This window comes from Bos indicus, chromosome 3, assembly GCF_029378745.1.
Source record: "Bos indicus isolate NIAB-ARS_2022 breed Sahiwal x Tharparkar chromosome 3, NIAB-ARS_B.indTharparkar_mat_pri_1.0, whole genome shotgun sequence".
NCBI classification, from domain to species: domain Eukaryota; kingdom Metazoa; phylum Chordata; class Mammalia; order Artiodactyla; family Bovidae; genus Bos; species Bos indicus.
In genome coordinates, this window is record NC_091762.1 from 14332881 (window position 1) to 14396874 (window position 63994).

A 63994-nucleotide genomic window follows, 5' to 3' on the forward strand; every position below is an offset into this window, starting at 1 on the left:
TAAATAAAATGTTAGAACATGATTTGGCACATTCCAAAGGCTGGATAAATTTGGACGCCTTGTGACTAAGAGATGCCTCTTTCTGCTTCTTCGTCTTGGCACAGTCTGAGAGCCACCAGGGGGCGCCCTCTGCACAAAAATTCCTGTCACCGAGGACGGGCTGGAGTGTCCTTCCCACTACCCGCCCCCCCACCGACCCCCGAGAACTGAGAGTGAGAGGTGGGGTTTCATTACCAAAAAGGTGGGTATATGAACTTCAGGTTATATGAAAGAGGAGTAGAAAGGATGAGGTGAATAATGGAAAGAACACCCTTTTGCCTGCTCCTTCGTTTCCTGATGGAGACTGAGGAAATGGGGTGTGCGTGCATCCGCGGTGCCTCCCAATAGCACATACTTGGTGCTTTCCAGGCAATGTGTTTTCTGACCTCTGTCTTCAATGCAGCCTTCTTCCAGTATTTCAGGAGGGTGAGTCTTTGCTATTTAGGAAAAACATGGCCACATCTATCCTTTCAGCCGTCCCATGAGAGTTCCATCAGCGCTCCCATTTTATGGATCAAGAAACTGAGTCCGAGAAGAATTCAATGACACTTTTCTTGGATGCCCTGAGTAACAGACTCGCACCCCCTCGCAGGCCTAAATCCCTGGCATCCCTTCCACAGGCTCAGTTCTGTGTATTATCTCCTCTTATCTGGGTTGATGACCTTGCCTCACGCCCTCCTTCGCCTGAAAGCCACCGCCATCGGATCGGATTTTCCCGGCCTGGATTTTCCCTTGGTTCCGCTCTACATTACCCCGGGGCGGCAGGGACAGAGGCTGCCGCCGTCGCTCTGAACCCTAAGGGGTTAAGAGCTGTGTCCCGCCCCTTTTCCCGCCAGGCTGGCGGGAGTATGAATAGGCTCGCTCCCACTCCCGACTCCCAGTCGCTCCGGTTGCTCCTCGCCCCGCCCCGTCATTGTCCCCATCCGCGTCTTTTCCCTTCCGTCCCCAAAGCTTTGAGAGCTGCTGGCTTCTCCTGGTGCTCTCCTGAGTCTCTCCACCTTCGGTGGGTCAGACGAGCAGGATGGAGGGCTGCCTGGGGGAGGAATCTTTTCAGATGTGGGAGCTCAACCGGCGCCTGGAGGCCTACCTGGCCCGGGTCAAGGCGCTAGAAGAGCAGAATGAGCTGCTCAGCGCGGAGCTCGGGGGTCTCCGGGCACAGGCCGGGGACACCTCCTGGAGGGCTCGTGCCGACGACGAGCTGGCGGCCCTACGGGCCCTCGTCGACCAGCGCTGGCGGGAGAAGCACGCGGCCGAGGTGGCGCGCGACAACCTGGCAGAAGAGGTGGAGGGCGTGGCGAGTCGGTGCCAGCAGCTGCGGCTGGCCCGGGAGCGGACCGCGGAGGAGGTGGCCCGCAGCCGGCGTGCGGTCGAGGCCGAGAAATGCGCCCAGGCCTGGCTGAGCACCCAGGCTGCGGAGCTGGAGCGCGAGCTGGAGGCTCTGCGCGTGGCGCACGAGGAGGAGCGCGCCGGCCTGAACGCGCAGGCTGCCTGCGCCCCCCGCGGCCCCGCTCCGCCCCGGGGTCCCCCCGCGCCAGCCCCGGAGGTGGAGGAGCTGGCTCAGCGGCTGGGCGAGGCGTGGCGTGGGGCAGTGCGCGGCTACCAGGAACGCGTGGCGCACATGGAGACGTCGCTGGGCCAGGCCCGCGAGCGGCTAGGCCACGCGATGCAGGGCGCCCGCGAGGGTCGCCTGGAGCTGCAGCAACTCCAGGCAGAGCGCAGCGGCCTTCAGGAGCGCAGGGCCGCGCTGGAGCAGAGGCTGGAGGGCCGCTGGCAGGAGCGGCTGCGGACCACTGAGCAGTTCCAGGTGAGGAAGCCGGGGGCGGGGACGGGGCAAGACAAGGCTTCAGGAAGTCCTTTTGGGGTTCAGAGACCTGGGAAGGGGAGTGGGCAGTGGGCGTGGCTGTAGATTTAGGGGCCACTTTTTAGAAAACCATTACTGGTGCCGCCAGCCTGGACTCTCACAACTCTGGCTAGTGCAGGGTTGGAGGTTCAGGTTCCTCTCAAAGCACACCTCGAAGGGCCGAAAGGCCCAAGACGTTGTAGCAGTCTCCTCCCTGTCTGGATGGCACCTCCCACCCTGATGGCCCCTGGGCCCCTCCCTAGGCTCTGCTATCACTCAGAAGATGCTCAGGATTTGGCCTCTCAGTCTCCAAGTTCTCAACAGCCCTCCTCCCCCTGGCAGGAGAGGGTGAGGGGCCCTGGATGAGGGGCCACCAGCCCCTTCTCCCTTGTCAGGGCTCTTCAGCTCCTGAGTACATTCCAGAGGCCTGGGACAGCTGCTCCCCCTCACACTGCGCAGATGTGACCAGCAGCTGAGAAAACAGCCTCCTGCCTGGCCCAGACAGAGGTCTCACTATCCCCCACTCCCCCTTCAGAGGAGAAAGATTCCAGAACATGAGAACGTGTGGGAAGTGGAGGGGGCGGGGCCGAGGGTGGGGAGCGGGAGACAGTGGCTGGGACCCCGGCGGTTTGGCTTCCAGTCCTGCAGGCTCCAGGCCTGTTGATTAATCGTTTTTCCTTCTGCTTCCACTTTTCCCCCTTCTCCTACTCTCTGTAACCCATCTCCTCTCCTCCCTCACCTCCCCCTTCCTGTGGGAGTTGAATTCTGAGCCGCATGTGCTACCATTTAATCAGCATCCTCAGAGGAGGAGCCAGGCCGTGGGATAGGACTGAGAGGGGCCCTTTGCAGAGGCTCCAGAAGGGGGTTTTCTGGGCAGGGAGTGGGGTAGGGGAGGCAGGAATCTGCTCTGCGGAGAAGTTAATCAGGAAGCGAAGCTGCTGCTGCAGCAGCCAAGGGGGATGGAGGTGAGTGAGGGGGAAGGAGCCCTCCCCTTCACTGACTACCTCTGGGTTGCTCTGCAGCTGGCCGTGGAGGCCCTGGAGCAGGAGAAACAAGGCCTCCAGAGCCAAATCGCCCAGGTCCTGGAAGGTCGGCAGCAGCTGGCACACCTCAAGATGTCCCTCAGCCTGGAGGTGGCCACATACAGGTAGAGCCTGACCCTGACCCATGGGGATACACAGATGCACAAGTCTATGTGGGGGCAGACTCCTCGCCTGAAGGGGCCCAGAGCCATGGGTGGGGTGGGGGCTCTGCCACCACTTGGTCCTGTGACCCTAGGCTGATCCCTTCCACCTAAGCCCACCTGCTCTCCTGTGGGTTCAAGACCGGAGAAGTATCCTGTGCCCAGGAGACCCTCCAAGGAGCGGTGATATAGCTGAGTGGGACAGCCTCGAAGGAGAAGGCTGGACACCTAGAGGTCATCTGCATCCAGAACATTACCCCCAAGGGGCTGAAAAGCCCAGTCCCTGTGTGTGCACACTCACACCAAGAGGGTGATGTCCTTGAGCAGCCTCAGGAAGGAGGAACCGCAGGTGTGGGCTGGTGGCACCGACTTGCCACCTGACCTGGGCCTCAGTCTCCCGGTCTGGAGGATGGGAGATGGGCTAGGTGACAACCAAAGTCCCTTCCATCCTGAATGTCCGGGGGCCTGACTCCTGTCAAGCCTTGGTGCCCTTGGCCTTGGCCTTGCCCAGCCCATCTACTGACCATACCCTGTTGGCTCAGGAAAGGTTGAGACCAAGGAAGTGCTGCTTCTCTGGCTCTGTGGCCTTGGGCAAACCCACAGTCTCGCCTGGGAAACTGATCTGGTTAGCCAAGGCCCCACTGATGGAGCCTGAGGAAGGAAGGGGCTTTGCCATGGTGAAGGATTGCGTACTGCAAGCCCGCAGGGTGGGGCCAGGGCTGGAGAGCCTATGAAGACAATGCCCCGAGAATCCACTGACGAACAAAAGCAGGGGCCCCGGAAAAAGCTCAGGAGGGGAGGGGAGGCAGGGTCCAGAGGAGGAAAGTCAGTGAGGCTCCAAGGATGAGAAGGAAGGGGCTCCACCTCCACAGAGATCAGAGAGCAGCTCGGTGCTGCAGCAGGAAGAACCGAGAAAATGCTAACCAGACTCAGAGATGATGAAGAAGAGCACAGAGCCGATAGATGTTCGGCATAACTTGTTGATTTGATCGGTCCTCCTTCCCCGCAACTGGTCCCCGCCTTCTTAGTCCCCATGGGACACTAAGGCAGGGGCGTGGACACAAAGACCTTCATTGCCCTGAAAGGCTTGGGATCCAGACTACTTAGAGATCCCCAGATAAGAGCCTTGACCCCTTGTCAAACCACTGAGGGGAAAGGTCTGGGCAGGCTTAACCTGGGTTTTGAGGCATGAAAAGGATTTGGAGAGAGGGAGCTGAATTCTTTTGTTTTTGTCTGTAACCAGCTCTGGGGGCCCTGGGGGAGGAGGAGGAGGAGGAGGGGGGAGCCTATCCCATGGGAACGGCCTGAGAATTCCCACTTCCCCAGGGAAGCCCCCTCCTCAGACCCTCCAGATGGCGGTGTGGACAAAGGCAGCAATTAGCATGAGAATCGGCCCCCCACCCGGAGGATGAGGTCATAGGCCTGGGATGGGGAGGGGACTAGTCTAAGCGCTGTGTGGGGGTGTGTGTACTCTGTGTCGACTGTGTGGGAACCGCTTGTGTGTCTGTGAGTCCAGCTGTGTGTTCAAATAAGTGTGTGACTCTGTGTGAGCAAGTGTGTGCTATCTGTGGGTGTGACCATGTGATTTCATGGGCAGAGCCAAGCACAACCCCATTGTGGCTTTTGTGTGATAGTGGTGAAAGTGAGGAGGAGGCCTGCCAGGCGGGGCCTGTGACTTTCCCCTGGCTGGCTGGCCTGCTGGCCTGTGGGCAGAGGGCTGACCCGGCTTTTCTTCCTTCGTCCCCAGGACCCTCCTAGAGGCTGAGAACTCACGGCTGCAGACACCTGCAAGCGGTTCCAAGGCTTCCCTCAGCTTTCTGGGTAAGAGGAGGGGCCAGGTTTCCCCCAGAACTTTACCTTTGCTTCCTCTTCATACCCCAGAGCGATTTATTTTTTGAGATGAGAAGCAGGAAAGCCTAATTCTTGACCCCATGGCCCCTAACATCAATGAGCATGCTCTTAGCCCAGCCCAAAAAAGGCAGGAGCAGGGTCAGGGTACTCCTCCCCATCCCAGCTGATCTGTCCTGACACCATTTTCCCCTCTTTGCCTTTCCAGACCCTAAGCTGGAGCTACATTTCCCTGGGACCCCAGAGGGCCGGCGTCCGGGACCTCTGCTTTCTGTCCTGAGCCCTACTCCCCTCTCCTCACCTTTGCCTGGTACCCTTGAAACACCTGTGCCAACCTTTCTGAAGAGCCAGGAATTCCTTCAGGCTCGCACCCCAACCTCAGCCAGCACCCCCATCCCACCCACCCCTCAGGCTCCCTGCCCTGCTGTAGATGCCGAGATCAGAGCCCAGGATGCCCCTGTGTCTCTGCCCCAACCACGAGTTGGGAGGCAACAGGTGCCAGAAGTCATGTGGGCTGAAGCCAAGGTGGCCATCCCCGCCAGCGTCCTGCCAGGACCAGAGGAGCCTGGGGGCCAGCAACAAGAGCCCAGTCCAAGCCAGTCCCCTGAAGATCATGCCTCCCTGGCTCCAGCCCTCAGCCCTGACCACTCCAGTCTAGAGACCAAAGATGGAGAACCCAGTGCATCTAGAGAGTCCAGCAGATCCCAGGAGGAAGATGAAGGCCAACTGTGGGGGCTGACAGAGAAAGAAACAGTGGTAGAGGCCAAAGCAGTGAGCAGCTTGCAGCAGGAAACGTGTCAAGAAGAGGCGGGTCTGGACGTGAAAGAAATCCAAGATGCCCAGGGCCCTTTGGAAAAAGAAGCTCTGAACTCTCTGGAAGAAGAGATTCAAAAGCCATCGATTCCACTGGAAAAACAGAGCCATGAGACTATAAGATCTCTAGAGAAGGAGAATCTGGAATCTCTGAGGTCTTTGGAAGAAGAGAACTTAGAAACACTAAAAATACTAGAAAAGGAGAATCAAGAATTATTGAAGTCTTTAGAAGGAAAGGAAACGGAGGTAATGAGATCTCTAGAAAAAGAAACTCTAGAACTACTTAAGCCTATAGGAAAAGAGGATCCACAGACATTGCCATCTCTAGGAAAGGAGAATCAAGAAATAATGAGGTCTCTTGAAGTTAATGTAGAGACATTCTTATATCCAGGAAAGGAAAATCAAGAATTAGTGAGGTCTTTAGAAGAGGAGAACGCTGAGTCATTGAGAACTCTAGAAAAGGAGAGTCAGGAGCCACTGAGATGTCAAGAAGTAGAGAACCAGGGAACACTGAGACTCCTAGCCAAAGAGAATCAGGAGCCACTGAGGTCTCTAGAAGAAGAAGACCAGGAGACGTCAAGACCGCTAGGGAAAGAGAATCATGAATCCCTGCGGGCTCCAGAAGATGAGAATCATGAGGCTTTGAGACCTCTAGAAAGAGACAAACCAGAGTCCCTGAGTTCTTTAGAAGAAGACCAGGAGGCAGTGAGACCTCCAGAAAGAGAAGACCAGGAGCTGCTGAGGTCTCTAGAAAAAGAAGACCAGGAGCCACTGAGGTCTCTAGAAGAAGACCAGGAGGCAGTGAGACCTCTAGAAGAAGAAAACCAGGAGCTGCTGAGGTCTCTAGAAAAAGAAAAAGAGGAGTCACTGAGGTCTCTAGAAGACCAGGAGGCAATGAGACCTCTAGAAGAAGAAAACCAGGAGCCGCTGAGGTCTCTAGAAGACCAGGAGGCAATGAGACCTCTAGAAGAAGAAAACCAGGAGCCGCTGAGGTCTCTAGAAAAAGAAAAACAGGAGGCGACGAGACCTCCAGAAGAAGAAAAACAGGAGCCGCTGATGTCTCTAGAAGAAGACCAGGAGGAAATGAGAGCTTTAGAAGAAGACCAGGAGACAGTGAGACCTCTAGAAAAAGAAAAACAGGAGTCACTAAGGTCTCTAGAAGACCACGAGGCAATGAGACCTCTAGAAGAAGAAAACCAGGAGCCGCTGAGGTCTCTAGAAAAAGAAAAACAGGAGGTGATGAGACCTCCAGAAGAAGAAAAACAGGAATTACTGAGATCTCTAGAAGACCAGGAGGCAATGAGATCTCTAGAAGAAGAAGGCCAGATGACATTGAGCCCTCTAGAAAAAGTGAAACCAGAGACACTAAAGTCTCTTGGAAAAGATCAGGAGATAGTTAGACCTCTTGAAAAAGAGAATCAAGAGTTATTGAGGTCCCTAAATGAAGAGAGTACAGAGGCAGTGAGGTCTTTAGAAACAGAGACTCCAGAACCACTAAAGCCTACAGAAGAGGAAAACCTGGAAATACTGAAACCTCTAGAAAAGGAAAGTCAAGAGCCACTGGGGTCTGTGGAAGGGAACCATGAGACACTGAGACCCCCAGAGAAGGAGAATCAAGAGTCACTGGGCTCTCTGGCAGAGTGGAACGTGGAGAATTTGCAGTCTCTAGAGGAGGCCGACAAGGGAAGTCTAAGGCACTTGGAAGAGGAAGAGGACGTGGAGCAGGAAGAGAGTCAGGCGTCACTGAGGCCCCTGGAGGAGCAGGGGCAGGAGCTGCCACTCTCTGCACAGCAGCAGAAGTGGGGAGATGCAATGCAGGGGGACCAAGAACTGGATCAGGAGCGGCCTCCGGGGAGGGCTGGAGTGGACAGTGGGGATGGGGCAGAGCTGGAACTGAAAAAACTGGATAGCTCCCCTGCGGAGGGGGAGGTGGTGGAGCAGGGTCAGCTGCAGCTGACAGCCACAGGTGAGGCCTGGGGCCCAGGTGAGGGGCAGCCAGGCAGCCCTGAGCCCAAAGAGCAGAGGCTCCCAGCTGAGGGTGCCGGAGGGGCAGGAGGCGCTGCGGGCCTCCAGGACCCTGAGGAGCAGCCAGAGCAGGTGGGGGCCCTGGGCCTCCCGGCTGCCCAGGGAACATCAGAGGTGATGGAGCCCGAGTTGGAAGATGAGGATGTGGCCCCAGGGGGTGGCCGAGCCTCCCCAGAGGTCACCTTGGAGTTAGAGAGGGCCATGGGCAGGTCTGAGGGAGTGGAACGGGGACCCGAGCAGGAGGCAGTAAAGCTGGAGGACCCAGGTGGCCTGGCCAGAGAGGAGGTGATGGAGCCACCCCTGGGGGAGGGAGGTGTGGCAGCAAAGAAGGTACAGGGCTTGGAAGGGCCCAGAAAGGAGCTGGAGGAGGCAGGCACTCTGGAGCCTGAGTCCGGGAAGAGCAGAGACCCGTTGGAGACTCCTAGGGACTGGGAGGAGTCAGAATCTGGGGCCCTTGGGAAAACAGAGGAGCCAGTCTCAGCTGAGACCTTGTGGTCTCACGAGGGAAGTGATACCCTCCAGCCCAGGCCCCTGGGGTCAGAGGGAGCTGAGGAGGATGCCAAACCACTGCTGGGGCCCCCCAGTCTGAGGCCCACTGAGTCCTGCTTGCCCAGCCTAATCCCTGAAGATGCCCCTGGGCCCCAGCCCCTGGCTGAGGGGAACCAAGAAGCCAGCTGGGGGCTGGAGGGCAGGGCTGAGGTCGTAGGAAAGGCAGGAGGTGAGCAGGAGGATCTGGGCTCTGGGGGGATCCCTGAGGGCCTCCAGGAGGAAGGGGAGGAGAGCAGAGAAGAGAGCGAGGCGGATGAGCTAGGGGAGACCCTTCCTGACTCCACTCCCCTAGGCCTCTACCTCAGGTCCCCCGCTTCCCCCAAGTGGGACCTGCCTGGAGAGCAGAGGCCCTCCCCTCAAGGGGAGCCCAGAAAAGAAGGCTGGGATCCTGTGGTCCCAGCCTCCAAGAGCCTTGGGGCCCAGCCCTCAGAGGAGGAAGAGGAGGGAGCTGAGGAGGAGGAACGTGGCCATGATTCTGAGCTGTCGGAAGAGTTTGAGGACCTGGGGACTGAGGCTTCTCTCCTTCCCGGGGTCCCGGGGGAGGGGGAAGAACCTCTGAGCCAAGTGCCCCAGCTGCTCCTGGAGCCTGCAGCCTGGGATCGTGATGGTGAATCTGACGGATTTGCAGATGAGGAAGAGAGCGGGGAGGAGGGCGAGGAAGAAGATGAAGAAGAGGGGAGGGAGCCAGGGCCAGGGCATTGGGGGCCAGCGCCCTCTGTGGGCAGCCTCCCCGCCCTGAGCGGCCCTCAGGGAGGGCACCTCCTGGAGTCTGAGACCGTGGGTGTCAGTGTCCCCTGGGACGATGGCCCAAGGGGCGCGGCAGCCGACGCCCCCGTGACTGCCCTGGAGACCGAGTCCCAGAACAGCACTGAGGCCTCAGGCTCAGAGGAAGAGTCTGATGCTGCTCCCCTGGAGACGGAGGACCAGGTCCCTGGCCCTCTGGGGACCCTCAGCGGGGTGGAGGACACCCTTGATGGTGGCCCAGGCCCCAGCCTGAAGGAAGAGCTGGAGCGCGTGAATGGGGGCGTGGTGAACGGGCTGGAGCAGTCCGAGGGGGGAGGCCAGGGGAAACCGGGGGCTGCTGGGGGGGACCGAGGGAGCCCCTCAGAGGAGGAAGGGGCTTCCCTGAAGGCCCCATGGGCAGGGGCTCCTCTTCACCTGGGCCAAGGCCAGTTCCTGAAGTTCAGTCAGAGAGAAGGTGATGGAGACTCCTGGTCTTCAGGGGAGGACTAGAGAGAGCTCTCCTACACGGAGGCATTGGGCGGAGGGGCGTCCCCAACCCCCTCCCTGCTCGGGGCAGCACCCTTAACCTGCACTCTCTTGACCTGTGGTTTCTATCCCAGAGGCCCGGTTGGCCAGGGGGAAACGGGTGTGGCAAAGGGGCCCGGTCCAAGCGTGGAGACTCCGGGAATAGCTGCCAGCCCCCTGGCCTCTGCATAGCAGGGACAGCCTGCCTGCACCGTCCCGTGGGGCTGAAGCCAACTGAACCTGTAGGACTAGCCCCTCCTTTCCATCGCAGCTCCTTTCCTCCCATCCCATTAGCTGGAAAAGGCCAGGGCTCAGCGGCCCTTCCAAAGGGAGGGGCTCTGGTGTTCCATGTGCCAGGGCTTACCAGCTCTGCCCTTCCTCCCTGCACCCTCATGAGATGGTTGGCTGGTGGCTAATGAGGGTGAGGGGGTGCTCCTGTGTCCTGACCCCTCCATAGACCTGCCATGTTGTGGCCCCGTCTGGCTCATCCCCGCCTGAATAAAGTAATGCCTCCGCCTACAAAGTCTGGGCTCTTCCTTTCTCAATTCAGGGGGGCCTCAGGGTTGACGCAGAGGCAGAAGAGCCAGGGTAGAGGGGAGCAGGAGACGCTGGTCTTGGGGAGGGGCTGCCTGCTGGGGAGAGAAGATTCTGGAAGGCCTCATGGTGGAGACAGGCCAGGCAGGGGAAGGCTGGGGGTGCCAACCCAGGTGACCTTGGCGCCTGCAGAAACCAGGCTTGTCATCATCTCTGCCCACAGTGCTGATTACAGGGATTAGGGCTTGGGGCCACCCCCACCCTCGCATGTCCTCCCTGCCAGCCCCTCAGCGCCGCCAGCATAATAAGCCCCCTTGCCCCCAAACCCAAACAATTGTCTGGCCTTGGTGTCTGTTCAGACTGGCCGGGTCAGAGCCGGGTGAGGGAAGAAGGAGGTCTGTTCTGCCTCAGTCTGGCTGTGTGGCCTCAGGTCAGTGCTCAACTTCTCTGAACCTCAGATTCTGCCACACAATGACAGACATGGGCCTCCCAGGGCAGAGAGAGCAGGGAGCAGGCTAGGAGAAGCCAGCGGGTTACAGGTTAGATCTTCAGTAGGACCTCCTTGCAAGCGGAAGCAGGAGACAGGGAAGACAAGAAAGTGGAGGTGAGGGGGTATAAACTGAAGCTGTCTGGTGAAACGAAAGAGCAGTGATGGGATATGCTGATGCCTGGGGTTAAATTGGGGGTCCACCCAGCCACAGCAACTTCCCAAGAATACCCCCCTTCCCAGGAGTTCTCTGGGTCCCTGTATAGAGCCAGGAGGGACCAGGGGTGCCCGGATTAGGCTGGGCTTGAAGGCCTTGTAGTCAGGATACCCAAATAGAAGCCACTCCCCCATCTGAGCTCTGGAGGGAAGAAAAGCAGGCCAGCGACACCTAAATACTCTGGGTGGGGGTGGGGCAGGAGCTGCCAGATGAATGTTCTCGGTTGGAGAGACAATCCCAAGGCCAGAGGCAGGCCCTTTCTTTTCTTGGGCCTCAGGCTGAGGCCAGGGGAAGATAACAAGATGAAATCTCAACCCCTCTGACTTTAGCTCGTCCTCCCAACACGGAGGGGGTGGACAGGAGGCCCCCGACAGGACCCCACTGTCTGCTTCTCTACCCACACCTTCTCTGCCTTCTGGGAGTTTCTGTGTTGGTTATCCAGGCCTCCCATTTCACACACACCCTGGCCCTTGGGGTCTAGGATGCTGGCAGCCCTCCTGGCCTCCACTCTCCTTCCTGTGCCCATTGCTAACAAGGCCATGTCTGATCTCACCAGGCTGCTAGCCTGGGGGCCAGCACACTGGCATCCGGGCAAATAAGGCCCCCTCCCTGCTCCTCTGATGGGACAGACGAGCCCTGTACTTGGTCTCCCCAGGCCCTCGGGCACCCCCACTTAGGTGAAGGGCCAAGGACAGAGGCTGAGTCCTTCCCTGTGTCCGGGCCATCCTGCCACCGCCCAACACACACACACCAGGGCCCCTAGTCCCCTGCAGAACTATAGCCATTTCTGCTGACATCTCTAAGAGGGGGAGGAATGTCAGTTAGACTCTCTAGAGGAGGTATGGCATGGGAGATGTGTCCTCTCTGGCAATGGAAGTCTGTGCAGCTGGAGAAATAACGGTTGGACGGAAACAGGGACTGTCAGCTGCTAATGGGGCATGTACTGTGCGCCACGGACCACGCTAGCGTTGGGAGTCCAGGGTTCCTGACCCGGAAAGCTCTGCCTTCTAACTGAACAAGGGCTTCTGAGTGGAAATCATATTCGGAAACGGAGACAGGCAGGAGACTGTGGGAGCAGACAGCAGGCTCCCACCTGATCTGAACTGGGGGAGGCTGGGAGGAGGTGGTCAGGGAGGGCTACTCTAGGAGCCTAAAAGAGGAGCTGGAGCTGGCAGGTGTAGGGAGGAGGAGACAAGAGGAGGGGGAGGACAAGCATTCTAGCCAGAGGGAACAGCATGTAGAAAATCCTGGGGCAGGAAGACAAGTTTGTGCATTTGACGGACAGAACGAAGGCTTGTGTGACCAGAAGGTGGAGAGTGAGGGGTAAAAAGGTTCACAATAAGGCTAAAGAGGAGTTGGGGGCCAGGGGGCTAAGGCCTCCCTAGGCAACCAGGAAATACGGCTTTCATCCTAAGGGAAATGAGTCTCCGAACTTTCCGGCTGCTGTGTGAGAGTGGATTGGGGTAGGTAGAAGGGCTTCAGGGTCTTGCCGTGGTCCAGGCAGGGGATAAGGGGAGCAGGGGGACTGCAGAGCAAGCGCAGAAGGGAAGCAGAGTCTCAGGACTTGGTGATCCACTGTGGGAGACAGAAAGGTGGCGGCTCAGATGGTAAAGAATCCACCTGCAATGCAGGAGACCCAGGTTCAATCCCTGGGTCAGGAAGATCCCCTGGAGAAGGAAATGGCAACCCACTCCAGTATTCTTGCCTGGAGAATTCCATGGACAGAGGAGCCTGATGGGCTACAGTCCAAGAGGTCACAAAGAGTCGGACACAACTGAGTGAGTAACATTTCACTTTACTTCTGGCCTAGAGGTCACCCAGAACAGAGCCCCCAGGAACTCCAGCTGGGAGGACACTTGGGCAGGAGCCTGAGAAGGAGGACCAGGGGACTGTGGTCCCTCGGAGACGGTGTTGTCTCGAAAGCTCTGGGACAGCGTGGCCTTGGTCTGACACGGTGCCTGGGGGCCCAAGGGTGCTCAGTAACCACAGACTGAATAAATAAGTGAATGAATGAATGACTGTGATGAGGTCAGACAACAGGAAGCATTCGGGAGGGTGGAGTCCCAGGGGAGGGAACCAGGAGGCTGCTCCCGCCATCCCCCAACCCTCCCCAGCACAAGGACAAGTGGGAGGTTATTCTGGGGCCTCCTCTGGGTAAATATAGCCTCTGAACGGGGTGGGGGCAGGGTGGGGGGCCGGAGGTGGCTTCCTCGGTTTGTTTGGGGCACTTCCTTATAAGGCTGTGCAGGCCGAGGCGCCTGGGAGGGTGAGGTCAGGGGCTGAGTTCTCCATTCAGCCCAGCCTGATGCTGTCCCTGCCGCCCTGCCGCCGGCTGCTGCCAGAGTCCCAGAGGAAATCAAAGGCCTGGGCTTTGGGCTCTGGCCAAGGGAGCTCAGAGTGCGGCCTCTTAAAGAGCCCCTTCAGCCTCATGTCTATGCAGGAACCCAGTCCAGGGTGGGACAGGGGGGTCTGTCCAGGGTCCTCTCAGAAAGTGATGCCGGAGGCCTCGGTTTTCCCATCTGCACAATACAGCTCAGACTGGGTCATTCCCTGAGGCTCCATGCAGCTAAGAGACCCCGCAGCCTAACCTCTACCCTTCCCACTGCAGGGTCTACACTTTTTGCTCTGATCTCTCCCTGGTAGCTCAGCTGGTAAAGAATCCATCTGCAATGCAGGAGACCCTGCTTCAGTTCCTGGGTCAGGAAGATCCCCTTGGAGAAGGGAACAGCTACCAACTCCAGTATTCTTGCCTGGAGAATCCCATGGACAGAGGAGCCTTTGGGGCTAGAATCCATGGGGTTGCAAAGAATCAGACACAACTGAGCAACTTTGGAGACCAAAGACTCAGAGTCCACTCATTGCTTCCCGAGGCCCTGGCCCCTCAGCTCCCCACTCTCAGCCCCTCCTTGGGGCACCAGCTGCTGCCACTTGACCCTGCGGTGTCACAGCTGCTGTCAGAAATGCCGTCCTGTCAGGCAGGCCTGGAGGAATGTGATTTAATTTCAGCTGGAATGTGCCCTCTGCGGCTGCTCCTAGAAAAGGGAGCGAATGGACACTAAGCCCACCTAAGCCCAGGAAACCCAAGAAGGCTCTGGGCTTGGGGACAGGCCCCTGGGTCCCTGTGAGGCCCCCACTCCCACCCCAGAGGGAATGGTAAGTTTCAGGACAGGCGCTGCAGCAGAAGACGTCATGTGAATGCCGCTCTACTGGATCAAGGGAGGACCCAGGTACCCATTCCAAAGTCCTCAGGCCCACTTGGAAAAGACAAAGGGGAGTCTCAAGTGAGCCACCAGGGAAGAGAATTTTTGGCTCAGGGGCAGGAAGAGGGACAGAATAGCCTCAGGTGAGGGCCCGAGGAGTCTGCGATCAGAAGCAAGGGAAACACCGTCCTCTGTTTCCTCTTTGATGATCCAAAGATTCCACATCCATCTCTCCATCCACCCTGGGGGCTCCTCTCCCTTCTCCCCTCCCTTTCTAACACAGCACCCCCACAGCCAGATCGTTTTTCTTTTCCAACATTTGAGAAGTAAGAGACTCTGCCTCCTGCTCCCCGACCCTCGCCCCAACGCCACCAACCCAAGGTCTCCAAAGTGGACACCCCTCCTGTAACCTAACTCCTGTTTCTCATGCTGTCACGTCTGTCCCCCCTCTTTCCCCAAAGGGACAGACCCCAGGCCCCAGAGTCCCAGGTCCGAGAGGCCCCTTTGGTCTTCTCCTCTTGCAGTCATAAGCTCCCCTCCCCACAGCCCTTATTCACTCTCCCCACCCCCATGACTCAGCTGTGGCACCAGAAATAAACCGAGGCAGGTGCCAGGGGGCCACTGTCGAGGAACCACCTCCCAGCAGCTGCGGGCTCAACTGCTGACAAGCGGAGCCCAGGGGCCCAGGAGGGGTGGCTGGGAGACTTCAGTTTCAGGGGTGGGGAGATGTCTGGCCCCCTCCTCCGTCTTCCCTGCTAAGGAGAGACACCCCCTCGCTGTCAGCCTCACAGACCCCCTCTCCTTCCTGTCTCCCCCTTTCTGCCTCTCCTCATCTTTCACTCTTCCACTTCCTCCCCTCCCTCCTCCCTGGCTGCTTCCCAACTCTTGAATCCTTTGATGTCTCCTGGATTCCCTCTTTTTCTATTGGCCTCATTTCCCTGGAAGTTCTGTGTTGAAAGAGAACTTCGGTTTACCTTGATGGGGATAAAGGTACAGAAAGACATTCTTGCCAAGGATACTAAGAATCCTAAGATGCCACTTGGGGTCCAAAGAACATGGGCCCAGGGGTGTGGGCTGCTCCTTGGCTCGAGTCCAAAGTGGTCAAGCAACAGGCTTCCCTCTGTTAACGGCTTCTAAAGACCTCGAGGAAGAATCATCAGGGAATAAACACAGAGGTCACAAGATCTACCCACTCAGAGTGTTGATAAGAGTCTAGAGTCTTTCAGCGGAGAATTTCCTCCCAGAGTTCTTCCTTCTCCCTCTTTGCTTTTCTCTCCTCTCCTTCCCAACCTTTTCTCCTGCTCTGCCTCAGGCTTCCAGTTCTCCCTTCCCAGGAGGAAGCAGGCAGTTTTACAGGAGGCAGACAGGAAGTGAGATCTCAGGAAGGACCTCTAGCCTGGGGAACAGAGGAAGCTTTCCACTGCTGGAAGCCCGGTACCTGGACCCTCACTCCCGGCAGGGTCTGACTGCCACTCCTGGGGAAAGCTCTCCCGCCCACGGGGGTCTGACAGGCTGAGCATTTTTGGAAGTCTTTGGGAGCTACTGTGTCTCAGAAGGCAGCCAGGACAATGGGGCCCTGTCTCTCTCTGCACAGGAGACAGGCTCACAGACAGAGCCTCAGGACTGGGACAAAGGCACCAGTGAGGTCAGGGCAGGGTGCGGGAGTCGAAGTGGGAGAGTAGGAGAGGAATGGGGAAGGGGGATGTGGGTCAGAGCAGCCTGAGCAAAGCCGGGGACTCTGGTGGATGGAGGACCTCTGGAAAACCCACCTCCCTGGGCTCTCAGGCCCATTCTCAATGCTCAAACCCCTAATCTAGGCTGGGCCTCCTCTCTCCACATAGACTCAGACATCCTCCGACCTCCCTCAACCCCAGGGGAAAGGAAACCCTGTGGGGGACCCCATTTTAGACATGTGGGAAGGTGGCTGGAGCTTAACCACATATCCAGGGGCTTGGTCAGCTGTCTGCTGTGTCCTGGAGGCCGAGGTAGATACAGGTGGGCCCCTATTCGAGCTGCCCAAAGAGATGGGGCTGACACTCCATGAGGGGCCAAGTCCCCCTGTTCAAGCCAAGAGAGGCCACACACACACACACTGGTCCAGGGGTTAGTTTCTGTACAGGGTGCTGAGTCATCCCTAGACCAGCTCTCTCTTCCCCAGGAAGCCCAACAAAGCCAGGAGCAGGCTTCCGTTTCCGGCAGCCCTGCCTAAGCAGCTCAGCAGGTGTCAGGGGAAGAAGGGGGAGGATTCTCACTCCAGCCCTATATCTACCTCTGGAACTCTCTTTATCCACTGATCAGTGATGGTGGATCCCTGCCTACTGCTGTCCTGGAGATTCAGAGAGAAAGCTGATGAAAAGGCTGGGAAACCAAGCCCCCTTCCAGCTCACCACCAGGGTCTCTCGGGGAAATTCAACCTGCTACCTAAACTCTATCTCTGTGAGGATATGTTTCTCAGACAACCTCCCTTAAGAACCCAAGGACAGACACTTCCCCTTCCTCAGCCTTCTTTTCAGACCCCATCTTCAAAGGCCCACTTTGGGCTTGATCCACTTACAACTCCAGCCTAATGCTCTCGACCTCCCTGACGGTGCAGCGCGTGGGCAACTGCAGGGTAATAGAGGGTAAAGCGGGGTTCTGCTCTGGCCCCAGGATCATCTTCCCGGCAGCTCCATAAGGAGCAGCCCTGCTCCCTAGCCACGCTAGGCTGGGTGGGGAGGGCAGAGGCTGGGGCAGGAGAGCCTGGGCGAAGAGAGGAATGTGGCTCTTGGTGGCAGGTAGGCCTGGGAGGCCAGTGCTGGCGTCTCAGAGATCAGCTGGCTTGGGGTTTACATACCTGGGGAAGGCCCAGCGAGGCAGGAATGGCCTGGGAGCCCCTAGCTGCCCCAAACAAGCACTTGTCTTTCTCTGTACTCTCTCCTGTCTGGGTCTCTTCATACCGCCCTCTCTAAACCTCTTGCTCCTCTGGGTCTGTCGTCCTGTCCTTCAGCTTTATCAGGTTTTACTGACTTCTACAAAAGGGGATAAGAAATGCCTGCTTGTGTGAATGTGGTGCAACAGTGGGCACAAGCAGAAGTGTGTACACACGACGGTGTGCACACGTGTATTCATGAGTGTGGCCAAGTGTGGGGAACTGCAGCAATAAGATTCATCCCCATCAGGAAGTCAGACGGCACCCTGACACACACTTTCACCAGGAGGCACAAGGCACAATTCAGTGCACTGCGATGAGGCACACACACAGCCGGTCATTCTCTTTTCAGTGTTCAGAGAATGACCTCATCATCTCATTCTCCGCTGACTCACAGACCCCAGGGCCAGCTCAGCCTGGCCGGAAGTCCTACCCTCCCCCTGTCCCTAGCCCCGCAGCCAGCCGCCCCGCTTCTCTTCCCAGGGCGCTCCTCAGAAAGACAGATCGCCGGCGCCCCCTGGCGGTACCCTGGGACTCCTACAGGTTGGCTCCACCCACGCACGCGCGCACAGGCACGCTCAGGCCGACTTGCCTGCAGCCGCAGCGCCATCTGCTGGCCACTGCCTATGGGCCTCGCAGGTCATTCCCCAGAGCCCAGCCCGCCGCAAGGCTGGGGAATCTCTTCTCTGTGCTTGTTTTCTTGTTCCTGCATCTCTCCTCCTGCTGGAATAGGCCTGCTTGAAGTGTAACCCCCTTCGTTCCCTTCACGCTCACTCTCCTTGCGAGAACTCCCCTCTAGAACCTCAGAACGGGGACACCAGGCACCCACCTCTCTTCCTCTCTGAACCCTCAGCCCCTTTCTCCCCAGACTGAACTCCAGTCTGCTTTACTGGACACTGGGCACTCCAGCTTCTTCCAAATATCCTTACGCTGTTTCCCAAACCCTGTGTTTCATTCATTCCATAAACACTGGACTATTCTGTGCCATGAACTCATATCCACTGACATCTTGACTTCACTGACCTTCAGAAACTAACAAATACAGAAGGTCTATATCCTGTAAGGCCCGGCCCAACTCCACTTTTTTCTCTCTCTTTCACACACACTCACACACACACACACACAGGCATCAGACTTGCTTGGGCTCAAATGCAGCTTTATTTTCTGCTTGTTTTACAGGTACCCCATCCTGCAAACCCATTCTCTTGGGAAACAGAATGAGTGGGTACAGGGGCCTCCAGGGGAATGGAGGGGACAGGATGGCTGGCAAGGAGAGGGCAGTTGAGGCACTTAGAGACCTACTCAAGGCCCTGAGGCCCAGAATAGGAGGGAGAGGGCCTAAGGCAGGACTGGAGACACCCAGATATTGATGTTACAGAAAAAGCCAAACGAATTTTTGGCCAACCCAGTATTTCCCAGAAGCCCCTCTGGGCACTACCATGTGGACTTCAGCTGCACCCCTCTCATGCTGTCACTTCCCGTGGTGGAGAGCATGGGTCTAGGGAGGCTTGGTGGCAGAGGGCAGTGCCTGGGGCTTTGCCCCTTAGGGACCTGGAGCAGGATTGGGAGAGGGATTCAGCCGTGCCTTCCAGTGCCCCACGAGCCTCCACTGACGTCCTTCTTGGGCCTCTACTGGGCGCAGAGCTCGAGCCTGGGAAAGACACACACTCACCCTCCACCCTTGGGCTCCTTGTCTTTTCTCAGAGTCTGCCCTCTCCTGTTCTTGCTCCTTGACCTCTGATCTCATCAAAATACTCTCCCTGGCTCAGCCCTTAAGAGCCCAGACTGTGGCTGCATATTCTCAGACAGCAGCGCTGAAGGGGACCCCAAGAGCATTCAGCCCACCTCCTCTGTGCCCCAGAGAGCGGTAGTGATGACTCCAAGTTTACCTAGCCAGCGATGGGCAGAGCTAGGAGAGCCCAAGGCAATATGGGCTAGTGTCTCCCACCTTTCTCCTCCTGACACTCACAGGCCTGCGGGGCACACAGGAGATCTGGGGAAGCCCCCAGCGACCATTCTCCTGGCAGCGGATCAATGGTAGGTTGCGCTGGGTCAGCCCCTCCCGGCACCGGTAACGAAGCACTGTGTCGACTTCATAGCGCAGCCGTGGGCGGCCAAACACTTCAGCCAGGGGCAGCTCTGGTGGGGGCCCACAGGACACTGCAGGGAGAACACAGTCAGGAACTGGGAGCCCGGCTCGAGCAGTCCCCAGAGCTGGGATGGAGGAGAGGAGTAGGCCACGAGCTGACATACAGAGAGGGGGCGGTGGAAGGGCTTCCCTGCGGGCTCAGCGGCAGCGAACCGCCTGCCCGGGCGGGAGACAGGGGCTTGATCCCTCATCCGGGAAGGTCCCAAATGCTGTGGAGCAACTAAGTTCACCACAACTACTGAGCCTGTGCTCCAGAACCCAGGAGCCGCAAGTACGGAAGCCGGGCGCCAAGAGCCTGTGCTTCGCAACAAGGGAAGCCACCACAGAGCTCCTGCACTGCCAGTAGAGAGCGGCCCCCTCACCGCAACTGGAGCACAGCCCGCACAGCAAAGACCCAGCGCGGCCAAAACCAAATAAAATAATAGAACCGTTTAAAAGAGCAGGGGTTCCTAGTGAGCCTGTCTAATTTGTTATCCCTCCCTTGCTCACAGCCTGGGGCACACTTCCGATTCCTCAGTGTAGTTTTGCACTCTCCTCCTGCACACACATCAGTTCCAGGATTCCCTGGCCCCCACCTCTCCTCCCTCTTGCCTGCCCTCACCCAGCCCCATCTTGCAGGTGTAGGACAGGTGGTAGTTGCAGGGAACATCACTCCATTGTCCCTGATCGTGCCACACCATAACCACGCAGTTCTCTCCGGACAGGAAGTAGCTGTCTGGCTGCCCAGGGTTCCAGTTCTCATAGAGCTGGGAGGGCAGGGGGAGGATGCAGGAGGTAATGAGGAGCTCCAGCACCAGGAGTACGAGGAGGAATGGACCTGGAGGGCTTGAGGAGAAGGGGGTCGAGGAGGGGCACCAAGAGAGGGAAGGCTAGAGGGGTGGGGAGTAGGGGACCCCAAAGGGAAAAAATGTCAGGGGATTTGGGGGTAGGGGTAATGGGAACCAGATGAGAAGAAAAGAGAAGGGGACACAAGGAAGAAGGGCCAGGAAGAGGGAAAGGCACAGGGCCAAGAAAAGGAGACGGAGAGATGGGGGTCACTGGGGGTGGAGGGTAGAAGTGCTTCGAAGAAACGACCTAGACCACGTGAGGGGTGGTCGGAACCTCTCACCAGGGGGACGCCATCTGACCACAGGAAATCCCCTTCGATGGTCCTGTCATTGAGCCCGATCCACTGGTACTCCCGGTATCGATCTGGGGGACAACCGCAGAGACGAAAGTGTGCAGTGAGCTTTGCTGCCAGCAGAGGGCGGCCATTCCCCGTCACTGAGCGGTCTGTGGGCGCTAGCGGGCCAAGTCCCCGCAGCCCCAAATCCACCCTTCCCGGTATCCTTATTTCTCCCTCCAACCTCTGCACACGGCAGGAAGGAAGACAGGGGCGTAGGGGTGAAGGAAGAGGAAAAATACCACTAGGGCTAGAAAAGGGAAAGTCTGGAAAAAGTAAAAACTTTCAACAGCGCCAGAGTCGGGGAGAGTAGATGGAGGCAGGAGAGCCAGGGAGGTGGGGAGCGATTATAAACGAGCCCCCAAGGAACCACCAGGCTTATGCAGGTGTGTTTTCTGCGTACTTCTCAGCCCTCCTCTGCCAGAAGCCCCACTGCCCACGTGTGGAGTGGGAAGGAGGGAGACAGGAAGGAAAAGTGAATGAATGGATGAGGTAAACCAAGTAGTGAGTACCTGAATGAACGTATAAGGGAGTTAATAACACACTCTTTAACTGACTGACTGATGAGTGAGGGAATGTGTGGATGAGAGAACAGGTGGCGAGGGTCGCCTCCCTCCCTGTCCCCAGCCCACTGTTGATGAAGTCCTGTTCCTCCGGCGTGCTGATGCTGGCCAGGTGCGCGCCGTACATCCGGCACTTGTTCTCCGCCTCCTCCCAGCTCCTTCGGGCAGAAAAGTGCTTGTAACAGGCACCCTGGAAGGCGTCCCAACCGGGGCTGCAGAAGTGGAGGCCTGGGACACAGAAGGGCAGGCAGCTTATGGGGAGGACCCCAGAACTCTGAGAGGCTGGGTCCCCAGACAGGGAGACTGGGCTCCTCCCACCGCCGCAGACCGAGGGGCGGGCCTGAGGGCAGGAGGGCGCGCCCAAGAGCGAGCGCCCGCTTAGGAGCTGGAGGGGCCTCGTGCAGGGCGGCCCTGATGCCTTCCTTCTCTGCAGCGAGAGACCAGGGTGAAGGCTGGAGTCCCGACCTGGGTCTCTGCCATCCGCCATCCGAAAGAAAAGCCGAACCTTCCTCTCCTCCCAGGAGAATGGAGACCGACAAGTACTGAGTGTGCCTGCCAAATTCCAGGCTCACAGACTCCCCGAGAGAGTCGTTTTTGGTTCCACTTAACAGATAAGGAAATTGAGGGTAGGCCTCGGAGAAGTTATGTGATTTGTCTAAAATGGTAATTCATTATCTGCGTTTCCACTGCAGGAGGCCTGAGTTCATCCCTGGTAGGGAACCGAGATCCCGCCAGGCGCGCGGTGTGTCCAAGAGCAAGGACAACAAATGGAGGTTCACTAATGACAGGTCCACAGGGGAAGTGTCCCCTTCCCCCTCCGCCCCCCTCCCCCAGAACCAGTGCACTGTGGCAGGGCCTAGGCTTCAGAGATCCCCCAACCACAGCCCCTCAACACACTCACCAACATCGCACAGGTCCCCCCCATAGCCAGGCAAACACAGGCAGCGGACCCCCTCCTCCTCCTCCAAGCATGTCCCGCCATTGTGGCAGGGGCTGGGGACACAGTCACCTGAGGGGAGAGAAGTGAGGTGGGGGGGCAGGGGAGCACAGCTCTGCAGCCAGCCCTCCAGCTCTGACTCCCTTGTCCTGGGGGCTGTCACAGCGTCCTCAATGTTCTCCCTGAAGCCTGAGTTCTGGGTTTCTCCTCTCCTCACTGTTTCAGCACTGGCTCAGTCCTATGCTGGTCATCGTTATGCCTGCCAGTGTGGGTTCTAACGGGACCAAGGGGATGTGTCCAGGAAAGCTCTCAGGGTATAACTCCACCAAGGGGAAAGATATCAGGCTGTTAGTCATGCACCCTGGACTCTTACCTAGCTTCTGGCTCTGCTGGGTGACATTGAGATGGTCACTTTACTTCTCTAGGTCTAGAGTTTAGTCCCCCAGCCCCTGTCATTGCTCCAGGTCTTAGCATGATTCTGGGTAGTTTAGATAGGCTAGGTGGAACTGAAGGAGAGGACAGTCACCATAGGAACAGTGAGTTCTGACCTGCCCTTTACTGCTTCTGAGACCTGATACTGGGGTGGTCCGGGAGGGAGCTAACCTGGCTCCCCCTGCTGTCCACTGGGCAGAGTCATGCCCAGAAGCTGCTGGGGGAAGATCCAATGTACTTCCCTCACTCTATGCCCTCTCCTTCCCCACTGCCCCCAACCCATCCCAGGAATGGAGCCCAGTAGCTCCCCCTGTCTTGCAGCACTGGCTCCACAGTCTCTCAACATCATCCAACCTCTGCCTCTCCTCCTTATCTCTTCAGACTCTCCCCACTCACCAGACTCCCCTTTCCCCCTCCACTTGGGGCCTTCTGAAGGTTCCCCCAGCCTAGAAACCCTTTCAACTCCTTCCTTCTGGTTCCCTCTCCTCCAGGCAGTCTTCTTGGACTAACACACTACCCTGAAGGCCTGCAATCTGTTATCTAGGTCCAGCTCCAGCTGGCTAGGCCATCTGCCTCCTTTTCTGCACTCTCTCTCAGGATGCTGGGTGGCTGCCCCTACGCTGGGCCTGGGTGCTGAAGGGGCTGACAAATTCGACTGCTTTCTGTTCCAGAGGACCGGGAGAAGATGAGCTCACAGACTGACAGGACAGGTCAGGGTTCTCAGCCCAGCTTGGGGCGGGACCTTCAGACCATGCCATCCACTCTTGGAGGCCAAGGCCAGGGCCCACAATGCTTCACTCTGGCCCGAGATCCCACTGCCTGGTGGGGATCAGAGCAGAGGTGGGGGGAGGAGGAGCTGGAGTTGGTTCAAAGAATTTTTCTGGGATGACCTAGCTGTTCTGGGTAAAATGAATCAGCTGTTCCAGCACCACACTCCCTGTCATCACCCTTTCTGCCAACAGTTTCTTCCAATCTGGTGTTGCTGCCTCCCAGGGTGAAGCAAGGAGGGGAGGTGTTTTACTTAACTCCTTAAGCACTAGGTCCTACACAAGGTAGGAGTCCTGAACTCCCTTTCCATTCCTCACACTTTTCTGCTCCCCCTGGGGTCCTCTCTGCCCAACCCTCCAATCCTGGTGGACAAAGACCCTCAAACTTGGGTCTGTGGAGTCCCACCCAAGCCAAAGTTCCCTCTCCCTGGCTGTGAGTGGCAGAACCTGACCAGGAGGGGAAGCTGTGTTGTTGGTGAAGGAACTTCTCAAGACTTTCTGGTATTCCCATCCCCCCACCCCTTTTGGATCAACTATTATACACACTCAGAAAGTTATCCCTGCCTTCCTGCTGCAATAGCGGGCTGGAGGACCACTCACTCATCCCCCAGGTGGTGTAACTAAGACACCACAGATACTTCCAATGGTGCTCCTCTCCCACCAAAGCCCCTTCCCGCCCAGTGCAGCACTGTACTCCAAGGCCAGCTGGGCAGGGAGCCAGTAGTCAAAATGCATGAGCCTAGGTGTGATGCAGAGACCCTGAGCCCACCCTGGACCATCTAGAAGAGTGGTCCTGGGACTAGGAGGATCCCAGCCTTCTCCAGACATCTCCATGTGGAAATTCAGCCTTCACTGAATAGGTAGGGCTTCTTGGTCTCAGACCCCAAAACCTAACTCCCCATTCCCCCTCCCTCCACACTTTCCATCTTCCCTTGCTGATCTGTGTCTTCTCCAGCATTAGCAACTTTGAGATCCTTTGGGTTCAGGGAGGGTAAAATAGCGGGTGAGGGTAGTCATTAGCACAGGAGTTAGTGGAGGAGGGAGAGATCATGGGCATGAAAGTGAGATTCTAACCCCCGTGGATGTTTGCGGGAGGGGAACAGGCTCTTGGGGCACCTGGATGCCAGGAAACGGCCTCCACGCTAGGATGGGCTCTCTCTGTCAGGACCCTGTGTGTGCGGCTCTAGATGGGAGCCAAGAGGCTGGATCAGAAGTGAATACAAAGGGACATATACACACACATGTGCGCACACGCACACACACACACATGCACACACTCTGGGCTGCAGAGGTTTCTCCCTGTCAGAAGTGAGGGAACACAACTCCCAGCACGCCCACAGACTGAGAGACAGACTTCTCTGGGGTAATGTGTAGATGTCAGGGGACAGGAAGGAAGGCAGAGACAAGCCTGAGGAGAGCATGAAGAAACAGCAAGGGGCTGTTAGACCAGTAGGACAGGAAAGGGTGCAGGCTGAAGATGGAAAAGGAAGAGGCACAAAGACACACAAAGACCCAGGGAGAGAGAGAGAGAGACAGAGACAGAGATGGAACCACAAGAAGCACCAAAGAGCTACCCAGCACACAAATCCATGGGATGAAAGGGGCAAACAGCTGGGGGTGGAGACAGAGGGTGCCAGAGTTCTGGTTATAAAGCAGTTTAATAGAGATTTATTTCCAAGGCTTGTTTCCATGAAACAGTTGAAAAAAGTACTTCATAGAAGTAGTTGCTTAAGGCTCTGTGGGGATAAGGGCTCTCCTGGACCCCAAAGGTTGAGGGGTGGGAACGGGACTCCAGGCTTCCCTGATACCAGTGGGAGGCAGCTGAAGGGAAGAGGCATACAGGATGGGGAGGAGGCAGCAGGGGATGGGCCTGGGCCTTGAAGAATGCAAAAGGCTGTGAGGGCACCCACTGAGCAAGGCCTGAGGGTGCTCTGTGGGGCCAGTGAGATGTGAGTCACAGGTAGAGAACTGAGGCTAGGAAAAAGTTCCAGGTGGTTGGTGGTGGGGCTGGGGGTCACAGTGAGGATTCCAGAAACAGGGAGAGGTCACAGGGTGGGAGTCACGGAGTTGGGGGTTATAGGGTGAGAAGTCAGAGAGCTGGGATGGTAGTCACAAAGTGGGGCATCCAGGACTGGAAGCCTGCAGGTGGAGGTGGGTAGGAGAATGAAGGCAAAGGGGCAATGGTGGGTTAAAGGACTATGGGTCAGGTGATCCAGAGCTGCAGGGGGAGGAAGAGGAGGAGGAGAAGGAGGGAGGCTGAGCCTTGGGCAAAGTTACCTGATGAGGGGGCCACGGCCACTCCACCACGGCTGGCACTGTCAGTGGGCAGCACTGGCTGGGCACGCACTGAAGTCCCTGCTGGGACAGTTCTTCTGGAATTCTCTTCAGAGGGGGTCTCCAGATCCCTGGTATCCCCAGGGGCCCGTGTGGCTGGAAGCAGGGAAGGGGCATCCTCGGAGCTTCCTGTCTCCTCACTCTCTCCTCGAGGGGCCCCAGAGAGCTCAGGACCCCCAGTCTCCTCCTCTATCTCTCTTGCCCCAACCAGAGTGGAAGGTGGGGGGGATGCCAGGTTCCCCTCCCTAGGAGTGGGCAGGGTCTTGGTGGGTGGTCCAAGGACCCTTGGAGGCCTGGGAGCCTCTGGCTCATCATAGGGTGGTGGTGATACACCAGGCTGGAGGGCAGCCCTCACTGGAGGCGATGCCTGGGTGAGTGACTCCTCTGGAACGGGCTCAGTGGGGAGAGGGGCCTCTGGGTCCAGGCTGCTGAGCTCACTGGGCCAGGCCCACAGGGCCTCATCCTCCACCTCCTCCTCTTCTTCTTCCTCTTCTTTCTCTTCTTCACCCCTGTATTTCTCTTCTTGCTCCAACACCTTGCCTTCCTCTTCTGAGGACCCCAATGGAGGCACAATGGATTGGGTTTCGAATTCTAGGCAAAGCACAGATGATTCAGCACCAGGGACAGCACCCGCCAGAGGACAGGAAGAAGGAAGGGGAAGCGGTGGACAAGTGGGGCTGGGGAGGGTGAGCCCTGGGGGAGAGGCGAGAGGCTGCCCTGGGGAGGAATTGTCTTTGCTCTGAACCAGAAGAATTTCAACCGGAGTTGTAATATTAAGGCAACACTTGAGAAGGCTCTGTGAGGTGTCATTAGTCCAGGAAAACCTGGTGGTTGCATCTCCCTCTACCAGTCTGTTAAAATTCTGTTTATTTTGGATAGGTGATGGGGAGGAGGGACCAAAGAAAGGAGATCCTGCCTTCCCAAAGGGCAGCTTCTTAGTCCAGGCATCTCCAGATCTAGCCATTTGGGAGTGGGCTCTGCTGGAAAGGCAAAGGTTGGCAGAGGGACAAGGGCGGTGCCTTGCACTACTGTGCTGTTGAGAGGGCAGAGCCACAGTGGGGACAACCCCGGCCTCAGCCCAGGCCGGCCCCTTCTGCCTCTAACTTCTTCCAGGCAAAGACACCCCCAGGATGAGAGACTTGAGTTACCTAGGAGGGTTCTAGGGGCCTCTGCTGGGTCTTCTGGAGTGGAGCTCCCACCACCTCCATCCTCTATAATGGGGATGGAGTAGATGGCTCCTCGGGACTCGCTTTCCACAGCTTCCTGGGGCAGCTTCAGTTCCTCCAGGGTCTCAGTCACTGTGACAATGGCTTCCAGTGCATCAGAGGCCAGGTCAGAGGCTGGGTTGGCTGCCTCAGGGATGGCAGAAGGCTGGGCAGAGTCTGTGGCAGAAGGAAAGTGCCAGTGGGAGGTTAGAGAGGTGGCTCTCCCCCCAGCCCATGCCTGCATGTGAGGGCTCTGGGTTAGACTGAGAGATCATGGAATTCTCTTAATTCTCTCTCATCCTCTCTGTGAAGCACTCATGGGGCCCAGGGAGCACCCCAGGACTTCATCACTCATTCCTCAAGCATTAATCAAGTGTCCACTATGTACCATGCCAAGCAATCTCCTGGGCACTGAGGACGGAGTGCAGAGCCAAATAGTATGATTTCTGCCCCTATTATTATATTCTAGATACAGATAAGCAATTAAACATACATTATAACTTTACCATCTAAAGAACAATTCAGCAGAGTAAGGAGATGGGAAGTACTACTTTAGACAGACTGGTAAAGAAAGGCTCAGGAGAGAAGCCATCCCTTGGAGACAGAAGGATGAACAGAATGGCCTCAGCACTGTGGGACCCTGGGTTTGGGGCAAGATGTGAGGGATCCCAGTCATTCCAAGACTTTAGAAATGGATGGGGACAGGCTGCCATCACCACAGGAGAGCTGAAGGACAGAGAACAGGAAGGACATTCCACCATCACCACCAGACGATCTCAGTGTTGGGGCAAAAGGGCAAAGGATGAGCAGACCTATCATTTCAGGACCTGCTCTCTTCAAATAACCAGATTTTTAGAATGAATTGACTTGTCTCTGGGGAAGGGAACCAAGAGCAGAAAACCAGTGAAGGGAAGGTGGAATTGGGCTAAGAAAAGCCCTGGGGGCTGTCCTTGCTCAGCCAGACAGCACAGGACAGCATGTCCTGCCTGCCTTTGTCACCTGCTCATACCAGACGGAGAAGGCAATGGCAACCCACTCCAGTACTCTTGCCTGGAGAATCCCATGGACAGAGGAGACTGTTGGGCTGCCGTCTGTGGGGTCGCACAGAGTCAGACATGACTGATGCGACTTAGCAGCAGCAGCAGCATACCGACAAGCTAACCTGTGCCCTAGGCTGCTTCTGTCCCCACCTGCTCCCCACTCTAGTCATCCTCCTCCCTAGCTCCATCTCCTGATTCAGTTCCTCTTTCCATTTCATCCCAGAATAGTGCTTGGCATATAATTACAATCAGTGTTAGAAGTGTTAGCTACTGTTATTATAATTATCATCATCACCATTATCCATGTTCCAGTAAGCCTATTCAGATGGACCTGTCTTCCTGTGGACTTGACTTTCCTACTCCACCCAGCCTCAGGCCAAAGCTGTCTGGAGATCAGTCCCAGTGGAAGTAAAGCTTTTCTCCCAGTCTTTCCTCATGCTGGGAGTGAGACATCTTGTCTTCAGTCAGACTCGGGGCTCCCATGGCAGCAGTTGCATCTTCCTCCTTCAGACTAGGGGCTCCCTGAGGGTAAAGACTGTTTCTTCTACCACCATTTCTGCCTCCAGCAGAAATACCAGTATTAGTACAACTAAAGTACCAGTACTACTGAAGGCTCCCAGCTGGGGCAAGGACTCAGATACTCTACGGCAATGCCTCCCTAACTGTCAGTCACCCTTGGCCTGGGCCCTGTGCCTCTCCTCTAGCTCTCAATATAAGACGTGGGCAGGAAGCTGTCTCTACACCCAACTGTCCTTAAGGATCTGCTCCCTGTGAGGGGTAGGGGATTACATCTGTCCATCAGTATTTGGTGTTAAAGAGTTGATACCTTCAAGCTTAAGCTGAAGGCTCTGGAAACCCTGCTGAGGGCTCTGGAGGCTATTTGGTTAAGTGAAGTGGATCATTCCTTGGATTCAGAGAATGTTGGTCATCTCTGCTCTGTTCATGAGCTGACCAGAGATGGAGACATGATTGGCAGCCCAATAGGGGAGAGGGGGCAGTTTAGGCAATGCAGAGAGGTGAGCCCTCCTTGAGGCCACACAGACCAAGTCAGAGGGCACCACCCGCAGCACCAGGAGGCAAATGGCAAAGACCCAGGAGAAACTGGTCAGGGCCAGGGTGGAACTGGAGGGCTCGACTCTGACTGCCTGAGGTTGGTCTCAGCCTCTGCAAGGGAGTGGGCTCACCTCGGAAGCAGTAGACGTTGAAGCGGCTGTGCTTGTTGGGGAAGCCAGTCTGGTTGGGGAAGAGGAAGAGAGTCTTGACACCAGGGAGGCCCCCACCACAGCGCTGGCTGGGGGTGACGATGGGGTAGCGCACACTGCCATCAGCCAGCCAGCCAGGGCTGCAGCGGTCCAGGCCACCATCCCAGGCTGCATACAGCTGGCCGGTGGTTGCAATCTTAGCACCCCGCTCCTGGCAGTATGTCCGCGCCTCCTCCAAGGTCAGCTTGTCTGGAGGGGCACCCAGGAACAGCTCTCCTGGGGAGGAAAAAGAGGCTGGGTTACCAGGAAGGTAGCTCCTTCCACCCGGGGCTCCCACTGGGACTCTGGGCAAGCTCCTCTGGGCCTCAGTTTCCTCATCTGTGACATGGAGCCCATCGTCCTACTTCACAGGATCAAAGTCTTGACAGAACCTTGCTGCTGCTAAGTCACTTCAGTGGTGTCCAACTCTGTGCGACCCCATCGACGGAAGCCCACCAGGCTCTCCCGTCCCTGGGATTCTCCAGGCAAGAACACTGGAGTGGGTTGCCATTTCCTTCTCCAATGCATGAAAGTGAAAAGTCAAAGTGAAGTCGCTCAGTTGTGTCTGACTCTTTGCGACCCCATGGACTGCAGCCTACCAGGCTCCTCCGTCCATGGGATTTTCCAGGCAAGAGTACTGGAGTGGGATGCCATTGACAGAACCTTAGGATGGATACTACTACTCAAAGGAACCTGGCCCAACTTCCTCATTCTGCAAGGAAGGAAACTGAGGCTCAAAGATGCTAAAACGTAAAGGGATGTATGGAACCTTCTGGTGGGTCTGATGGTAAAGAATCAGCCTGCAATGCGGGAGACTGGGGTTTGATCCCTGGATCAGGAAGATCCCCTGGAGAAGGGAATGGCTACCCACTCCAGTATTCTTGCTTGGAGAAACCCATGGACAGAGGAGCCCAGTAGTGCATGGGGTTGCAGAGTCAGACACGACTGAGCCACTAACACTGGATATCCACCAAAGAGATGTACAGCAGGTGGCAGCAGAGTCAAACTCAATCTCCTATCTCAGCCACCTGTCTGGAGGCTTTGGCTGTGAACCTGTCTCTATGACAGTGTTTGGACTTGTCTCTATGACAGCGTTTGGAGAGAGGGACACTGTTTCCCTTACTCCTGGCTACACACTTAAACACAGTATGGTAAGGTCCAGCAGAGGCCCAGGAGGACCTAAGGGCAGCCCTGGAGAGGGGTCTCTTCCCCTGGGAACCTCCCACCCCCAATCACCATTTAGTTCTTCAGCATAACAGTAAACATCATAGAGGTCATCGGGGTCGACCACTCCGTAGTTCCGGACCCCAGGGAAGCCATCCATGTCTCCATAACAGGCCTCTCGTGGCGTCTGGATGGGATACCTGGGGCGGAGGTACAAATGCCTTCACCAGGAGCCGTCCTGTGGTGACCCCCGCCCCCCACCAATCACATTGCTTTCAGTGCAGCCAAGTGTCTTCTCAGCTCTGCAGAAATGCATCCCCGCCAGCACACAGTCCTAACCCGCCCGCCGCAGACCAACTTCGTCTCCCACAGGCAGGGAGCCCTATAGGGCCCGCCTGTGGCAGCAGCCGGCAGCCCCTGGTAGAATCAGAAGCCATAGCCCCCTCAGAAACAACTAGAAATTCGTGGTCAACAGCCCCAGCCCACCTCACGGTCTGGTCGGACAGCCAGCCAGCGTCACACTGTTCATAGCCCCCGAGGTAGGCGGCATAGAGCTGCTCCGGAGTGGCGATTCGGGCTCCGATGCGGGCACAGGCCTCCTGGGCCCCAGCGAAGGAGAAAGCGTAGCGGGCAGAGCCCTCCCGGTAGAGAAAGACGACCCCTGAGGGGCAGAGAGGACCCTGAGGCGGGATCACCCAGCACACTGACTTCCCCTTACTCTCCTTGTCACTCCCCTGTAGACAAAGGGTAAAGTCCAGATTGTGCTCACTCTACAGCATGAGGGACTTAATTTAGACTGTGGGTAGAATTTTCCTCCGCCTGAAGAAAGAAAGGAGGTAAACTCCTTTTCCAGTTCGGTCTGCGTCTTCTAGGCGTCTGCTTCCGTCCCACACAGTGGGCTCCCCTCCCCTTCTCCGGGAACCCTCTCCATCTCCGACCTCTCACCTTTGACCTTGACCTCCACCGCGTCGCTGCTGTCGTCGATGCCGTGCTGGACCTCGCAGCGGTAAATGCCTGAGTCGTTGGGCCGCAGCTCACTCAGCACCAGGGAGACGTCGGTGAGTGACGCCGGGTAAGCAGGCAGTGCCACGCGGAACCGGTAGGCCTCGCTCACCTTGACGCGTAGGCCCCGCGCCACTAGCACCTCGGCCTCCCGGCCGCCGGACAGGAAGGTCCACTTAACCCGCGGGGAGCCCTGCGCGGCCCGGCGGCTCGGCGACGGCCGCAGGTAGTGAACGTGGCATGGGATGGTGAGGGCGCCGCCCAGCACGCCCTGCAGCGGCGCGTCGCCCGCGATGCGCACGCGGAAGGCCCTGTCCTCTGTGGACGGGCGGAGCCGGCTGGAACTTCGCGTTGTAAATCTACCGCGCCCCACCCCGGGGTTTCTAAGCCCCGCCCCAGGATCCCAACGCCCCGCCCTCGGGTTTTCGTAACCCCGCCCCCCGGCCCCCAACCAGGAACTCAGGGCTCCGGCCGCTGAGTCCTGCAAACTCACCTGTAGGTCCCTCACGCCCACCCCTCAGGGTCGACAGACCCGTCCACAAAGTCTCTCAGCTAGTTTTGCCCCCAGAGCCTCCCAATACCACCCTAGGATTCCGGGGCCCCACTCTGGGTCCTCAAGCCTCACCCCTGGGTCCTGCAACCCTCTTCTCAAAATTTCCCTAGTCTGTTCCTTCAGAGCCCCTTTCTGGATTTCTTCCAGTTCCATCCCTGTTCAGCCTCGCAGCCCCATTCATAGTCCCGGAGGGTCCCCCATCCTCCACCCTAGAGACCGACAGCCTTGTACCTAGTGCCCCACCCCAGCCCTACTCCCCAAATTCCATCACCCTATCAAGGGCCCACAAATCATCCCTGATTTTCAAGTGTCCCTGCATAGGCCCTCCCCCACAGTGCTCCCAATTCCTGGGCCCTCGAGGCTGACAGAGGTTGCTTAGGGCTGGACAAGAGGCTCCTTCCTACCACAGGGGAGATGTAGGAGACAAACCGTGACCCTGAGTAGGGTTACTTACCTGAGCTGTCTCCTTCCAGAGCATCAGCCAAGGCCACAGGGATCCAGGCCAGAACCAGGGTTGCCAGGAGGGGCAGGAACAGTGGGGCCATGCTGCAGGATGAGGGAGGGACTGGAGGAGGAAAGATGGGATTAGACCTCAGGATGGACTTCTGACTCCCCACCGGATCCACATGGATCATACATATCCTGACTCCAGGAGCCCACTGTCCCCACCTCACTATTTATTAACACTCCTTCTGATCCCTGTCTCCCCCCAGGGGATTCTTATTCAGAACCAAGACCTGGGTGCTGTCAGCTCACCATGTGACTTCAGGCAAGTTCTTTATTCTCTCATTAAGCCTTTATTTTCTTACTTGTAAAGGAGCACCATTACTACCACTTCACAGGTTGTGATGAGGCTATGTGCTTTGAGAGTGCATTCCATCAAAAAAGAAAAACAACAGAAACAAATAAACCCTGCATACAGTAAGAGCTCAACAAGTGCTTATGGCATATAGCATAATGGCAGATGCTATTATGCTTAGAGTCCCCTCTGTCCTCCCAGGGCCAGACTTGTTTGGACCCTCCTCCTCCCACAATACCTATCCAACTTTTCCTCCCTATACCTTCCTCCCTAGCTTCCTCCAGGAAGACTTCCTAGACTAAACCCAGGCAATGTACAGCTCTCTCCAGTCTAACCCCTCCTTGACCTCCCCCCTCTACACTGCACCATTACTTATAAGGAAACTCTTCTCTTTACCCCCCAGCATCCTCCACCCCCTCCTCCTTGGCTGCCTTCTCCCTCCTTCCCAGCCTTTCCTTTCTGCCTGGCACGGGCTTTCCCACCGGATCTCCTGGCTCAGAAACCAGCTGGGACAAAGCCCCTGTCTCTGCTAGTCTGGACTCCATCCAGCCTCTTCCTCCCCCAACTCCAGCACCAGGCTAAGGGGGATGTGTGAGAATAAATGAGAGGGACCATTTCCCATCTGCTCTTGGCCATCAGAAGCTCTGAGAACTCAGACTATTCCTCTGAAGATCTCAAGGCACTTATTACACTCTCATAATGGATGGGTGGGGGTGGGACATTGAGAAAGGGCTCAGAGAGGGATAGGGTTGAAACTGAGTCCCCAGTGAAACCAAGTCAAGTACCAGGCCAGTGTGCCCCAAGGAGGGAAGGCTGCAGAGCCAACTTCATTTTTAATGGTTGGCCTAGCCTCAAAAGAGCATGGAGTCCCAAACTGCCATGGAATAGGCCAGGGGTGCAGCAGGAGAGATGAAGGTTAGACTATAAGCAAGACTTCCTTGACATCAGGCTTCTTCCCACTGGCTACTCCCCATCTTCCCTGACCAATCAGGCTCTGCCCTTGTATATATATATATATATCCCATTTCCTGAGCCTGAGCTGATAGGAAATTACCCTCTTCTCCCAGATCCTCCCAAAGATCCCAGATCTTCCTAAGGACGCCTCCCCACCACTGTGATCTCCGTTTCCCCAGTGTGGCTGGGCATCATTTCCTCAGGGTCAGAGGTGGGGGTGGAATGGCAGGAGCCAGATACCCAGAGCCTCTCTTTGACCTTTGAGAGGGAGGAGGTTCTTGTTGGGACCCAATCAGAGGAAGCTGGGAGCAGCTCTGGGCATGGGAGCACTTGAGAGGACTGCTTTCTGGGGTTGGAGAGGGGACCATTTGGCATGAACAGTCAGTGCCTGCCGGGTGCTTGGGAGACTGTTTTGCCATGCCTTTGAGCTGTGCCAGGTCCTGAGCTAGGCCGCTCTCTGGCGCCTTCCCTCCCCTCTCCCTGGGCTAGGGCTGGAGCTACTCACAGCTCTTTGACGGGCGGCCCAGAAACCCATATAGTTGGAACCACTCTGGGACCAACACCCTAGAACCTCCTTTCACCCCTGTTACGTAGGTGGGGGAATGAGGGGAGAAAGTCTGAAGCTGATGAGGACCTGGATGTGCTGAATCATGGAGGGTATCCCACCCCTACCTCCAGGATTGGGAGTCACTGATTAGCAAGGCCAGGAGGGTGGCTCTGATTGTGTGGTTCTTAGGAGCAGAGAGTTCTGCACACCTCCTACCCCCTCACCAGTCCCGCCAAGCTTGGACCTCAGCCCCTTCCTGGAATAGCTAGAAGTCCTGAGAAAACTTAAGCATCCCCTCTTTTGGTCCAAGACTTAGACTCAGGGATCCAAGCCTTAGTCTCCATCCCACACATCCTCCCACCTCCGTTCCATCTTCTCATTCTCCAGAGCTGGACACACCACTCCATCTCTAACCTCAGGAGCTCAGCACTCTTCCTGTCCCTTCCCCTGATGCCACACCATTCCTCCACTCCAGTTTCTGGATTTCTGCCCTTGTGTTGAGTTTCCCCAGCTGTTTGGGAAACTTCCCTCATGTTACAACATTACCATTCCTGTCTGACGATGGATGTCTATCCCCTCACAGGCTTCATAAATCCAGTCCACAGAGAATCAAGACCAGGCTGTGTGTGCCCACCATCTCCATGCTGAATGTCCACCAGCTGGCAGTGCAAGGTCTGTCCCATAGGAACTGAGCTCCAGTGCTCAGCAGAGTCAGCAGGGATGCACAGGAGGCCAGAACTTTGGTCACCTCAGGGGGGAAGCTTTCAGCTATCCCCTTTGAGGCCCTGTGAGGGGCAACAGGAACCTACACAATATCATTGAGGCCTTAACAGGGCCTACAGGAGTAATTGCAGTCATTGTAAAAAATAGGCTTATTTATTGGAAGCACAACTAATAATATGATTAGCAACATCGCCAGCTGAGCTATTGTGAATTATAAAACCTGAAATGTGGGTGATGCTGTTATCAACGGCAAAGTTAGCCATGACAGTACAGGCACTGGTAATACTTGGGGTGGATCTGTGGGTAACAGTGTCCCTTGATCTCACTGTATTACCTGGAATAGGAATAACACAGATACTAATGATGCTAATAAAATTGATGGCAAATCTTAGTCCTGTTAGAACCCCGTGGGCTGAGCTATTCTGATAGGAAGGGAGTATGGAAGTACTTGACGGGGGAGGGGAGTGCTTCCCAGCCCAAAAGCAGTGCTAGGAAGGAAAACAGGAGTGCTAACTGGAATTCCAGCTGACAGTTTCGGACTGTCTACCTGAGCCAGGCCTCTTAACTAAATGCTTCCCATGTATGCCTGTGTGCATGCTAAGTTGCATCCAGTCCTGTCTGACTGTTTGCGACCCCATGGACTGCAGCCTGCCAGGCTCCTCTGTCCAGGGGATTCTCCAGGCAAGAATTTTGGAGTGGGTTGCCATGCCCTCCTCCAGGGGATCTTCCCCACCCAGGGATCGAACCCTTCTCTCTCATGTCTCCTGCATTGGCAGGCGAGTTCTTTACCACTAGTGCCACCTGGGAAGTCTTTTCCATGTATAACCTCAACTTTAAGAAAAATACTCTTTAGGCATTACATCAATGAGGAATCCGAGGTTCAGGGAGGTCAACTAATTTGCCCAAGGTCACTTATTGAGTAAGTTGGGATTCCATTTCCAGTGGGCGCCAGGACCACCCAATACAGAGGCTCCTGTCGGCTGTCGCGCGAGCTACGAGGAGGTACCCCTAGGGTGGCCCGCCCCGGCTCCTCCCGCGCTGCTGCCTGCACCGTGGGTACCCAGGGGCGGAGGATGAAGGTCGGAAATCTCCGCCGTAGTGCTGGGACTGGAGCCCGCAGCAGGGAAGACGCGAGAACCCAGAGGGGCGTTCCCATGAGCTCGCGGACTCGAGGGGGCTGCGGGTTAGACTGCAAGCAGCAATGGGGGTGCCAGCGGCAGAGCTGGAGATGGCAGGATTGGTAGCAGGGGCCGTGGGCGCTCCGAGCTGGCCGACAGCCGGCCTCGCCGAGGTGTCAGGGGTCTGTGGGGTGAGTGCGCCGGGGCCGCGGGAGGCAAAGGCTGAGGGGTCGGGGCAGCAGACCACAGGGCAGCCGCCGGGAGCGCCCTTCTCTCTCCCTCCCAGCTGGGAGGCCGGGATGCCGTCACACTCACCTACCGGCAGGCAACTGAGGACCGGGGTGGGGGTGAGGCACCGCGAAGTTTGCCCCCTCCTCTGGGGGTCTCTTCTGGGTCCACGGCTCGGTCCTGCAGCTGCAACCGAGACTGCGGCGGGGACTGCGCGGGCGCGAGGAGAGGCTGGGCCCTCAAGACTCTCGGAAGAGGGCGCCGGGCCGCTGGGCGCCGCACAAAACCCCCTTTCTTTCCCCCCGCCCCCGCCCCGCCCTTCCTCGAAGCCGCCCCTGCCCCCAGGCTGGGAACGCGGGGGGCTCGGGAAGATCACGCGACCCGCTGCCTTCTCTGCATCGGTTCCCGGCGGCGGCAGCCGCGAGAGCAAGGACGAGCGAAGTAGGACATCGTCCTGGGGATGAGAAGCCGAAGACTTGGAGTAGGGAGGGAGGGAGGGAAGGCAGAAGGGGCGGGCAGGGAGCGCTCGCGATCTACAGGATGATGTTGCAGCTGGAGGGATGGAAGTTAGACTGTCGGAGGGACTTCCCGTTTTTCAGGGGGAGAGGAGGAGGGACTCAGCCAGTAGAGAAAAGGATGAAGGGAGAATGGGAGGGAGGCTTTGCTCCTGGAGAGACATCACACGTATAAGTGGGGGAGGGAATCTCTTTTTTGGAGGCAGGATCAGGTGCAAGTGACCTTAGCCACCTCCCTGGAGGAAGCTCTGATTGGGTTTTGTCTTCCGTGATGCTCCCACTCCCTGCACAGAGGAGGAGCTGACTTTGCAGCTGGAAGGATGGAGGTTAGGCAGCAGATTCATGGGTTAAGGAAAGCAAGTCAGGACCTCTCTAGACATGGAGGAGGGGACGTGGCACTGTGAGCGGACATTACTGGTCATGCAAACCAATGTGCAAAATGCAGGCGTTGCTGGGAGCCCAGAGGGACCGTAGGCCAGAGCTGTCGCTGATGAATGCACAGCCTGGTGCCAGGGGGTGGGCCTTGAGAACTGCCCAGCGGCTGGGGACTCCTCAGCGCCCAGAATACCAATGACACCCCCTTCACAGCTCCAGAGCCTCTGCCTCCCTCTTCTTTCCCAGGCTCTCTCTCCTTCCCTCCTCCCTCCTGGGATTCCAGGCGAAGTCCATGGTACAGACTGCGGGCAGGACAGCCAGACGCCTGGATTCTCTCCCCTGGATACCAGGGAAGGCATTGAGGATAGATTGTCAGGGGCTTGGATCCCCACAAACTCCAGCAGCACCTCCAAAATATCCCAAGGAAAGTGGGCTGCCTGTAATGGAAATGCAACCTCAAGGCAGGTCCCTTGCCCATCCAAGTCACTTCTGTATGGGATTCTGGACTGCACTCTATTGGATGCCCCAACTGTCCCACTCATCACTGCCTGGGCTGCCATTCCCTGTGCTGTGGACTTGGCTCCAAAGGTCTTGAGAAACTCACAAAACAAAAAACCCTCAAACAGAAAACTCTCCTCTCCAAATCCTTGAGGACCTAAAAGGTATTATTCTAGCCCTTTCCCAGAGACCCATCTACTGTAAAGACAGAGCAAGAAAACCAGTAGTGGGTTGTAAGGTCCCTCAGTAAGAGACATGCCCCAGGCAGGGATGCAAAACTGATGGGGACAAAGCAAGGTGCCTGGGGAATCTGGGGAGAAAGAAGCCTCAGTTAATCCATTTCATTAAACAGATACTAACTGAATGTCCACTATGGACCAGGCACTGTTTTAGGTCTTGGGAATGCTGTCCCATGTTTTCTAGTGGAGAGGAGGGGATCTGAGAAGGCCTCTGGGGACAGATCTGGGCAGCACCTGGGTAGTCCTGGGACCTCCCTTTGTTCTCCTCAGACCTTGCATCCCCGAGCTGAGAGACAGTCTCAGCACTGGTGCCTGCATCCAGCCTAACCCCCACTCAGGCTCATCTCCACATGGGGCTTGATGGAGCTTGAGCACAGCCAGGCAGAGCCGGGCAACTGAGTGGCTGAAATTCAATCCCGGTGGTGGCTCTCATGTAACCACAATTCTTGCTTCGGGGAAACCTGGCTGTGACCAGACAAGTCAGAGAAAGTGACCTTCCTCGCCACCTCCCCTTGTGACTAGAAATGTGGGCACAGGTTTTGGTGCCCTGGAGGAGTCCAACCTCCAGCAGCACCTGGGTCTGGACAAGGGCTGGAACCAGACAGTCTGTTCCAAGATGCAGACCCCTGGTGGGAAACCAGACCTGGTGAGAGAACAGTCGGCCACTGCTGTGAAGATGTTGAAGAGAGCAGCGCTCTGGAGTCATGGGCACTGAGGTCAAACTCCTGTACCACCATTTGCAGTGACGAAACCTTGGAAAGGTCATTGTTTCTTTGGAACATTTCTTCTTGTGTACAACAGGCTGAATGGTATCTACTGCACTGGGTAATATCTACTACACTGGGGATGGGTAAGGGAGGCCCCATAGCTTAGGCTCAGCAAAATCTAATTGTTTTTTTTTTTCTTTTTTAATTGAAGTAGAGTCATTTACAATATTGTGTTAGTTTCAGGTGTACAGCAACAAAATCCAAAATCTAATTATTTTCCTTTACTAGTCATACACACAAACTGTAATCTGCACCAGATCTCCTGGCCAGGAGGTCAGAGGGCCACTTCCCTGTGAATGAGGTAGAGGGCTCATTATTTGAGAGAGGAGTCCTTTCCCAGGGGAGGAAATGTGCACCCTCCCAAGACTTTCCATTATTTCCAGATGTGAAAATTCATACCAAAGTCTAACCTTGCCTTTGATCTGGCAATTTTTGATCAGGGACTTTCTTTACTTGCATCTTGACCCATGGCCATGGGACAACCACCCCACCCCACCCCACCTACTGCCCATTTCTCTCCTCTTTCTGAGAAGAGATAAAACCAGGACTTTCCCTTCTAGGACTCAGAAAGGGATCCCCAGGGACTGGCTGGAAGCAAACAGGATAAATGGAAGCAGGAAGACTGAAAGTCAGTTTTCAGGTTGAACTTTCTGCCCCAGTAACAGGAGGAGCATGTCTCGGATAACCTTAGTATCTTCTGGACGAGGAAACTGAGGCCAGAGTGGTGAAGTAACTGTCTAGGGTCACAGGGCATGTACTTGACATGACCAAAATCAAGTCTCCAGACTCCCAGGCGTGGGTTCTTGCCAGGGACGCCAGCTGTCTCTCTCAGAGTAGGGAAAATGGGGGAGGTAGAAAGAAGAGAGAAGTAAGTGGGGGGCAGCTCTGTGCCCTCTCCCACGTGCAATCCAGCTGGCTGTCTCCCAGCCTCCTGGATCCTGGAGAGTTTTCCAGTCTCTCTGGATGAGAACAATCAATCTCCAGACCACTCCCCCCACCCCCACCCCGCCAATATCCTCCTTCTAGGTCAAAGCTGAGGCCATGACCCAAGTTCAGGAAACAGAATCTCCCCTCTCCTCCCCGAGTTCTAGCATCTCAGCTCCCCGCCATCTCCTCTTAGCCCTGGGCCTTCCTCACTGGACTGCCAGTCAGTCACAGTGGCTACTGAGAGAGCTTGTCCTTCCAGCTTCTGGAACACCTGCCCCCACTTTCCCAGACTCGGGGTGGGGGCCCAGGCAGCTTGGTTCCTCTCTGAGGCCCTGCACATTGCACAGGCACCTGGATCCTGTGCCATGGGGACATGGGAGTGGGGCTGAGATGGGGGATGGGCATGGCGCTGAAGGCTGGCACAGCTGTGTTTGGAGAATAGGGGCTTTGATAGCTTCTGAAAAGGGCCAGGAAGCATGGGACCCCAGCCCTAGGGAGGGAGGGCACAGGAATGGGCTCCTGAGGGCTCCTGCAGCTGACTGTGGGTGGGAGGGGAAGTAGGGTGGCGGGGAGACAGCGCCGGAACCTGTAAGCTGCCCAGCACTGTGGAAGAGACCCTGCGACATGAGCAGGAGCCAACTGTCCCCCTGAGCTGACAGACCCTCGCTTTGAGGGCTGCAAACTCGTGTTCAGAGGAGACCACAGCTGAAGGAACTGGAAGCCTCAACCCTGAGTTCTTCCAAACCTAGTTCTTGAGAAAAAAGTCCATGCCATCTGCAGGTTCCCTGCTGCCCCTCTCCCACCCCCTGATGGGGATAGACAGCTCACTTTTTCTATTCTGGGGCAGGTAGGTACTCTCTGAGTCTCAGTTTCTTCACTTTTAGAATGGTAATAACACTATTTTATGGTTTTGATGTTGGAACCATATAAATGCTTTATATAATTAGAACAAAAAAATTAAACTGGAAGGAATTAATTTTAAATGAACTTAAATGGAGGAAAAGTGATGTAATCCCTAAAATTTTAAAACAAAATGAAACAAATGCACTAATTATATATGAAGTTGGAGGTAAACCCACATAGAAGAATTTTCTTTCAAGTGATTATAACACTCAGCATTTTCTATAGATCCCCAGGAACAAAAAGAACCATGGAGATATCTTACTGTTGGCATTATTATTTTGAAAAGTGCTATTATGGTGATAAAGCAAACAAGTAATTATAGTAATGGTGTTCAGAAATAAGATTTTCAGTGTAAGAAAAGGAAAATTAAACAAAAACTGCTCATCTTAAAACTGAATTGGAAATAACGGATGAGCTCATGATTTACATATCTATCTTCTGAGAGAAGTCTCTTGAAAAGGCTTAGAAGCAATGACAAATCAATAACAATGAATACCTCTTATATCCAGACTGTGGTCTCTAAATAGTACTTTTCACGAAAAGGAACTCTTTGGAGAAATTCCAGGTCTGGGGCAGGAGAGCCTGTTATACTTGAGAATAAGGAAGTTATAAGACTCAGGTCAAGTTCATGTGAAAAGGACCCAGCAGCCAACTTGAGAAGATTCCCACTGGCCAAAGATGAAACCACAAGGGCATTAAGCTGAAATGACTGGAAGAGACTGAGACACATGAAAAGAACACAGAGTCTCTGAGTCTATGATTCTACAAAACAGGGTCACTGGTTCCCCTCTGGATAGTGATCAGACATCAACTCAATTTTGAAAACGAACTGGGTACAGCAGATCCTGTTGGTGGGCCCCATCCGTCTGCCCTTAGCAATCACCTCGATAGGCCAAAGGCTGCTGACCGCCTAAGGGTTAGTTTTGGATGCGCAGGTACGCCTGGCTAAGTGCATCGCAAGTCAGAATGGCCCTGCAAACGGCCTCCATCAGCGGCAGAGGGCAAGCTGACAGACTGAAACCCAGCCCCTTGCCTCTCAGGAAGGAGCCCTGGGAAGCAAGTTCCTCCCAGAGCTCCCGGCAGCTTTGAGCTTCAGCTGCCCTCGGTCATCACCTGCCCAATTTTATTTACTTAATTATTATTGGATTCCTCCCCTTCCTGTTAAGGTTTCCCTTTCCTATTAAGGTCTGGGAATTTTCAGACCCCTGAGTCCTGAGCACACATGTGTGGGCACAGCTCCAACTCAGTGGTGCATTTGTGACTGGGTGTGAGTGCATGCAGAGACATGAGAAAGCTATGTGAGCAGGAGGCCCGGCCCCCACATAACCTGTCTCTGCTGCACCCCTGCCTCTCTCAGCTCACCCTATAACCTTGTGCGGTTTGTCTGTGATTAGAATTCAGAGGAGGAGAAAGCCTATGCCTGGTCCATGGCTGGGTCACTGTGACATATTGATGGGAGCTAAACACAGGCTGTCACCACACTGCAGCCCCACCCATGGGTGGCCCTGAAAGACAGTGGTGAGGGAGTATCCTCCCAGGGGATTGTTTCAAGCAGTACACTGGTCATCTACTTGGCAGGGAGAGAGGTGACTTGAAGGAAGTATATACATGGACTCTTGAGCATGGCAAATGGCTTGTTGGTTGATCAGGCCAGGAGAGGGCAAGACTGGAAGGTTGGAGGTAAGGAAGTCTAGGCAAGAGCCATAATGGATGGACCTACAGGGGTGGGCATTGTGTCTGATGGCAGTCCCATTTAAGAGCATTCACTGCAGAGGAGACACTGAAGAGCTAGGGGCACAGAGGACTCCAGTGGATAACAGCCAGCCTTTGTCCTCCACCATGCCAGGGCTTGCACAATGGGCCTATGAATGGAGTAACTGTGGCAATGAATATGGAGACTAGATAAGGGCTCACCAGCATGGGCTCCCTGTCACCAAGGCTGGTCTAGCTGCTGCCAAAGCTGGATGTTCAGCCTGTCAGCAGCAGAGACAGATATTAGCTCAACATGGTACCATCCCTCAAGGACACCAACCAGCCACTGGGGAGCATACTGATTACAACATACCTCTTGCAGTCTGGCGGTGAGGAGCAGTAACTCCTTACTGGGATTAATGCATATCTGGATATGGCTTTGTTTTCCCTGCCCAAGTACCTTGGCCATCACCAATATCTATATCCAAGGACATAAAGGAAAGGGTTTATCCATATGAGACACCATGTAGTATCACCTCTAACCAAGGGGATCTACTCACAGTGAAGTAAATGTGCCAGTGGGCACAGGATCACAGGGGTCCACTGACCCTACAATATACAACGTCTCTTTGAAACTGCCAACCTAGTGGTACATTAATGTGGCCTCTTTACAGCATATCTAAATACCAGCTTGGGGAAAATGTCCTCTGGCATTGGGGTACTGGCTTTATAACAAAGAATATGTATTTTGAACCAGTGGCCATTACGTGGTGCTATGTCTCAGATAGCTAGAAACCATGGGTACAGGAACCAGGATATGGAGGAAGCAATACCCTCTCACCAGTGACCCACTTAGGGAATTTGTGCCTCCTGTCCCTATCAATTTAGGCTCTGCAGGATTAGTAGTCCTAGTTCCTAGGGCAAGAGATGCAACTACCAGGTGTCCTGGGAAGGGAATCACTAAACCTAAGGCTGTAGCAGCTTCTGGGTCAGCTTGGGCACCTCGTGCCAACTGACCAGTAAGCAAAGAAAGAATTCTATTGGCAAAGATGCTTGATCTTGATTATCCCATGTCCAGTGGTAATCATAAATAGGCAGTTCCAGCAATGTTGGCCTGTTAAGGGCATGATAATGAAAGACTGAGGCCTGCGGGGATGAAGGTCAGGGTTTTTCCATTGTTAAAGCCTCATAGACCAACAGAATGAATCGTAGAGGAGGGAGATGTTGAATATTGATTTCAGCCTTGGAACCAGCTGCAGAAGCTGTTTGTCCCACTAACCCTCCTTTTGTAAGACTTTCTTGTTAAAAAATTGTATGATCACACCACAGGGCTTGTAGGATTTTAGTTTTCCTACCAGGGGTTGAACCCAGGCCCTAACAATGAAAGCGCTGAGTCCTAACCACTAGACTGCCAGAAGAATTCCCAATACTCTCTTTTTAAAGAGTTAGAAATTGTGATCAGCTACCACCTTGAAGAATCCGTGAAGGAGCAAAGTGATCTTGTTATGGAGACACACATGGATCTGAGCAGTGCAAAGGGTGGAGCCTGGCTGCGGCCCACATCCTTCGCATTCACCCCCGAAGTGGAAGGCTTCTGGGAGAGCATCTGTGACTCTACCTGGGGGTGTCTTCTTCTGGCTGTGGGAGCCTGTCCGTGCTCAGGGCTAGCCAGGAATGCGAAAGGGTTAACGCTCCCAGAAGCAGCCCTCAGCTTTCAGACAGGAAGTTGACCAGTAATACAATAAGTCCTCTACATACAAATGAGTTCCATTCGGAGAGCACTTCATATGTCCAAATTGTTCGTAAGTCCAACAAAGTTAGCCTAGGTACCCAACTAACACAACTGGCTATATAGTACTGTATTGTAATAGGTTTATAATACTTTACACACTAGTTATATGTATATAAAAAACAAACACAAAAAGTAAAGGTAACCGTTTTAACTTTATAGGACAGCACCTTGAAAAGTACAGTAGTACAACAGCTGGCACACGGGCTGGCATCAAGTGAGCAGGCAAGAGGAATTATTGACTGGAGGAGGGAGAGGAGGTGGGAGATGGTAAAGCTGAAAGATTGTCAGCAACAGGAGACAGAGGGCAAGCCACAGTTTCACTCTCACCTGGCGTTGATGGCACGGGTTCTGGTTCCTCTACAGTGTCAATTCTATCTACCCTCTTGAAACAACAATCTAGTGAAGAATGTTTGCATTTTTGAAAGCTTACAACTTGAAGGTTCGTATCTGGGGACTTACGTACTTTAGTTTCTTTGCTCCTCAGGTGGTATTTCCTGAGACAGGCTCTGCACCGCCTTCCAGAATTCCTGAGCAGGATTCAGCCCCAGTTCCTCCGCTGGCTCTATCACAATTTCTCATCAGCTTTCTCCTTTTTCCTGTCTCCCTTTTTCAGTCTTCAACCAGTGCCCCTTGGCATGACCTCCCAGATAAACTCCTTGCACTCAAAGTCTTGACTCACCTCTACTTGTAGGGAACCCTGTTGTCTTAGTCAGTTCAGGCTACTAAAACAAATGACCATAGCTGGGGTGGCTTAAATGTCTCACAGTACTGGAGGCCAGCATATCTGGCATCCGGTGAGGGCCTCCTTCCTGGTTTGCAGACAACTGTCTGCTCATTGTATTCTCACATGGTAGAGAGCAGAGAGAGGAAACAAGGTCTCCCAAGTCTCTTCTTCTAAGGGCACTAATCTCATCATGAGGGCTCCATCCTCATGACCTCATTATCTCCCAAAGATCCCATCTCCAAATACCAGTACATCTAGGATTAGGATTTTAACATAGGAATTTTTAGGAGCAGGGAGACACAAACATTCACTCCATGACACTTACGACAAATGGAAGAGAAATAAACATTTTAAAATTTTTATTTATTTGGCTGTGCTGGGTCTTTGTTGCAGTGTACAGGCTCAGCAGTTGAGGCATATGGTGCAGTGCGAAGGTTTTAGTTGCTGCAATGGCAGGTGGGATCTTAGTTCCCTGACCAGGGCTTGAACCCACATCCTCTGCATTGGAAGGCAGATTCTTAACCACTGGACTGCCAGGGAAGTCCTGAGAATCAAACATTAATCCTACCCTCCTGAATGGCTTATCATCTGTCAGGTTAACAAAATAGTTGATAAGGGACATTTTTCTTTATAGACAATTCACAGCTAATAAGTGAAGGGGGAATGGCAAAATTAGAACATCTCCATTTCACACTCCTAATAAAATAATAGATCTAGAAAGTGATCCTCAGTAGCCATTAGATAAGAAGTTGAGGAGTGTAGTGGGTTAAATGATGGCTACAAAAAGATATGCCCACATCTTAATCCCTGAAAACTGCAAGGGTTAACCTGTTTCGAAAAGGGCCTTTGTGGGTGTGGTTCATTACATGAATTCACTCCTGAAATTTGGTTAATGTTTTTGAGAAGGGATCATCCTGGATTAGCCAGGTAAGGCAAATGCAATGACGAGTATCCTAAGGAGAGACAGGAGAGGAGGAGACACAAACACTTGAAAGGCAGGAAGCAGAGTTCAGTGAAAGTCGTTCAGTCGTGTCCGGCTCTTTGCGGCCCCATGAGCTATACGGTTCATGGAATTCTCCAGGCCAAAATACTGGAGTGGGTGGCCATGCCCTCCTCCAGGGGATCTTCTCAACCCAGGGATTGAACCCAGGTCTCCCACATTGCAGGCAGAGTCTTTACCAGCTGAGCCACCAGGGAAGCCGAGAGATTTCAGTGATGCAGCCAAAAGAGCCCAGGAATGCCACTCGCCCCCAGAAGATAAAAGAGACAAGAAAGAATTCTCAGAGCCTCCAGAGGGAGTGAGACACAGCCAACACCTTTAGTTTGGAATTCTGGCCTCCAGACTGTTGTTAAGAGAACAATTTCTGTTGTCTTAAGCCACCAAGTTTGTGGTAGTAGCTTGTTACAGCAGCCATAGGAACTAATACAGTGAAGAACTTTATAATGAATGGATCAGACTCACAGTACCTGAATTAACTGATCAATCTTAGCATCACTATTCTAGTGCAACAACCAGACACCATGTGCCTCCTGATGTGATGAAGGAGGAAGTACACAGTTGTTCAATTGCTACGTCGTGTCTGAATCTTTGCGACACCATGGACTGCAGCACGCCAGTTATCACTTATGAAATATTTCTGGGGAAAGGAGTGAATATAAGCTTAATCGAACTCCCAAATGTAATTACAGGGGGTGGAGGAATATATTTAATGACACTTCAAGGATACACTCAGCCAGATCCAGAAGGTGGGAAACTCGACAGGAAAGTGACCTAGTTTCATAAACAAGCAAACAAGATGGCATAGAAACAAAATGAAAGAGGAAGAAGTGTTATGGTTTAAAAGATACTTAACCAAAAAAAATCAAATGCAGTATAGATCCCGGCTTGAGCAAATAAACTATAAAGTTATATTTTTAGACATTCAGAAGAAAGTTATAATGAACTAAATATTAGATAAAATTAATGTAATTTTATTGAGGACTGTGATAGTAGAATTATGATTTTTAAGTCACTATATATTAGAAATACAAACCGAGTATTTACAGGTGAAATGATAGGCTGTTTAATATTTGCTTTAAAATACTCCAGCAAAAAGCAAACACAGATGAGAGGACTCAAGAGATAAGAATTTTGAAAAAAAAAAAAAAAAAAGAATTTTGAAATCGTCAAGCTAGAAGATGGAGTCGTTTGTTATTCTATTCTCTCTATTTTGTGTATGTTTTAAATTGTCTATAACAAAAAGATAATATTATTAGCAATATGAATAGTTGTAAGAATTCATGGTTATATATTTTAATGGGCAAAGAAACAAAGCTTTGCAGCAAATGAAAAGCTTCTCCCATGACCATTTCTCATATACTGAAGGGAAAAAGCTATCTTCTTACAGTCTGAGTTGCGAGGCCTCAGATATTGAGTCTGGGACTCTGACTACATAATAGGCCAGAACTTAGAAACCCAGAAGAGTAAGGGAGTGGGTGACTACCAGTATGTCCCAGAATTTAGACTGTTCTCCTTGCTGCTGCTGGTAGACATGGGTGCTGTTTCTGTTCACCAGGTATTTCCAATTCTTTTAGGCCCCCTTGTGGTGGAGCGGGGCCCTGTGATTAGTTCTGGAGAATGAGTTGTAGACAAGACTGGTGTCCCTGGGACCTGTAGCTTTTAATTGCTTGTATAAGACCCTCTAGAGCCAGCACTCTTGCCTTGAAAATCCCATGGACTGAGGGGCCTGGTGGGCTGCAGTCCATGGGGTCACTAGGAGTCGGACACGACTGAGAGACTTCACTTTGACTTTTCACTTTCATGCATTGGAGAAGGAAATGGCAACCCATTCCAGTGTTCTTGCCTGGAGAATCCCAGGGACGGGGGAGCCTGGTGGGCTGCCGTCTCTGGGGTCGCACAGAGTCGGACACGACTGAGGCGACTTAGCAGCAGCAGCAGGGCTCTTTTATTTTTTCCTTCTGGTATGGTGATTGATGGCATATGACATGGTGGCTGCTCTATCAATCCGGATAGATACCTGAATGACTAAAATGAGAAGAGTCCACTTATTGACCACAACGAACATGTGGCCAATTAAGAAATAAATCTTTATGTTTTAAATCACTGAGATTTGGGGGTTGTTTGTTATCAAAGCATAATTTAGCTCATCCTGACTAATCATTGCTGTACAGCAACAAATTCTATGGGCTACCTGGTAAGAACTTGAATAATAATTATTATTGTTATTCTGTTACCATCATTATTACTCATTAATTATTAAAGGCACCACTTACTGAGTGCCTCTTATGTGTATCAGGCATGTACTACCCAGTCCATGCATTGTCTCAATTACTGCTCACAACAAATTCAGGAGGCAGTTAATATTATCCCATGACCAAGATGAGAAAATCAAAGCTTAGGAACTGTCACAAATATTTCATTTGCTATATGCCAATTATTGAAGATTATATTCATTCAATCATTCTCTGTCCCTTATATAACGTCCCATGGGATCAATTCTCTTTATCAATGATTTCAAGAATCCTCTTGGAAAGCCATTTTACAACATGGATCAAGCATCATTGAAAACTCATACTCAAAAAAAAGAAAAGAAAGTTCTACTCTTTGCTCCAGTCATGATTATTCTCTAGCCCAGGCTTTTTGTGGTACAGATTGCTTGAACAGGGAATTTCCTAACAGTCCAGTAGTTAGGGCTCCCCACTGTTCACTGCCTGGATGGTGGGGGAACTGTGGCATGGCCCAAAAAGAAAAGGTTGCTTAAACAGAAATAAGTAAATAAAATATATAATATACATTAAGGAAAATGAATTAATGATATTGGAGTTTGTCTCTTGAGTTACAGGTGTGTTTCTTTTAGCCTGATGTTAAGAGTGCTCCCGGTTCAGTTACCCCTTCTGCCCTGGCAGCCACCGCGGCGGTGAACGCTAAACCAAATGCACAACCCCCTGAAGTATCAGCCCTCTGAGGACCTTATTGTGTCCGTTTGCCACCTCCTCCTTCCGAGTTTATTTCCTGTCAGTTGTAACAACGGAGTGACTTTCCTGCCTTTAATAGTAGTCATGAGAACTCTTCTGGGAGACTGGCAGGATACAAACACATTTTGAAATATATTTAGGTCCACCTTCTGTTTGTTCTGCGGTGCCCAGGGGCTAGGCCTGGGGCTTTGGAGCGCTCCTAGCCAGTAACCTTAGGTAGGCGTGTGGCGCCCCCGCGTGGTGCCTGGCACAACCATCACTCTGAATTCTATCCAAGGCCAGACCGCCCACGACGTGTCCAACTCTCCTAAGGCCTTTTGGTGCCCTCTCCTCCTTCCAGTAGGTGGCTCCATGGTAAAGAATCTGCCTGCAGTGCAGAAGAAGCAGGAGACACGGGTTCCATTCCTGGGTCGGGAAGATTCTCTGGAGGAGGAAATGGCAACCCGCTCCTGTATTCTTGCCTGGAAAATCCCGTGGACGGAGGAGACTGGCAGGCTACAGATCATGGGGTCGCAAGGAGTCGGACACGACTGAGGCGAATGAGCACAGCACAGCACAGCACCTCGAAATCCCGACTCTCTTGTAGCCTCATACCTCAGGGGCAGTAGCCCCTCCTTTTCCTCTGTATTTCGAGGCGCTGGCTCAGCACGTTGGATCCAACGTGATCCCCCTCAACCCCCGCATCCCCAGCCCCATGCCTCGCTGACAGCTTCACTCAACACAAAAAGTCCTCAGGTTATTTTTATTGCCGGATAGAAGTCAGTTAATGCCCATTGGACGCCTCTCCCGTCACCTAGCCGTGGCTGCGTCGTCTGCTGCGGGGTGGAGGGGCGGAACCGCCTCGGGTCAGAGGTTCGTAGCTGCGCACTACCACCCGGGGCGCCACCACTTCCCCTCCCGACGCCGGGCCAGCCGGGATCCTTGGCCCGCAGCCTTCGGTCGAGAAGGCGGGTCAGGAGGAGCTGCTCCTCGTCCGATGGAAGGGGAGGCTCTCGGGAAAGTGGCGAGAGACCCCCGCCACGACTCCCAGACTTTGTCGCGCGCGCTGGAGGGGGTGCGGTGGGCCCCTATTCGGAGTAGCAGTAGGTCCCATAGTCCGCCTGCTGGGGTCTGGGGAAGCCAAAGCTGCGCACTCCGGGATCCGGGAGGCCCCCGCAGCGCGGCCGAGGCGTCGTGATGGGAAAGCGCACGCTGCCGTCCGCCAGCCAGCCGCCGTCGCATTGGTCCAGCCCGGAGAACTTCCAGGCGGCATAGAGGTGCCCGACCTTGGCCACCATGGCCCCGCGCCGCCGGCAGGCCGCGTGGGCTTCAGACAGCGACAGCCGCCCGGGCACGAAGAACACGTGACCTGGGAACCGAAGCAGGTCACCAACTGACCGAGGGCAGGGCCGGCCGGGGCGTGGTGGAATTCAGACTCCCAGGGGGCAGAGTCGGGGTTGGGGAGAGGGGCAGGTGTGGATCGGTGGGTCCGAGCCTGGGTAGGAGGAGTGGGAGTATAGAGACTAGGGGTGCAGGTGAGGTTGTAAAAGGCAGGCTGGAGGCTGGGTGGGCAGAGCGACGGAGGGGCGAGGCCTTCAAAGGAGTTGGCCTGTAACCTCAAGCCTCTAGCCTTCTACCTTCCCCGCCGCATTCTTGAGGCCCGAGTTCTGGCCCCGCCCCCCCTCCCCCATCCCCCGCCTCCCCTCCCCCATCCCCCGCCTCATTCTCAGGTCGGATCCTCCTCTGTCGCGTGCAGGACAGGCCCGGCCCGCTCCTAACGCGGAGGATGGCTCGCCCCGCCCCCTTACCTGACAGCGCGGAGGTGAAGCAGAAGGCGTCGTAGCGGTCGCGCTTCCGGTCGCGGGGCCCGTAGCTGCGGATCCCGGGCCGACCTCGGCCACCGCAGGGCGCGCGCGCCGTAAGGACAGGGTAACGCACGGAGCCCTCTAGCAGCCAGCCCGCGTTACACCAGTCCAGACCCTCGGTCCACGCTGGCGGGAGATGGCGGGGGAAGGAAGGCGGGTAGCGGGATCAAACGCATCACAGGCGGGAGCCAAACCCGGAGTTTGCCTCCCCTGGGGTCCAGGCGACAGCCCGGAGAGAACCTGGGCGGTACCCGGCCACTCACCCTGGTACAGCTGGGCGTAGGTGGCCAGACGTCCGTCCTGCTCCTCGCACGCCTGCTTCGCCTCGTAGTAATTGAACTGGTACCGGCCCCGGCTGGGCTGGTACGGAAACACCACACCTGGGAGTGGGGGGCGGACAGCCTGGAGAGGGCCGGCAGAAGGAGAGGGGGAAGGAAGGGCGGTGCAACCTAGGAGAAAGGGCTGGGGGCTCCGGGAGCAGGGAGGGGGAGAGGCTGGAGAGGAGCCCCGGGAGACCTGAGACGATACGGCCGAACCACCGCCAGAGAGGAAAGCGGCAGCAACCGAAGGGCCTCACCCTCCAGGCGCAGGGTCATCGCCACGCTCTCGTCCTCGATGCCGTTGATGAGCTCACAGCGGTACCGGCCCTCGTCTTCCAGGCGCACGCCCGCGATGACCAGGGAGGCGTCCAGCCGATGCCCTCTTCGCATCCTGGCGCGCCCCCCCAGGGGCCCGTAGCCCCGGGCATGCAGTCCGTTGGTGATGAGGATGGGCGTTTCCCGGAGTTCCCCGGGCTCCACTTTACTCCAGCGCACCTTGTAGCTGGGAGGCGGGGCGCCCAGGACGCAGGGCAGCGTGGTCGTGGCCCCACGACGAGAGTGAATGACCTCGTGGATGGGGGGCAGGAGGTAGTGGGGGCCAGGGTGGGGTGCTGAGCAGAGGGGGCCACAGTGGCAGGAACCCCCTGACCCCCACTGCCCAAGTGCCTGTCCAAAGCCAGCGTTCCCCAGACCCCCCAAACCTCTCTCCATTGCTCACTCAGAAATGACTCAGTCCCTGAGGACCTCCAACAACCCTTCCCACTTTCCCCACCACTGTTCTCCAGATTCTGGGCCGAATTAAGGTCTTACCTTGGCTCCCCAGGGCTCTGTGGAAGGTGGTGAAGGCCCAAGGGAGAAGGAAGTGGCAGAGAGTGGGGAGGCTGATCCTGCCTTGCATGATGGGAGTCAGCCCAGTCTGTGGGGCACAAGGTTGGGCATTCCTTAGCACTCTCCTTCCTCGGAGAAGGCAATGGGAACCCACTCCAGTACTCTTGCCTGGAAAATCCCATGGGCGGAGGAGCCTGGTAGGCTACAGTCCATGGGGTCGTGAAGAGTCTGACATGACTGAGCGACTTCACTTTCACTTTAGCACTAAGGAAATGGGATGGGGAGATGATGAACTCCCATCGGGATTCCTCAGAGGGGACTGTTCAGCTGGAAGCCAGGGCAGCAGATAAAGGGGCTGAAATTGTTAGCAAAGGATGGTGATGGGGAAGGGGCAGTAACAAAGTCTCCTCCCCGCCCCCACGCTCCCCCCCACCCAGGACTCCTGGGCCCATCCTCTCCTCTCTTGTCCCTTCAGTCAGCAAGTCCTGATTGAGCCTCCTCTACCTATCCATTTTCAGCACAAGTACTACTTCTCAAGTCTTCCTTTCTGGATTGCCATCTCTGGCCTCTATCTTCAGCCAACACCCATTCTCCATCTGAAGCCAGAGTAAATATGATCTTGTCACTCTCCTGCTTAAAGCAGTGACTCCTCGTTGCCAATGAGGATCAAATCCAGTGTCCTAACCCAACTTCCAAGGCTCTCTGTGATCCAGCCTCTCAGGGCACCTCCAGCATTGCCCCCCTACCCCACTCCTCACCACCTGTGCCCTCGGCATTATGCTCCAGACATGTCCTGGCTCCAACTCAGTCCAAGTTCACCCTCACCTTCTTCTTAACAGGCAATCAGTTTGGGCTTCACCTCCGCTGGGAAACCTTTCCTCTCGCCTCCACTTCATCACTGCCATGCACTGTGATCTACCACTCTGGTTTTCCTACTGCTCTGGACTCGGAACTTTTTCCCTTAGAAGTATTTCTATTAGCAGCTAAATTAGCAGTGTGAATTTGAAAGTTAAATACATATGCATATGTAGACTACATCAGTGAGCTTTCCCGTAATTATAAAGTTACAAAGTATGAAATTATAAGGCTACTAAAAATTATTTTGAACACAGCTGTCTATTTCAGTAGTTGATTTCCCCCCTTCTTTATCTTATCTATTCTTTATCACCTTGGCCATTTTTTTAAATAATTGAGCTAAAGACCCCTTAACCTAGTTTTATCCCTTTTTAAGATCTGATTCCTCTACTTCCTTTGAACAAGTTGCTTAACCTCTATCTGCTTCAATGTCCTCATCAGTAAAATGCTGGAGACAGTAGCATGACTACCTCACTGAGTAGTTGTGGAGTTAGATGAAGTAACATACATGAAATGCTTAAATAGGTCCTGATATCTATGGATAAGTGCTATGTATACGTTAGTTGTTACCTGCAACTGCCGGCATAGTTTCTGGCACACAGTTGGTGCTAAATAAATATGCGTGTTAATGAATGAGCTCACATGAAGGACTTTTGGGAAGAAGAGCAGAGACATGGCAAGAGGAAGGAAACTTGGAGGAGGACTCTGAAGGCTAAGGAGCCAAGCTCCATCTTCCTGCAGATGAAGGTCAGAGCTGAGTATGCGGCAGGAGACAGAGGTTAGGTGCAGAAAGGACTTCCCAGTGGTTAAGAAGAAAAGCATCTGCAACAGGGAAGTCAGTGACAGAACATGTCTCCTGTACAGGACAACCTGGTAAGCACCTGGTTGAGACAGTGGGAACTGGTAAGAGAGAGTGGGAACTGAGATCAGTTGAGGGATCCATAGTAACCACAACCAGCACCAACACACTAAAAGTTAAATGTGCCTGAACCTGCTCTAAGCACTTTTCAAGTACACTTTTATATTTACTCCCCCTAGCAATCCTATGAGTTGCGAATGGTTATGAATCCCAATTATACATGCCCGAAGGAGCTGCCATGTCAGGATTCTTGAATGAGGTCACCCAGCTGTTAAGGGGAGGGGTTTGCTGGGACTTGGGTCCAGGCTTAACATGAGGTTCAAGCTCTTAGTCACTGGCCTGTATTTCTGTGTCTCAAAGCAGGCACACACATTCCTTCTTCATGTCCCTTACAGAGAATGAGAGAGTGGCCAACAGCTCCAGTGCCTACTCCCTTTTTGTTTTCACTTATAAAGCTTTATTTAAGATAAATATTCAAAAATTTTATGGGATACTTTTAGATATAATACAAAATCATTTCTCTGATAATTATTTTATGAACATTCTGATCAATAATATGCTGTAAGATACTTTGACACTGACCTGTTAGAAGTGGGCCTCTTCACAGAGATGGCAGGTGCAGTGATTGGCAGCTTTTGGTCCTGCTGGAGAAAGAGTTTCCAGGTGAAGGAGTTGCCTGGGTCCGGGGAGGTCCAAGCACTTAAGAGCCTCAGGACTTGGGCCCCTGATCAGTGTGGTCTCTCCTTTTGCAACTTTGAGGAAATGCTTCTGCCCTGAGTTCAAAGAAGCCAAGGTACCAGAAACTCCCCCACTCATCATTCCACTAAGCCACGTTAAGTGACTCAGATCCAGCTTTGTGACAGGGCACTGTGTCTGCGGTACTCACTGCCCTGGGCCCAGGGGAAGACACAGCATGAAACGGGAACCCATGAAGAGGGATGGAGTGAAGGAGGCGACCCAGGAATGATTGCCTGAAATGTTGCAGACAGTGGGGTGCCTTGTTTCTTCTAGATGCTCCTGGACCAGAGAAGGGATAGATTGATTGGTGGGTATAAGGATGTTGGACTGCTGGGCAGGGGGATGCATTACAAATGAGGTTCAAAGATCTATGTGTCGAGTTCCAGCTGCCTCTGCTTTTCTATATGATCCTCCTCTAAGCAGCACCCCTCTCCCTCCCCCAGCAAAGTCCTCACCTCTGCCCTCCGGCGCCTGGGTGCGCATTGCCTATGGGAAGAGGCTGTCAAGGTGGGAACCAGACTTCCAGGACCTCCACTTGCTTCAAGAAACCTGACCCCTTCTGTCCAGCCCCCTCTGTCTGTCATCTGTCTGTCCTTTCTTTCTCTGTCCCCTCCCCATCGGAAGCACAATTTCCCATTGTCTCCTTTTTTTCCCCTATTGTTGGATAACAGGGGCCCTTTCTTTATCCTCTGGGTAATGGCAACGAAATGTCAACAGCTGGGGATGTGGGATGTAGGACCGGCTGGCACACACCACCGGAAAAAGGGCCTGGGTAGGGGCGGGTTCAGAACAGGAACTGACATCCCCAAGGAGAAGAAAATGGGGAGAGAGAAAGTTGGTGAGAAGGTTGAAATGGGATCTGCCTTAATACTCAAGCTTCAAGTCTCGAAAGAGATTTGGGGTAAGGCCAGGGAGGTGGCTGGGTGCCAAGGAGGGCAGAGTGACTAGTTAGCATTGCAATAGGAGAGGATGGAAATTAGAGAGTAAGGAAAATTTTTCCGTCTCTGGGAAGGACTCAGGAATTTCTGAGGCTGGAAAGACTTTGGAAAGCTCTCACAGAGGTCATTTTATTTGTTCCTTCATTCCCCCTTCCTCCTTCAGCAGATGCATGAAGCTCTCAAGAGAAGGGAGATCCTTAACTTCCCTAAGTAGAGATTGACTTCTCTAAAATTCCCCTTATTAGGAAGTTCTTTCTGAAGTCTAAACTCCTACTAGAGTTTAAGCTCATTTTTAAAACCTATTGAGATAGAATTTACATACAGCAAAGTGCAGATCATAAGTGTACAGCTTAATAATTTTGACATGTGTACATACCCTGGAACTACCCAGGCCCAGGTCAAGACATAGAATCTCTCTAACACCCAGAATAGCCCATTTCTTTTTTGTATGCTATCGATGCAAAGGGAGCACTCTCTCTGTAAATAGCCACTTTGAAAAGGTTCAAGCTTCAAATTGCCTCTTGGCCTTCTTTTTCCTCTGCCACCCAACATTAGTGGCTTCAAATGACTAATCCTACACTTTCAAAATTGGAGGGGACCTTGGGATCATTAGCGTCCTCATTTAATTTCATTGGAAAGTGACTTGTCCAAGACCACACAATGCAGTTGTTGACTCAAGCCTAGAATGTTCTGCTTCTCCAGCTGATTCCTCTTCCATTCCTTTCTTCAACCTTTGGAGTCAGCCCCCCAGCTACAAGGTCTCCCCTGGGGCCATATTTGACAGCATGGTGCCCACCAGGATGATGCTCTTTAGGAACTGGATTGATTGTCTTATCTCATTCCTCCATCTCTTCCTAAATTCTTCCCTCTTCTTCCCAGAGAAAGGGACAGATGAGAAGAGACAAATAGCTGCCTGTCTCCTCTGCCAGGACACCCTGATCCCGTGCATCTGATTGGCTTCAGCCCAACACAAACAGCCTCCCGAAGAGAGGGAGCATAAAAAGGCTCCACAGCCAGTGGTTGTGCTCCTATTCTCCAGCTCACCTCTTTCTCCCACCGCTTCTGAGTCGTGGTTTGGAAGTCTCTGGTGTATAAATTCGTAAAAGGCTGAGTTGGGCAAGGAGGGAGGGTTAGAACTGTGATAGATGCCAAAGAACCCTTTGAGTATGGAATGAGAAAGGAACAGACCAGGAATAAATATACCCTGAGTAACCAAACTGTGTTGAGTTTGCTCAAGGTCACGCTCATTCTCAGTTCTCCCGAAAGACACTGTGAGATAAGAATGGGATAAGATTGCTCAGGCTTGAGATGGCATCTTTTCTAGCATCTTCTGAGGACAGGCCTTTGCCATTCTCACTGCTTACCAACCAGGATGAAGTGGAATCATCTGGGATGAGCCTGGAGTTCCAACACCTCTTTTCCTGACACCCCAGGGTCAGCCTCCGCCTTCCAGGCTCATTCAGCTGACCAATTTGCTGGATCTTTGGTGATGGCAAGCAGGGGCCCAGTTTTCTATGGGATTGTTGCATGGAGGACTGGAGGAGTTGGCAAAATGGTACTTCAGGGGGCATAGCAGAGAGGGACCAGGCATGTCTAGTGGGGCTTCCCTCTCCTTCCAATAGAATTTACATTCACACCCAACCACTTGCCCACCTTCCTGTCTCCCTGCAGTGCTGTCTTTGGCAGACGTTTCAGGGCAGTCTCGTGCCCCTTCTCTGGCGGCTCTCACCCTTGTCCTCCTGCCTGGGAGCCCCAAGCCTCCCTTTTTTCCTAACCCAGGCTCAAGCCTCTTATGGGGCTGGATCCTGGCCGCACTGCAGGACGTTGTAGGGGGTGAACCTGGGGGACTCAGTCTTGTGGAAAGACATGTTTTCCTCTCAGGACACCCCAGCGTACTCTGAACAGTGTTTGTACTGGGGTTAGAGTCAAGGGTGGGAAGGAGGGGGAAGATGTGGTCCCTGCCCTTGCAGGGGACCTGCCAATCTGAAGGGGGCATGAGGCCACGTGGCCTAATGGGAAAAACTCTGGACCATGAATCAGGAATCCTTCTCCAGATGCTGACTTCCTATGAGGCTCTGCCAGCCTCCTGGAGCTTCAGTCTCTATAACTGTCAAATGGGCACCACACCTGCCCAAAGGGGCTGGCTGGTGTGAGGGTGATGGAGCAGCCTTCTACCAAGTGAAAGGCACGTTATGAATGATGTTCATTGTTTCAACAGTTGGTTCAAGTTAGAAAAGGGGAGGACAAGATGGGAAAGAGCTGAGACCCATTAGACCCACTCATCCTTGCACTAGCCACACCCTTCAAGAACGGGGGGCCCCTCATGGGGCTAGGGTCTGTCTAAACAGTGGGGGTGTCCCTCTCTGTATTTCTATCTTACTCTATTTCCGTCTCTGTGGAGAATAGGAGGAGATCACCACCATGCCTCAGATGCCAGGTGGAGCCCTGATTGTGCCTCATCTCAGGCTGCCAGCCCTGTTCCCTGTCACTTCAGCCCCTTGATTTGGGGCTTTTGAGAAGCGGACCCCACAAAGCCCACTTCAGTCCTGACCATAACCTAGAAATTAAAAGTGAAGATGTCCAGAGGGAGCAGCTGGCTGACTCCAAAATATCTTGGAGGACTGCAGTGGGGATATCTTGTCCTCATCTCAACCTAGCAAATGCTCAGGCTTATCAACCACCTCCATCCTTAAGGTGGGGTGGGCAGGGGTGGGGCCAGAGTAGGGCTTTTCTGAAACCCCTCTTTTCTGAAGGGCTTCAGGATATAGAGAACTGTTTGAGCAACTCAGTAAATGAACTTATGAAGGTCTTGACCTTATGAAGTGCTCAGTCTAGTGAACTAACACCTCTCCTGTCTTAGAGGTGCTTGCTCAGTTGCTAAGTTGTGCTTGGCTCTTAGTGACCTCACGGACTATAGCCTGCCAGGTTCCTCTGTCCTTGGGATTTCCCAGGCAAGAATACTGGAGTGGGTTGCCATTTCTTTCTCCAGCCTCAGAGGTAGATGAGGGTAAAATAAAATGATGGAAAGTGCAGAGAACAACAAAAAACAAATATCTAGAAGGTATTTTCATGATTACTAAGATTTATATTTTACATATCACTAACCATGTTACCTTGGAGAAGGCAATGGCACCCCACTCCAGTACTCTTGCCTGGAAAATCCCGTTGACGGAGGAGCCTGGTAGGCTGCAGTCCATGGGGTCGCAAAGAGTCGGACACGACTGAGCGACTTCACTTTCACTTTTCACTTTCATGCATTGGAGAAGGAAATGGCAACCCACTCCAGTGTTCTTGCCTGGAGAATCCCAGGGACGGGGGAGCCTGGTGGGCTGCCGTCTCTGGGGTCGCACAGAGTCAGACACGACTGAAGCGACTTAGCAGCAACAGCAGCCACGTTACCTACCCTTCTGTTTGTCACAGTCACTTCGTGGCTGTACTCAGGTGGGCCTTCTCTTCTGGCTGTGCTGAGTCTTAGTTATGCCACTCAGGATCCTCGATCTTCACTGTGACATGCAAGATCTTTCGCTGCAGCATGTAGGATCTAGTTCTTGGAGCAGGGATTGAACCTGGGCCCCCTGCATTGGGAGTGAGGAGTCTTAGCCACTGGACCACCAGGAAAGCCCAAGTGGGCCATTTAAATTGTATTTCTGTGGTGCAGCCACTGTGGAAAACAGTATGGAGATTCCTCAAAAAACTAAAACTAGAGTTGCCAAATGACCCAGCAATCCCACTCCTGGGCAAATATCCAGAGAAAACTATAATTTGAGAATGTTCACTGTAGCACTGTTCACAACAGCCAAGACAAAGAAGCAACCTAAATGTCCATCTACAGATGAACAGATGAAGGTGTGTTACATATATACAATGGAATATTACCCAGCCATAAAAAGAATGAGATAATGCCATTTGCAGCAACATAGATGAACATAGAGATTATCAAACTAAGTGAAGTCAGAAAGTGAAAGACAAATACCATACGTGAAGTCTAAAATACGACACAGACGAACTTATCTATGAAAGAGAAGTAGACTCACGGATATAGAGAATAGATATGTGGTTGCCAAGGGGGAGGAGGGCTGGGGAGGGAAGGATTGGGAGTTTGGTGTTAGTAGATGCAAACTGTTACATGTAGGACAGATAAACCACAAAGCCCTACTGTATAGCATAGGGAACTATATTCAACAGCTGATGATAACACATAATGGAAAAGAATATGGTAAAGAATGTATATATGTGTGTAACTGAGTCACTTTGCTGTACAGCAGAAATTAATACATTGTAAATCAACTCTACTTCAATAAATTTTTTTAAAAATTGTGGTTTTGACCTCTGCAAATTCCTTGAGCTCCCGAGGCCTCATTTTTATCATCCCTTCTCATGCCCCTGGGCCTCAGGCTTGCTCTCTCAAATTCCTGCTTCTGTCCTCCTTCAAGCCAGCCTTGGCAGGATCTAACTCGATTTTGTACATAGTCTCAGTCTCACGTGGCTCAAATTTAAGCCCAGAAGTAAGAAGATTTGCAGGTATTAATCAACCGTTCTCAGACCCAAATGTGAATAATTTTAAAAAGTTAAGTCCCTGGGCTTCCCTGGTGGTTCAGTGGTTAAGGATCTGCCTGCCAGTGCAGGGGACACAGGTTCGATCTCTGGTCGGGAAGATCCCACGTGCTGCGGGGCAACTACGGAGGCTGCGCTCTAGGGCCAGCGAGCTGCAACTACGGGAGCCCCTGCGGTGAGAACCCAGTGCAGTGCAACGAAGGGCGGCCCCCACTCACAACTAAAGAAAGCCTGCGTGCAGCAACGAAGCCTCAGCACAGCCGAAAATTTTAAAAATAAAAAACAAATATAAAAAAGCAAGCACCAAATTATTGCTTTACATTCTGTCACTGACAGATACAAATACTCTCACAGTGTCATTCCCATTTTATGGATGAAGAAATCAATATCGAAAGAAAGTTACTAACTTGTTAGTAAGTAATCCAGGTAGCTCATCTCCAGAGTTAGATGAGTTCTCCCCTTCTGCAGAAGAATAATTCCTCCAAACCTAGAAGAGGTAAAAGGAGGATTGCTTCTTTTTATTTTGTTTTGTTTTGATTTGATTAGAGCTTCCCAGATGATGCTAGTGGTAAAGAAACTTCCTGCCATTGCAGGAGACATAAGAGACATGGGTTCGGTTCCTGAGTCAGGAAGATCCCCTAGAGGAGGGCATGGCAACCCACTCCAGTATTCTTGCCTGGAGAATACCATGGACAGACGACCTTGGCGGGCACAGTTCATAGGGTTGCCCAGAGTCGTGTTGATTATTGGGGTTTTTATTAGTTTGGGGTTTTTATTGGTGTCGCTCTGGTAGACTGTTTAAAAGCTTGCTTAACACTCAACTGGTTCCCTTGGAGATTGTAACTTTGCTGTTGAAGTGTATTTGATACATAATCTACAATCAAAAAAGATAAAACATTTACAGTCCTGGATCATAGAAAAAGCAAGAGAGTTCCAGAAAAACATCTATTTCTGCTTTATTGACTATGCCAAAGCCTTTGACTGTGTGGATCACAATAAACTGTGGAAAATTCTGAAAGAGATGGGAATACCAGACCACCTGATCTGCCTCTTGAGAAATTTGTATGCAGGTCAGGAAGCAACAGTTAGAACTGGACATGGAACAACAGACTGGTTCCAAATAGGAAAAGGAGTTCATCAAGGCTGTATACTGTCACCCTGTTTATTTAACTTATATGCGGAGTACATCATGAGAAACGCTGGGCTGGAAGAAACACAAACTGGAATCAAGATTGCCGGGAGAAATATCAATAACCTCAGATATGCAGATGACACCACCCTTATGGCAGAAAGTGAAGAGGAACTCAAAAGCCTCTTAATAAAAGTGAAAGTGGAGAGTGAAAAAGTTGGCTTAAAGCTCAACATTCAGAAAACGAAGATCATGGCATCTGGTCCCATCACTTCATGGGAAATAGATGGGGAAACAGTGGAAACAGTGTCAGGCTTTATTTTTCTGGGCTCCAAAATCACTACAGATGGTGACTGCAGCCATGAAATTAAAAGATGCTTACTCCTTGGAAGGAAAGTTATGACCAACCTAGATAGCATATTCAAACGCAGAGATATTACTTTGCCAACAAAGGTTCGTCTAGTCAAGGCTATGGTTTTTCCTGTGGTCATGTATGGATGTGAGAGTTCGACTGTGAAGAAGGCTGAGTGCCGAAGAATTGATGCTTTTGAACTGTGGTGTTCAAGAGAAGACTCTTGAGAGTCCCTTGGACTGCAAGGAGATCCAACCAGTTCATTCTGAAGGAGATCCAACCAGTCCATTCTGAAGGAGATCAGCCCTGGGATTTCTTTGGAAGGAATGATGCTAAAGCTGAAACTCCAGTACTTTGGCCACCTCATGCGAAGAGTTGACTCATTGGAAAAGACTCTGATGCTGGGAGGGATTGGGGGCAGGAGGAGAAGGGGATGACAGAGGATGAGATGGCTGGATGGCATCGCTGACTCGATGGACATGAGTCTGAGTGAACTCCGGGAGTTGGTGATGGACAGGGAGGCCTGGCGTGCTGCGATTCATGGGGTCGCAGAGAGTCAGACATGACTGAGCGACTAATGTGATCTGATCTGATCTGATAGTTAGTGGTTAGCCTTCCCTGGAGGCTCAGTTGGTAAAGAATCCACCTGCAATGCTGGAGACTTGGGTTTGATCCTTAGGTTGGGAAGATCCCCTGGGGAAGGAACTGGCAACCCATTCCAGTATGTTTGTCTGTGAAATGCCATGGACAGAGGAGCCTGGCGGGCTACAGTCCATGGGGTCTTAAAAGAGTCGGATAAGACTTAGTGACTAAACTACCACAACCATGGTTAGTGGTTAACTTGCTAAAGTTGCTAAAACAATAGGGTTTTATTGCCCAGTAGAGAAATTAACCACAAAGGTATTTTGGTTCTATTGTCCTGGAAAATTGACCAATCATATCTAAATTAGCAGTCTTATTTCAGTATTCCTTTTGCTTATTGACTATATAAATTCCCTGTTTCTCAAATGCTCTTCAAAGCAGCTCCTTTGTCTTCTTCTAGTTCCCTCATTAATGAGTTAAGCCAATCTTTAATGTGTGTTAACAAATAACTTAGAGAAATGTGTTTTTTCCACTCCTCAGCTTCCCTATACTTCTGGCTGTTTTCCCTCCAACTGCAGATCCACTTGCAGAACTGGCACAGGAGTGTCCTGACAGCCTGAACCTCTCTGAGGGTAGGCTCCTTTGTGTCGCCAGCCTGCAGAGAACCAGCAAAGGCAGGAGCATGGGGTGGCCATTCTCAGCAAGAGTCCCCTACAGTGCCTCCTTGTAGTTAAGGCTGCGGCTCCAGTGGGCCGCCACTGGTACAGCAACTCAGTTTCATTAGCTACATCAGAGACATCATAATGCATCCCTTGTGCTTCCTCCAGGAAGTCATCGCCTCCCCCAAATTTGACAGCTTTCTCACATGGCATATAGGAGGCATTCAGAAAATGTTGACTGAGTAGATAGATAAAATTGAGGTCTTCTTTCTTTAATTTCTGCAAGCTTAACCAAAAGGCAGGGCATAATGTTGGAGTTTCACAGGCTCTGGAATTTGAGTATCTGGAGATAAATCTCAGGCAACCCACTAGCTGGATAACATTAGGCACCTTACCTTCTCTTCATTGTTTTCATAGGAAAATGAGGATAACAATATCAGTAATTAGAACTGAGCCTGACTCATATTGGAGAAGGAAATGGCAACCCACTCCAGTATTCTTGCCTGGAAAATCCCATGGACAGAGGAGCTTGGTGGGCTCCAGTCCATGGGGTCACAAAAGAGTTGGATACTACTTAGCGACAAAAATAAACTGACTCATATAATGCACTCAATATATTTTAGTCCTTAGCTTTGGTAAGGGGAAGAAGTGCCAAAGGGAACAGAATCAATCAAAACACAGATACTGATTGATTGATTCTAAGGGATCACCTGATCTTAAGAACACAGATACCATGAACGCATATAAGTCAGTGTTCCGCTTATTTCTATCACCAAGTTCAGTTCAGTTCAGTTCAATCCAGTCGCTCAGTCGTGTCTGACTCTTTGCGACCCCATGAATCGCAGCACGCCAGGCCTCCCTGTCCATCACCATCTCCTGGAGTTCACCCAAACTCATGTCCATCGAATCGGTGATGCCATCCAGCCATCTCATCCTCTGTCATCCCCTTCTCCTCTTGCCCCCAATCCCTCCCAGCATCAGAGTCTTTTCCAATGGGTCAACTCTTCGAATGAGGTGGCCGAAGTACTGGAGTTTCAGCTTTAGCATCATTCCTTCCAGTGAACACCCAAGACTGATCTCCTTCAGAATGGACTGGTTGGATCTCTTTGCAGTCCAAGGGACTCTCAAGAGTCTTCTCCAACACCACAGTTCAAAAGCATCAATTCTTCAGCGCTCAGCTTTCTTTACAGTCCAACTCTCACATCCATACACCAAAATACAACAAAATTAATGCATGAACAGAATAAAAAAGAATTAATCTACAAACAAAGGAATAAAATGAAAAGCAAAATCCTTCCTTCTTCTTATCTTCTGGAGCAATTAAACTATTGTTAAGCTTCTTCTGTAAATGCCCAGAAAGTTGTAAAGAAACTACAAGAATGCAGATAAATAGAAATATACATCAGGTATATATTCTTTTTAAAAACTATTAGAGATTATATTATACAAACTGTTCCCTACTTTGCTTTTTTTAACCTAATAATATGTTGTGAGCATCTGTTCCTATTAGTGCGTGACATAAAACTTCATTCTTTTCCATGTCTGCATAATATTCCAGCTGTGATCCACACAGTCAAAGGCTCTCGCATAGTAAAGCAGAAGTAGATGTTTTTCCAGAATTCTCTTGCTTTCTTTATGATCTAACGAATGTTGGCAATTTGATCTCTAGTTCTTCTGCCTTTTCTAAACCCAGCTTGTACATCTGGAAGTTCTTGGTACAAGAACTTCAGAATGGTGAAGCCTAGCTTGAAGAATTTTGAACATAATCTTACATGCATGGGAAATGAACACAATTGTATGGTAGTTTGAACATTTGTTGGTGTTGCCTTTCTTTGGGATTGGGATGAAAACATATTTTTCAGTCCTGTGGCCACTGTTGGGTTTTCAAAATTTGTTGACATATTGAGTGCAGCACTTTAACAGCATCAGTTTAAGCATTATTTTGAAATAGCTAAGCTGGAATCCCATCACCCCCACTAGCTTTTTTCATAGTGATGCTTCCTAAGGTCCACTTGACTTCACACTTCAGGATGTCCAGTTGTAGGTAGGTGACCACACCATCATAGTTATCCAGGTCATTAAGACCTTTTTTTTTTTTTTTTTTGGTATATTTCTGTGTA

The 63994-nt window shown here is 53.2% G+C and overlaps 3 protein-coding genes across 8 annotated transcripts; 1 reads left to right on the plus strand and 2 right to left on the minus strand.

Moving 5' to 3' along the window:
* The first annotated feature begins 907 nt into the window (after positions 1-907).
* Positions 908-10068, plus strand: NES (nestin). The gene is made up of 4 exons (XM_019953070.2): positions 908-1843; positions 2902-3026; positions 4810-4883; positions 5119-10068. The coding sequence occupies exons 1-4, from the start codon at positions 1061-1063 to the stop codon at positions 9528-9530; spliced, it is 5394 nt and encodes a 1797-aa protein (XP_019808629.2). The 5' UTR covers positions 908-1060; the 3' UTR covers positions 9531-10068.
* Positions 10069-18030: 7962 nt separating this feature from the next.
* BCAN (brevican) lies at positions 18031-36094 on the minus strand. Of its 4 annotated transcripts, none has more exons than XM_019953101.2 (14): positions 35901-36092; positions 31895-32005; positions 30831-31205; positions 30372-30546; positions 29958-30085; positions 28665-28958; positions 26384-26617; positions 25179-25826; positions 21667-21774; positions 20835-20993; positions 20149-20231; positions 19642-19786; positions 18861-19051; positions 18031-18542 (listed from the first exon to the last, which is right to left on the minus strand). In XM_019953101.2, the coding sequence occupies exons 2-14, from the start codon at positions 31983-31985 to the stop codon at positions 18435-18437; spliced, it is 2739 nt and encodes a 912-aa protein (XP_019808660.2). In that variant the 5' UTR covers positions 31986-32005; positions 35901-36092; the 3' UTR covers positions 18031-18434. The 4 variants fall into 4 exon arrangements, 3 of the variants coding, with proteins under 3 accessions (XP_019808660.2, XP_070640758.1, XP_070640769.1); XM_070784657.1 differs by having other exon boundaries at positions 35897-36092; XM_070784668.1 differs by lacking the exon at positions 35901-36092 and adding an exon at positions 32197-32290.
* Positions 36095-48939: 12845 nt separating this feature from the next.
* Positions 48940-54252, minus strand: HAPLN2 (hyaluronan and proteoglycan link protein 2). Of its 3 annotated transcripts, none has more exons than XM_070784690.1 (7): positions 54116-54252; positions 53505-53563; positions 51191-51296; positions 50638-50991; positions 50324-50440; positions 50004-50186; positions 48940-49564 (listed from the first exon to the last, which is right to left on the minus strand). In XM_070784690.1, the coding sequence occupies exons 3-7, from the start codon at positions 51276-51278 to the stop codon at positions 49284-49286; spliced, it is 1023 nt and encodes a 340-aa protein (XP_070640791.1). In that variant the 5' UTR covers positions 51279-51296; positions 53505-53563; positions 54116-54252; the 3' UTR covers positions 48940-49283. The 3 variants fall into 3 exon arrangements, with proteins under 3 accessions (XP_070640791.1, XP_019808688.1, XP_019808671.1); XM_019953129.2 differs by having other exon boundaries at positions 53505-53566; XM_019953112.2 differs by having other exon boundaries at positions 50638-51296; positions 53505-53566.
* Positions 54253-63994: the final 9742 nt, after the last annotated feature.

Excerpts from the sequence above, each read along its gene's own strand:
- BCAN (XM_019953101.2), bottom strand. The coding sequence starts at position 31,985 with ATGGCCCCACTGTTCCTGCCCCTCCTGGCAACCCTGGTTCTGGCCTGG. Across the intron at positions 20,994-21,666 it reads GGGGGACCTGTGCGATGTTG|GCCTCCACTTCTGCAGCCCC; the intron begins GTGAGTGTGTTG and ends TCTGTGTCCCAG. Across the intron at positions 20,232-20,834 it reads GGAACAGGACTTCATCAACA|ATCGATACCGGGAGTACCAG; the intron begins GTGGGCTGGGGA and ends GTTGTCCCCCAG.
- HAPLN2 (XM_019953112.2), bottom strand. The coding sequence starts at position 51,091 with ATGGAGAGAGGTTTGGGGGGTCTGGGGAACGCTGGCTTTGGACAGGCA. Across the intron at positions 50,441-50,637 it reads GATGACCCTGCGCCTGGAGG|GTGTGGTGTTTCCGTACCAG; the intron begins GTGAGGCCCTTC and ends CCCCACTCCCAG. Across the intron at positions 49,565-50,003 it reads CTTCACCTCCGCGCTGTCAG|GTCACGTGTTCTTCGTGCCC; the intron begins GTAAGGGGGCGG and ends TTCGGTTCCCAG.
- NES (XM_019953070.2), top strand. The coding sequence starts at position 1,061 with ATGGAGGGCTGCCTGGGGGAGGAATCTTTTCAGATGTGGGAGCTCAAC. Across the intron at positions 3,027-4,809 it reads CTGGAGGTGGCCACATACAG|GACCCTCCTAGAGGCTGAGA; the intron begins GTAGAGCCTGAC and ends CTTCGTCCCCAG. Across the intron at positions 4,884-5,118 it reads GGCTTCCCTCAGCTTTCTGG|ACCCTAAGCTGGAGCTACAT; the intron begins GTAAGAGGAGGG and ends TTGCCTTTCCAG.